At 58.9% G+C, this 58,037-nt stretch overlaps 5 protein-coding genes across 8 annotated transcripts; 2 read left to right on the plus strand and 3 right to left on the minus strand.

Moving 5' to 3' along the window:
* Nucleotides 1-554: 554 nt before the first annotated feature.
* Nucleotides 555-7,671, plus strand: RAB11FIP1 (RAB11 family interacting protein 1; the record flags this gene model as incomplete). The annotated part of the gene is made up of 5 exons (XM_027908693.1): nucleotides 555-994; nucleotides 1,202-2,006; nucleotides 4,942-5,100; nucleotides 6,156-6,261; nucleotides 6,904-7,671. Coding segments are annotated over 5 exons (1,729 nt in total), but the record flags the coding sequence as incomplete, so codon positions are not given.
* Nucleotides 7,672-10,118: 2,447 nt separating this feature from the next.
* BRF2 (BRF2 RNA polymerase III transcription initiation factor subunit) lies at nucleotides 10,119-12,805 on the plus strand. 3 transcript variants are annotated; one of them, XM_027908696.1, is made up of 5 exons: nucleotides 10,119-10,272; nucleotides 10,727-10,786; nucleotides 11,003-11,324; nucleotides 11,748-12,360; nucleotides 12,466-12,805. In XM_027908696.1, the coding sequence occupies exons 1-5, from the start codon at nucleotides 10,119-10,121 to the stop codon at nucleotides 12,733-12,735; spliced, it is 1,419 nt and encodes a 472-aa protein (XP_027764497.1). In that variant the 3' UTR covers nucleotides 12,736-12,805. The 3 variants fall into 3 exon arrangements, with proteins under 3 accessions (XP_027764497.1, XP_027764498.1, XP_027764496.1); XM_027908697.1 differs by having other exon boundaries at nucleotides 11,748-12,240; XM_027908695.1 differs by having other exon boundaries at nucleotides 11,748-12,805.
* Nucleotides 12,806-13,052: 247 nt separating this feature from the next.
* Nucleotides 13,053-30,081, minus strand: ADGRA2 (adhesion G protein-coupled receptor A2). The gene is made up of 19 exons (XM_027908694.1): nucleotides 29,864-30,081; nucleotides 23,338-23,409; nucleotides 20,984-21,055; nucleotides 20,809-20,880; nucleotides 20,592-20,663; nucleotides 20,338-20,501; nucleotides 20,053-20,266; nucleotides 19,619-19,783; nucleotides 18,893-19,094; nucleotides 18,647-18,796; nucleotides 18,360-18,521; nucleotides 18,011-18,220; nucleotides 17,740-17,941; nucleotides 17,298-17,506; nucleotides 16,980-17,107; nucleotides 16,642-16,765; nucleotides 16,377-16,522; nucleotides 16,134-16,223; nucleotides 13,053-15,896 (listed from the first exon to the last, which is right to left on the minus strand). Exons 1-19 carry the CDS (start codon nucleotides 30,079-30,081, stop codon nucleotides 14,693-14,695), a joined length of 3,876 nt encoding a protein of 1,291 aa, XP_027764495.1. The 3' UTR covers nucleotides 13,053-14,692.
* Nucleotides 30,082-33,502: 3,421 nt separating this feature from the next.
* PLPBP (pyridoxal phosphate binding protein) lies at nucleotides 33,503-37,605 on the minus strand. Of its 2 annotated transcripts, none has more exons than XM_027908700.1 (8): nucleotides 37,505-37,605; nucleotides 36,995-37,102; nucleotides 36,705-36,740; nucleotides 36,084-36,159; nucleotides 35,810-35,944; nucleotides 35,544-35,686; nucleotides 35,252-35,350; nucleotides 33,503-35,071 (listed from the first exon to the last, which is right to left on the minus strand). In XM_027908700.1, exons 1-8 carry the CDS (start codon nucleotides 37,598-37,600, stop codon nucleotides 34,934-34,936), a joined length of 831 nt encoding a protein of 276 aa, XP_027764501.1. In that variant the 5' UTR covers nucleotides 37,601-37,605; the 3' UTR covers nucleotides 33,503-34,933. The 2 variants fall into 2 exon arrangements, with proteins under 2 accessions (XP_027764501.1, XP_027764500.1); XM_027908699.1 differs by having other exon boundaries at nucleotides 33,503-35,067; nucleotides 35,248-35,350.
* Nucleotides 37,606-38,822: 1,217 nt separating this feature from the next.
* ERLIN2 (ER lipid raft associated 2) lies at nucleotides 38,823-48,486 on the minus strand. Its single transcript, XM_027908698.1, has 11 exons — nucleotides 48,360-48,486; nucleotides 48,164-48,245; nucleotides 47,862-47,908; nucleotides 47,451-47,512; nucleotides 46,900-47,025; nucleotides 45,069-45,142; nucleotides 44,689-44,747; nucleotides 43,680-43,771; nucleotides 43,295-43,384; nucleotides 42,073-42,152; nucleotides 38,823-41,112 (listed from the first exon to the last, which is right to left on the minus strand). Exons 1-11 carry the CDS (start codon nucleotides 48,464-48,466, stop codon nucleotides 40,903-40,905), a joined length of 1,029 nt encoding a protein of 342 aa, XP_027764499.1. The 5' UTR covers nucleotides 48,467-48,486; the 3' UTR covers nucleotides 38,823-40,902.
* Nucleotides 48,487-58,037: the final 9,551 nt, after the last annotated feature.

A 58,037-nucleotide genomic window follows, 5' to 3' on the forward strand; every position in this document is an offset into this window, starting at 1 on the left:
TGTCTGAGCAGTGTCCTTCCTGGTGCTCCCTGATCAGTCATGAGCTGGGGGAGGTGGGTGGAAATCCCCAGCGGTCTGCAGGGCTGGGGTTGGCTCTCTCCTGCTGATTAGGGGTTCCTTGGCTTAAGAGGCATTAAGGAGCTGGAATGAAAGGTATGAGGGTGTGGGACGCGTGTGCAGCTCTTGGTACCGAGCCTCGGCTCCCACTTCAAAGCCGTGGCCTCTGCCAGTGTCAGGAGGAGAGATGAAAGGGCAGAGGAGAGTGGCTGAGCTGAACTGCAGGAATTCCATGCTGTGTTTCTGTTTTTCTTCCTTCTCTTTAACCCCTCCTAGTCTGGGTTTCAGACCAAACCTCACTAATAACTTTCTGTTTACGATAAGGAGCGTTTTCCTTGGCACCTGGGGCCGCGACTGTGACGTCGCCTCAAGATTAAAGGCTTTTCTTTTCCTGCACTGGAGGCTGACTTGATTTTTCAAACATAAGCAAGCTCTGTGTTCTCAATTACCCGTGCCTCGGGAACCGGTTGGTAAAAGAAGTCTCCTTGTTGCTGCAGGTGGTACAAGCTTCGCTCCAAACCGGGCAAGAAGGAAAAGGAGAGAGGGGAGATCGAGGTGGATATCCAGTTCATGAGGAGCAGCATGACAGCCAGCATGTTTGACCTGTCCATGAAGGACAAGGCTCGCTCTCCCTTTGGGAAGCTCAAAGACAAGCTCAAGGGCAAGAGGAGCAGCGGCCTCTCGGACACGGCGTCGGCGATCGTGCCCAGCACCACCCACTCCCCCGCTGACAGCGAGGATGAGGCAGTCGAGAAGGAAAAGAAGAAATCCAAGTTCAAAGCGCTCTTCTCCAAACCTGGGCTGCAGAAGACCCTGTCCCAGTCCATGTCAGTCCTGCCCACGCAGCAGCCCGTCACCCAGAAGGTTCGGCTTCGGCCCAGCGACTTCCAGCCACAGTGGGATGAGGAGGAGTCCGAGACTTCTCCGACCTCAGAACGTGAGTATTGGCACTCACTGAGCTGGTGAGCACAAAGCCACTCTCCAAAGGGTTGTCTGCACTTTCCACAGCACTAATTAAACTCTTCTTTCTGAACAAATCCACGGAAAGCCCCTCCTGGCACTGAGGTTGTCAGCAGCAAGCGCCAGAGGAAAGGTTTTTCTTGTATCTTGAATTTCTCCCTGTTTGATTTTTTTTTTTTTCCAGGAGCCCTTGGAAATGCCCCAGAAGAGAAGCCAGCTCCTTCTCCTCTGTTTAAATCTCGTAAAACAGCCCTTTTGGACAGCAGGCAGCAGACCCAAGGAACCAGTAACCACACCAAGAAGGAAGGGCTCTCTTTGTTCAGTGGCCTGAAATCCAAAAGCGATCCCGTTTCCAAGTCTAGCCTGTGCATCAACGGCAGTCACGTTTATATGGAAGAGACCACGACAAAGGACACTCCGACCTCCTCCCCCTCTCCTCTCAACTTCAGGAGGAAGCAGCTCTTCGCTTCAGAGGAGAACCTGTACTCCAGGTCCACCAAAACACCTGAGGAGACAGGAAGAACCTCTCCTAGTCAGGCTCTCTCTGGGTCCACGTCCTTGGAGACCTTCAAATCCATGACTCTGCCGTCATACAAACTGCTGAGCAGCGAGGAGCAGCTGGACACCAGTGTTCCCCCGAGCACCGAGGCTGGGAGGGAGACCAAAAAACCAGACCACAAAAAGTCTGCCTTGCTCTCCCTGGTCACTGGGAAGAAGGAGGCGGGGAAGGCCGGAGACGCTGAGAATATTCCCGACAGGACCCTGCAGAGTGAGGAGAACAAAATTCCCGAAGAGAGCAGTGAGGAGGAGGCCAAATGTGTTGAGCCCCCAGCAGATCTGGGCAGAGGGGACCCATCAGGAGACACTCAGAGCACAGAAGACACCACTGCAAACAAGCAGGCGCTCGGCCCCGGTGAGGAGGAACGGAAACCTGAAAAAGCTGCTGCCCCAGCCAAGACCAAAGCTGTGAAGCCCACGGTGAAGCCCAGGTGAGTCCCAGCTGCTGCTGGGAACTGGGATGGGCAGTGGTGGTGGCAGGGTGGTGGCGTGGGCTGTGTCCTGCCACAGCTGGGCTCTGTGGGCACTCGCGGGATTCACGCTGGCGTTGGGTGCTTTGGCAGCAAATAACTCCCCGGTTCTTTGTGGGTATGAAGAACAGATGGATATAGGAATGCTCCTTGTAGGTGATGCCAGAGTAGTGCTTCTCTGAGTGCAGGCACATGTGTAGGTACTGTAGGGGTGGTTTTTCTCGCTGGATCTCCTGCACAAACTAACTCTGCCTGAGCTGTGCGACTGGAACCTCCCTGGGGTCAGAAATGCCTGTTCTAACATCTGTGCTTCCCTCTTCTCTACTGGGCTGTGGTCTTCCAGAGGTTAACCTTGGAGCCCTTCTGCTTTTTGACATCATTCACAGCAACACAAGGGGATTTTGTGTGGATTTGTACACCAAGGCTTTTTCGGAAATTCTGCTCCTTTATGCTTCGTACACAGATATATATAAATTGTGTGTGTCTGGGGTTTTATATATATCTATAGGGATGCCCTACTAATAAGGCTGTGGTTTGTGTGTATCCCTAACTCCTCATTTTCAGTGCTTCTCATGTTTAAATTTCTTGCCTACGAAGTGTTTTATGTACTAATAAACCTGCTTGGGGTGCAAAGAGATGGTGCTTAAAGCAACAAAAACAAGCTCTGCAGCAGAAGAGTTCTGACATAAAATGACATAAAGTCCTTCCTAAAGATGCAGTGAAGGATATAAAGTCTCTCAGACAGGCTCTGAGGTCTCTTGCAAGTATAATTCACCCCCGGTTGCAGGAGCTGATGGAGGCTGGTGCTAAAACTTGTCTGTTCCTGCCTCGTGTTGCATCCGCAAGTGACATGCGAGTTTTTTGTCCCTTTTTGCAGACTGGGCCTGTCTCCAGAGGAGGAACCCAAAGCCACGCTTCCCACTCTTGCACCTGACCCCCTCCCTGCTTTTCTTTCTGTGCACCATATCAGCAGTGCCAATAACCCTTTTGTTTCTAAAACGGGGCAGAAGGTCCAAGTGCCAGACTCTGAAAACGTCACTGGTTCTTCTGCCTCTCTCACTTCTCCTGCTTTTGGTGCAGAGCTTTGGAATGGCAAGAACCCCTTTACTCCCAAGTGGAACAGGGCATCCACAGCCCTGGATCCCGATGGGATTGCCCCTTTCCCTTCATCCCATCATTTTCCAGCCCCTGTTCCCAAAGCACCTCTTCCTGGGCAGGTCTCTCCCAGGGGTAATAATCCCTTTGCTGCTGACTGGGGCCAGGGTCCTGAGAGCTTTGCTGCGGGGGCTTCCCAGGGTCTGTCTGTCCCACCCACACCTTCCCTCCCCTCTGATTGTCACTTCAAGGACAACAATCCCTTCGTGTCCAAGCATGGGGGGCGGGCAGGTGTGCCAGGTTTCCAAAGTGCTGCTGGTTCTTCCCCTTCCTGCCTTCCTCGTGGTGGGGACTGTTCCACAGCAGGGCACCCTGGTCACGATGCTTCAGGGGGCTCTGCAGGTGTGGCTGTAACTAGTGATGTCACAGCTGTGCCAGACCCTCTTGGCACTTCGTCTGATCCCCCTTCTGACCCTCCTGGGCTGGCTCAGCAGCAGCACTGCGATTCTCCCCAGCTTCACGCTGAGGATTCTTTGGAAAGCTGCAAGCCAGGTGGTGGGAAATCCGTGTCCTCTGTCCTGGGTGGATTGCAGGGTGTTACAGCAGGTGGTGCAGGTCTGGGAGGGCAGGAAGGTGGAGGCGATTCCAGTGGGGGTTTGGGTCCAGGGGCAGCAGAGGGGCAAGCAGGGTTGGCTGGTGAGCTGGGAGCAGAGCTCTGCAGTGACAGCACAGGGCCCCTCCGGAACAGCAAACCCACTGTGGAGGTCACTGGTGCAAACGCTGAGCCCTGCAGGGGTGACACAGGCTGTGCATCTCTCTCCCAGGCTGGTGACAGCGAGCCTGGGGATGAGCAGGAGGTCTGTGCTGGAGAGCAGTGGGCACAACATGCACCCCCCTTAGAGCCACAGGCAGCTCCACTGGCTAGAAATGACTTGCTTCCCCAGGTCAAACCAGCCCTGGGAGGCTGCTCGGTGTCCCCTCAGGAAGCAGATGCTGAGAGGGATGGCAGTGAGGTCCTTATGCCACCAAAGCCAGCCCCACGGAGGGCTGTGGCACTGGGGAAGTGCCCACCAGTTTCCCAGGCTGAGTTAATGGGTGGTGATGGTGTAAAATCCATGCCTGGGCTCCTGTTACCTGCTGGTGAAGCCTCAGCTGCTCGTGGGTGCTTCCCCCACAGTGGCTCCTCGGAGACTGTCCCTCCTCCAGTGACACCTGGAGGTGACAGGCCTTTAAGAAATGAAGCTGATGATGATTTATCTGCTGGTCTCACGAGTCTCAAGGCTGCCATTCCCGTTCCTGGAGACCGCTGCTCCAAGGTGGCCAGTCTGCCTGTGATCCTGGAGGGGGGCTCCGATGACGAGCTGCTGGGGGACTGCCAGGAGAGCTGTGGGGTCACTGTGGGTGATGAAGGTGTTCCAGGGACTGGAGAGCAGCCCCAGGGTCTGACCCCTTTGCAGGGAGAGCTCTCTGAGAGCTCTGCTGCAGCCCCCACAGCCCTGGCTGCTCCAGGAGGAGGAGGAGGAGATGTTCCTGCTGCCTGGAAGCCAGGCACATCACCCGTGCTGCCTGCTGGAATGGGTGCTCCCAGGGTCAGCATCCAGGGAGCTGACTCAGCCTTAGGTGTGACATCTCATTCCAGGGAGTGCAACAGTCATTCTGAGAAACAAGAGCTGGGAACCAGTGCAGGTGTTGAGGAGCCTGCAGAGCGTGACCTCTCTGAGCCTTCTGCTTCCTCTTCCTCCCTGTCAAGTCCTTGCCACCCCTCCTCTTCCTCTCACTCCCTTCCCTCTGACACCCCGAGTCGTAGAGCAGAGTCTCCGAAAAAGCCAACAGCCGAGGGCTTCGCAGATAAAGCGGGAAATTCGGGCAAGAAGAGGCTTCTCCAGGCACGGGTTTCACCCTCTGAAACGTTCCCTAACCAAACCCTGCGGGGTGGGGAAACCGTGTCTCCTAAGCACAGGTGAGACCACGTGGGGGTCACGGCAGGTGCCTCTGTGCAGGTGTGAGCTCTGCTTTTGCCTCCAGATCTGCCCCTCCAGCTGCTGGATCTGCTGCTCTTTGCAGTGCTCTCGGCGTCAGGCGGCCCTGATTTCCTCTGGGGCCTGGATCTGTCGGGGCCTGGGCGCTGTCACCCGGCTTGGGGTTGTTGCTGGCTCCAGAAGGATCTGTGCAGCTCCTGAGGGTGCCCAGAGGGGACCAGCCACTCATCACAGCTCTCAGGGAAACCATTAGGGGAAGTACAGCAGGTGAATAGGGTCATTTCATCCAGCTGGGGACATGGACTGCAGCTGGGCCCTTTTTCAGACGTGGGAAAATGATAAATCATGATGCTTCATTTCCTGGCTGAATGGGGCTCCTCAGAGCGATCACAGCAAGTGGTGCAGCTCCTGCTGTGCCCCTGACCTGTCAGCCGTGGGGGCTTCACCTGCCTGGGGTCCAGGACACCCCTGGGCCAGCACTGGCTGAGATAGAAGTAAAATTTGCTTCCTGTGTTAAAACTGGTGACGCAAATCCTGCTCAGGCACATAACAGCAGCACTTCTTGGCAGCTTGTGGTGCCAGCTCAGACTGGAAAAGGCCTAACACACTTGTCCCAGGACAGTGGAAGTATTTGATGTGTTGCAAGAACCACAAATATGTTCTGGTTAGGAAAGTCAGGCTGAAATACCAGTGCCTGAGATCAGAGAAGCTGCCCTGTGTTCTGCCTCCTCATGTAGCCCATCCTGGCTTTCCTTCCATGACACACTCGGGATGTATTTCCCTTCCTGCTGCTCCTGCTTTATCTCCCATGCCTTAAGTCAGTAAAGATAGCAGAGAACTGGAAAATACCCACAAAATCCCTCTAGCTTAGAAATGCCTTGTCTTCTGAAGCTGAATCTCTTTTCTCTCAGGAGACAGAGACGGGTAGGAACCTTCCCCAGTTTCCTGCTGTGTTTGTTTTGAGTCAGGAGATCTGTGTCATGCTGGTGTTACATGTCCTGCCTAAACAACAGAAACCCTTTTTTCCCCGTTGCAGACTCCATCCTGTGAAGCCCATGAATGCCATGGCAAACAAGTCTCAGAGTAAAAACCTGAATGTCATCAGCACCATGAACGAAAAGCTGCTGGAGATGAGTGTGAAGGTATGGAGGGAAGTGGCACTTTCACTGTGTATTCCAGGTGATTGGCCTGGTCTCACATCTCACATCCTGGGCAGAAAAAGAACCCTGGTGGTTAGACCATGTTGGGTGTGAACTTGCCTTTGGTCAGCACCCAGAGGGGGGGGACAGTCTTCAAATATTTATTTTCTTGCAAACTGATCTGGAGCAGAGTTGATCCAAATGGCTGGGAGCATTCCTGGGTCAGCAGGGAAAGCCCCGGGCCCTGTTATTGTCTCTGAGGGTGTTCTGGGGAACATGGTAAGTTAGAACTGAAATAACAGCAGTGCCTCCTTCTGGTGTGAGGGGAGAGGATGTGAATGAAGTGGTTCAGACTGACACACTGCTCTTCTGAGCGAGTTGAACACTTGTGGTGGTGCTCTGATTCCACATAAATCGAGTGTGAGGCACCATGGGAGCCTGCTGTGCTCACATTCCCTGCCTGGGCAGCGTTCTGGGAGCTGGAGGAATCGCTTTTTGGAAGGTGTGGAGCACAGAGCAGCCGTGGCTCTGCCAGTGCTGTTTGTAAACCCATTCGCTGGTGCTTTGAATTCCCCAGGCCGGTGCCATTCCCGGTTTGGAATGCCCGTGTGTCAGCACTGACCTTGCCTTTCTTCTCTCCCCAAGAAATACGACCCTTCAGACCCTGCCTACGCCTACGCCCAGCTGACACACGACGAGCTGATCCAGCTGGTGCTGAAACAGAAGGACACCATTACCAGGAAGGACCTGCAGGTGCGGGAGCTCGAGGACTACATCGACAACCTGCTCGTCAGGGTGATGGAAGAAACCCCCAACATCCTCCGTGTTTCCATGTCTGGGAACAGAAAGGCTGGGAAGATGTGAAGGGTCTGGGCGTGCTGGAGGAGAAGGACTGAGTTCCTCCCGGAGCAGCCGGTGTGGAGCAGGTTGTGCTGCCCCTGGAAAATGACCTTTTTCCTGTTTCTGCCTTGAGCAACTCTCGGGTTGATTAGTAGTTCTATCTCAGCTCTTGCAATGGAGTCACCTTATCATATTTATTTTTTTTGTTTTCTTCCCATTGTCTGGGGAGACCAGGCATTAATCCAAAGGCTGGTTGTGATGGAAAGGAGGAGGGTTTTTGATGTGTTTTGCTTCCCAGCAAGGCACTGATGATCCTTTAGGAAGATTTTTTTTTTTTAATGGTTTTGTTTTGTAGCAGCTCTGATAGATCAGTTAGTTACTCTTCTTTCCATATCTGAAGTTGTAGTGCAATATGAAGCCCTGTACAGTAGAGCTTGAAGATTTGATTGTTTTTAAAATAATAATTAACTACACTGGAGAAGTCCAAAGATGCCCCAGCTTCAGACCTGGGCTGTAATTTAAAAGGAATTAATGCCCTGAAAGTTGAACCTAAGTTAAAAGATTAGAAGTGGATGATGTTCCAAAGAATTCTCCATGGGGAAGTTGGCAGGTTTTTTTGGGGTAGGAGGCGTTGATGTTCACGGTACATCCCTACCATAGGAATGGCAGCAATGGATTTGGACCAAAGGTACATTTTAAATCAGCAGAGACAGGGCTGTTCTGCCCACCCCACAGCAGGAGCAGCTCAGTGCTGCTGAGCAACCACCACAACCTCCTCCTCGTCCTCCTCCTCTGAAAACTAAATGTGGCTTTTTTTTCCTCTTTTTTTTTTTTTTAAGCGAGCTCTTGTCAAAGATCAAAAAAAAAAAAAAAACAACAAAATCAGATGCCTCTTTGCACCTCTGGGATTTACCAGGGCTGGGAGAGTCCGTAAAAGGCTTAGAAGGAATTTGGAATACAGAGTGGGGAGCAGAGGACCAAAGCTTCATGAGGACCAAAGCTTCAAGTTTCCAGCCTTAATTCTGTGGAAGTAAACACTCCCACCTTTGGAAGCTGTTGGGTTATTGGCTCTCACCCCTGCCTCAGGGGTGAGTTTCTAACTCAGTTTTTCTACAGCAAAGCACTTTATTGAGGGACTGGACCAGCTGGCTGGACTCTCATCCTGTGAGCAGTCTGCCTGCAGTTGTCAGAAACCACTGGAAACCACTGGAGATCTCGAATACTGTATTTTTGTAGCAAAGAGCAGTTTAATATATTTGCCTGGAGATGTAAAGATTTGTTAGGAAAATCAAAAAAAAAAACCACTGGTAATGACATTTTTCTTCCTCTAAACTGACCTACTACCAAAGTCTGGAGCTTCTCTGGCAGAGCTGCCCCTCACGGGGAGCTCAACCTGAAACAAGCCTTAAGTTCAAGAGTCTTCCGAGACTTCAGGTACTTCTTTTTCCTCATTTTAGTGTTATTTGAGCAGTGGGGGGGGATTCTCTCTGTACCCTCTGCTGTGAATGAAGGGTCCCCAATGCAGGCAGGGGGGTGGTTTAATCCTGCGTGGTGCTGGTTGGCCTTGCTGAAACTGCTGCTGCTTCTCGTGCCTTCTCGAGTGAGGAAGATGAAGGATTGATTTGTTTCCTCCTTGTGCCTCTGTGGATCTCTGGAAGAGAGGATCCTGTGCCTCACTGACAGACCTGGATTTTAGACTTTCATTCCTCAGCGTTTCTGATCTGGGTCAGAAAGGAGAGCCCCTTTGTGCCTTGGGATGGTGACTTACTGGGGTCAGACACCCAGCCTGGTGTTACTGGTTGTGACTGGGCACAAGTGAGCAGGACTGAGCTTGTTCTGGAATGTTCTGGGTACAACAATCGCTGGCTGCACCTCGGGGTGAGTGGATCTCGTGGATCCTGGGGTGTGTGCATTCCCCTTGGGAAGGACGTGCATCCCGGACTTACCTGCACAGAACCAAAGCAATAATAGGTGCTCTGAGCACAGGTGAAGCCTTAAAACTTGTAACATCCTCCCTTGGCTTGCTTTTTTGGCCAGTCACAGCTGTGTTCTGTGGAGGGGGCCCCGAGCTGTGCCTGCCTGGTTGTTCCCCTGGGTGGCTGGAGCCTCTTCCAGAGCAGACCCAGCACTGTTTGGGGTCACAGCCCTCGACTTCCACAGCCTTGGACCTCGTTTTTATTGGCAATACTCGTTAAAACCTTCCTTCGGTGTGAGGGGGACTGGCATTTTATTTCCTTTAAGGGCCTTGAGAATCAAACTTATTGTTTTATTGTTATTGAAGGATCTGAATGTATTTCTCCTGTTTGTACTCTCTGCTTTTTAGCCCAGGTACTGTTTTGTTTTTAAACACCTTTTTTTTTTTTGTGGTTTTCATGGAACACTAAAAATAATAATAAAAAAACCACCTTAAACCCAGCGTTCTGGGTGCCTGTTCCCAGCTGTTTTCCTCATTCTGGAAGAGCAGGAGGGGAAGGGATGATCCTTGCCCTTGTGACCAGCTCTGCTCATCCCCCAAGTATTTCGGAGCAGGTTTTTTGTTCCGTGCAGGAGGAAGAAGCTCCTGGCAAACAAGGGTGGGGAAACCTGACGGGCGGGCTCGCCCGCCCCTGCGGAGCCGAGAGTTTCTGCAGGGCAGAGCCGGATGGCCCCGTGAGGGGTGAGATGACCCCGTGAGGGGTGAGATGTCCCCGCTCCCAATCGAGGCGGTGCTGGAAGGAGCGGGAACTCAGGAACTCAGCCTGAAGAGCCTCGCCCCGCAGCCCTGAGCGCTGTTATTGCCCCGAGCGGCCCGCGGGGAAGGCGCGGAGGGTCCGTGCGGGGGTCCCGGGGCCGCCGCCGCCTCCCCCGGCACGGCGGAACGCGCGGGAGGGCGGAACGCGGCGGCTCGGCCGGGCGGGCGGGGAGGGGGGGGGGAAACGGACCGCGGGCCGCGCCGCTATTGGTGGGTCGTGGCCGAGCCGCGCCGCCATTGGCTGCGGGCGGTGCTCTCCTGCCGCGGTCCGGCCGGGGCCATGGCGGCCATGGCGGCGCGGGGCCGCTGCCCCGAGTGCGGCTCGGCCGCGCTGGTGGAGGACGCGCTGTACGCGCAGCAGCAGCTGGTCTGCGCCGCCTGCGGCTGCGTCCTGGCCGAGGGGCTGCTCACCACCACCTACAGCGAGGAGGAGCACCTGCGGGGTGCGCGGCGCGCTCGGGCCCCGCCGACCCGCCCCCCGCGCCCACGGTGTCCATACCGGTCCCTCCCGCAGCTCTCCCGGTGTCCATGGGGCCGGCCCGAGTGTCACACCGGCCGCTCCCCGCTCCCTCCATGGCCCTCAGCATTCCCCTGCCGGGGTTTGGGCTGCGAGCCGCTCATGAGCCGCTCCTGGGCGTTTAAGTCTCTTATAAGGGCTCTATGGGGTGGAATCCTTTATTATTAATGAAAGAGGCTGTCTAAATCTCGTTTAAGTCTCTTAGAAGAGCTTTAAGTGCAGGGGGCCGTTGGTTGGATCCGTGTATGGAGAGTCCCCGGCCCTGGGGGTGGATCCTGCCCCTCTCTCACCTGAGCTGCTCTGTCCCTTCTGATCGCTGGAATCCAGCTCCGTGGGGTTCTGGTTGCCCCAGGGCTGTCTGATCTAACCCTGTTTTCCAGAGGTGGCCTATTCCCAGAGCACCGGGCAGAAGGAGCAGCTGAGCCGCTGCCTGCAGCGAGGTAAGAGCCTTTCTCCCCCACTGGAGCTGCTGCTCCAGTTTGTTTAATGTGTTTGTAATGGTTAAAAAAAGCACGATGAAACCCTTTGGAGCTGGTGGCAGAGCCTGGGTGAGGCAGCTGGTGCTGCACTCAGCTCTGCTGGGTGAGCTCTGCCCGCTCCAGAATCCCGAGGAGAAGCTGCCTGATCCCACCCCTGAGGGCTGTGTCTCCCCACAGGGATCCGGCGGGTCCAGGACCTGTGCAAGGTCCTGCAGCTCCCGGCGGTGTTCGAGGAGACGGCCGTGTCCTACTTCCAGAGGGCCCTGCAGCTCCCTGCCTTCCGCCTGGTCAGCCTGGAGAAGAAGGAGCTGCTGGGGGGCTGCTGCGTGTTCGTGACGTGCCGCCAGCACAACTGGCCCCTGACCATGGGCACCATCTGCTCCCTCCTGTACGCCAAGCAGGAGCTGTTTGCCGGCGTCTTCCTGAGCCTGCAGAAGGAGCTGGGGCTCTCTGTGCCCGCCCTGAGCCTGGCAGACCTGGTGAAGACACACCTGAGCAGGTAAGGGAGCCCCTTCCAGGGGGCACGGGCCGGGCTGAGCTGTGTGACACGGGGCTGTGGCTTCTGTGCCTCCCTTGTCGCTCCTGGGCTGGGATTTCCTCCTCAGTTTGGAGAGGGCAGGGAGGTGCTCAGGGAGGTACCATGAGTTCCAGAACCGTGGAATCACTGAGGTTGGAAAAGACCTCCAGGGTCATCGAGTCCAACCTGAGTGCCACGTCCAGTCCTTCCCTGGACACCTCCAGGGGTGAGGACTCCCCCACCTCCCTGGGCAGCCCATTCCAATGTTTTAACCACTCTTCCCGTGAAGAAATCCCTCCTGGTGTCCACGAGCAGCAGCCCCTGGCCGGGGCAGGGCGTGTTTGTCCCAGAGGGCCTCCCTGCAGCCACATCTCCCAGGTGACTGTGGCTTCTGTGCTCCCGCAGCTTCCGGCTGTTCCAGCCCTCGCCCGGCGTCCCTGCCCCGTTCCTGGAGGACAAGGAGAAGCTGGTGGCCCGGACCATGGGGATCGTGGAGCTGGCCAGCGAGACGTGGCTGGTGACGGGCCGGCACCCCCTGCCCGTGGTCACGGCCGCGGCGTTCCTGGCGTGGCAGTCGCTGCAGCCCCGCGCCCGCCTCTCCTGCCCGCTGGCGCGGTTCTGCAGGGTGGCAGGGGTGGATCTGCCTCCTCCTGCCCACCTGAGGCTGAAGGAGCTGCTGGAGATCCTGCTGGGCATGGCCTCCCAGCTCGCCTGGCTGCGCGGCTTCCACCTGGACAAGAAGACGGTGGTGAAGCACGTGGGGGACCTGCTGCAGCACCGCGTGTTCCTGCTGAAAAACGCCTTCTGCCAGCAGGATGGGGAGGAGCAGCAGGGTGGTGCGGCCTCAGGCCAGGGCTCCACAGGCCCAGGCTCGCCAGCTGAGGGCACCCCAGGCCAGGACTCCCTGGAGAAGGGCTCCTCAGCCCAGGATTCCCTGGATAAGGGCTCCTCAGCCCAGGACTCCCTGGATAAGGGCTCCTCAGCCCAGGACTCCCTGGATAAGGGCTCCTCAGCCCAGGACTCCCTGGATAAGGGCTCCTCAGCCCAGGATTCCCTGGATAAGGGCTCCTCAGCCCAGGACTCCCTGGATAAGGGCTCCTCAGCCCAGGACTCTCTGGAGAAGGACTCCACAGGCCAGGGCTCTGTGGACCAGGGCTCTCCCAGCTCTCCTCCCATGGCACAGGAGAAGGGCTGTCCCTTGGCAGGGAGATGCCCGAGGCCCCTGCTCCCACCCTGCCTCATCCATCCCAGGAAGAGGCTGCGCTCGGCAGCTCCGAGCGCTCCGGACCCGCCCGTCACCGGCGACGAGCCCATCTCTGACAGCGAGATCGAGCAGTACCTGCGGAGCCCCGAGGAGATCCGGTCCTTCAGGAAGGCCAAGGCCTGGTCCTGAAGGTGTTTGTGGCCCAGAGGATGGCCCAGAGACAGTTTTGGGACCAAAAGTGTGAAACCTGCCAGGGACAGAGTGGAACAGGCTTATGGGGCTGGGTCCTCCTTTGTGTTCTGGACCAAAATGGGGCTTTTTTGTAGTGTGACTGCTTTGGGTCATGTTAACATTTGTGACAGAAATAAATGGAAGTGCCAGTTTTTCCATGGCAGCCTCACCTTCCACTTGTAATCTTTCAGCAGAATGAGTTTGTGAGGGTCCAAAAACCCCTGGGGCCGGGCTATGCTGAACGTGAAGTATGAGAGAAATAACAGTGGGTCTTGGCAGATTGGCAAGTCTTTAATATATTAAACAAAACATATCTGCTAGAAACATTCTATTCATATAAAAATGCAAAAAAGACCCCTTTAAAGACATTTCTTTGGCATATTTCCCCCCCCCCCCCCCCCCGGATATTGCAGGAAGCTCTGTTGATATGTCGTTCGCTTGTAAACAGACAAAACAAAGTGTAATTAAGAATACAAAGCTTTTTCTCTAATACTGTCACAGTGCAGCAAAGCAATAGAACCATGGGGCATCAGCCAGGCTTGGGGGGGCTGCAGGAGCCACAGCAAGGGTTTAAATTGTGTTAAATACCAGGGACAATGAAACATTTAAGCATCTAAGCTGGGCAGAGAAGCCGAGGCAGGCGGGGGAGCGGCAGGTTAAGCCCAGGGGTGCCCCAGCCCTGCGGGGTGAGGGGTTCTGAGGTGGGACCAAGTCCCACTAAGTGCTTTTTCCTCCCCTGGCTCGTGGCCCCCGCCGGCCCCTCAACCCCTCGGAGGTAGCTACATAATTAAACTGATTTGCACGCAGGGGAAGCTGAGGCAGGGGAGGCTGGAAAGGGCAGAGGAGGCACCAGACTCCCGTCCTGCATTGCTGCAGCCCTCCCCACAGCCTGGCTGTTTTACCTGCCTGCTGGGAAGAAGGGGGGGGACTTGTTTTTCAATGGGAACAGTAAGTGCTTATCCAGGTTCCAACCCTTTGACTGCATCGTGGGAACTGTGTGAGGAAGGTCCCTAATTCCTTGGCATTGTTATCCTGCATTCCCAGGAATGGTCTCCGCTCCCCAGGGAGGTTTCTCTGCCTTCCTAAGAGCAAACCCGAATATTTTCTGGATTAAGGACATGGGCCTGCTCTGGGTTTGTCACACTTCTTGGTTCTTTGGTGCTTTGGCGCAGAGGGTCAGTCCCGGCTCTGCCAGCCCACCCCATTGCGTGGCTTGTGCCTCCGAGGGCCTGGGAGCCTTTCCTGGCCGTGACTTTAGTGTCTGGCATTAAAGCAGTGCAGACAATCGAGGTGATCCTCACCTTGGAGCTGAGGCTCCTCTTACCTTGTGCTTGGCTTTGCAGTATGGCTTTGGCACCGCGCGAGCCCCAGGGCTGAGCGCTGGATAAAACCACTCCAGAGGGAGCAGCTGCCCTCCAGCAGCCGCTTGCTCAGGCTGGGGCTGCGGTGTCTGGACGTAAAGGGCACTTGGGGTGGTCCCTCAGTGGGAATATTGCAGTCGTGGCACGAGCGGGCCCTGGCCCGGTGCCCACCCCCTCCCGGGGAACGCGGGCGGGGAGCGAGGCCCTCGCGCCACTTACGGCTCTGTCTATACATTTATATACATTCAATAATATAGCTTTGAAAAATAGACATTTCCTCTGTATAATATAAAATAGCATTTAGGATCAGTCTCAAGCGACGCACCGGGGTGATCAGAGCACGGTCGCAACTCCTGCAAGGATTGCCTGGAGTTTCTCCCCCCTCCAGCACCACCGTGGGAAGCTCGGAGCCTCCTTGGGGTGGAGGGAGAACAGGTGGGCCCAGGGTCAGCGGAGCCCCCCGGCTGTGCCGCCCTTCCCTGCTTAGTGCATGTGGTGATTCCTGCAGAGCAGCTCCGGAGGAGATCACCGCAGCCGTCGGTCCTTCTCCGCCCTCACACCGTGGTCTCGCTCTTCCAGAGGCCGGTCTTCATGCCGGCCACGCCGTCGGCGCTGGCCAGGTTGATGTCGTACTTGCTGCCCTTGAGGCCGCCGTTGTGGCTGCCCACGTTCAGGGGGTAGGAGCGGCGCTTGGCCTCCCTGTCGGCGGCGCCGCCCGGCCGCAGGCTGTCCCGGCTGGCGCTCCTCCGGCGACCCTCGGCGAAGTCGGGCGCCCTCCGCCCGCCGTCGCTGCCCTCCGAGGGACTGGCGGCCGCCTCCCCATCCTGGGGCCCCCGCGGCCCCACGCGGCCGCCGCTGGCCGGGCTGGTCCTGCCGCTGGGGTAGCTCTCGGAGTGGCTGTTGTGGAGGCTCCCGCTCTCGCTGGACGGCTGCTCCGAGGGGCCCCGCAGCATTTTCAAGCGGTGGTGCTTCCCATCCCGTCCCGGCTTAGTTCTGCCCCGGTGGCTCCTGCGGCCGTGGAGGTTGCTGGCGTGCCTGGTGGGTTTCCCGTCGGTGGTGTCCGGCTCCGGGCAGGCGGCTGGGCGGGCGTCCGCCTGGCTCTGGGCGACCTGCAGGTTGGTGATCTTGCAGCGGCCCCTGGCCGAGCCGGCGCTGCTGGGTGAGGAGGAGGAGGAGGCGCCAGAACGAGCTGCCTCTGGGTCGTGGCAGCCGATGAAGACCTGCGAGCCGTCCTCTGGCCCCAGCCCGGGGTGCACGTAGGCCTGCATGGGCAGCGCGTTCCGGTAGGACGGGCAGCAGGAGAACCAGGAGCTGAGCACGTCCCGGCGCCGCAGGCAGTGGTGGACGAAGATGAAGAGCCCCAGCGCCACGGCGGTGACGCCGTAGAGGCAGCTGAAGATGATGTTGAGGTACCAGCGCTGCGACACGGCCATGGCGCCGAACGTCCACAGCGCCACGTACAAGGCGTGGGTGGTCACCAGTGCCCAGAACTGCACCCGCAGGGAGTAGACGCCGTCCCCCTCAGGACAAGGTGGCCCCGAGTTCAGTGTCACCGAGATGGACCCGGAGTCTGTCAGGAGGTCACCGGTGCCCCCCAGCCGTGGCGGTGGCTCCAGTGGCTCCGGGACGTCTTTCCTGCGTAAGGGTCGGCACTGGAGGCTGAGCCCGGTGCAGAGGAAATAAATCCAGGTGACGAGCAGGATGAAAGCCACGGGGACGTAGAAAGCTCCCAGGCTGGGCCGCCACACCAGCCAGCAGCTGTGCGGGACGAGAGGGGCTCTGAGGGGTCATGGCGTGCTCGGCAGCCTTGCCCTGATGGCACAGGCTCTGCAGAGCCATGCTGGTTGCCTGGCTGATTTTTTTCCCAATGTATGGATAACTCTTGGGGAAAACCTCACTGGCCTTTCCCCATCTTGCCCAGATTCCCAGTTCCCTGCCCCAGCAGAGGGAGGCCACCCATGTGGGGAGGAAGGAATGTCGAGTGGCAACACTTACTATGGGTTGTTGTCATGGTAGTTGTGGATGTTGACGGCCGCCGTGATCCCGCAGATGATGAGGGGGATCCCACCGGCGATCAGGTAGAACCTGCACGGGGAGGGACAGTGTCACTGCAGCCCTCAGGAGAGCACAGGATGGGCTTGCCCAGCAGAACAAGTCCTGCCCCAGCCCCTGGATGTGGGGCAGGAGATGGTCCCGCAGCTCCCCCCAGGCCGGGGTGAGGGGAAGGGGGGTCTGTACCTCAGCATGGGTCTGGGGGCTGGCTGGGACATGTCCCCGTCTGGCTGCCGCGGTGCCTTCCAGGTCACCTCCCTGTAGAGCACTCGCGCTTTCACCGCCATCCAGAGCAGGGTGGAGAGGGAGGAGTAGTGCAAGATGATGCCGACCTGTGGGAGGAGGCCACGGCTGGGGAGAGGGTGCTGCTGACATGGCTGTGTCCCCCCTGTCACCACCCTGTGGCAGCCCACAGCGCTGGGCTCTGCCCGTCCCCTGGCCCGGTACCCACTGCCTGGCACACGATCCGGTACCCGGTGAGGGTGATGCCTCCCGCGAAGACGGCGGCCGTCATGGCGATGTGGAAGCAGAGGTTGAGCAGCATGTGCCAGCCCTTCCGCGGGATGAGGATGGTGCTGGAAGAGCGAGAGGCACAGCCGGTACCTGTGAGCTCCTGCCCATCCCTGAGAGCCACAGATCCTGCATCCAGAGGCCCAGGCCAACAGCCTGTCCCTGGCACGGAGCGTGGGCCAAGGACCAAGACCCAGGAGCCCCTCCAGCTGCCATGGAGACACCCACCCTGGCACAGCCCCCCCAGCCACCTCCGTGGGCACCAGGGCGCTGCCTCACCCGTGGTGGACGATGTAGGTGATGATGGTGGTGAAGAGGCAGAGCAGCAGCACGGCTGTGCAGGTGTACATGGCCGGGTGCAGCACCTCCACGGCGCCTCGCGCCTCGCTGGGGAACCCGCTCAGCTCCTGCGCGGCACGGCACAGCCCGTCACACCCCATGTCACCGCCCCCGCCCCCTGTCCCTGCCCACCTGCCCCGCTGCAGCCCTCAGGCTCCACACCCCACTCGCAGCCCCACCTCAGGCTCCACACCCCACGCGCAGCCCCACCTCAGGCTCCACACCCCACTCGCAGCCCCACCGCTCGCCCACACCCACCATGAGCACGGCCACGTTGCTGAGGTGCCGGCAGTGCAGGGAGGTGACGTTGGGCTCACGGGCAGCCAGCTGGCACCCCTCGGCGCTCCAGCCCCCCATGCCCCCCAGCACCTCGAAGTTCCAGTAGGCGGCCACGGGGTCCGCGCCCTCCCCGGGGTGCCGCAGTGACACGGCCACCGGCTCCGACAGGTTTCCCACTCCGCAGCCGTCTGCAGCAACAGAGAAACCCGGTCAGCAGGACAAGTGACACCCCTCCACCTGCACCCCCAGAGGGCCTGGACATGGGGGACCCTCCCACACATCCCATCTCTCCATGAGAGCCCCAGGGATGGCTCTGCACTGCAGGAACACCCTGTCAACACCCCGAGTAGCCCCACGGAGCTTCATCCCCCAAGGAAAGCACCCCCAGAGCAGCCCAAGCCCCCCAGCACGCCGCCCTTACAGGTCCCGGCGTAGATGACCGGAGTGGCCACGCTGCGGCGTTTGCCATCGTCAGCCAGCCGGGAGGAGTTGCCGGTGCTGCAGAAGAGTTTCCCGTTGCGGAAGACCAGCAGCTGGAGCTTGCAGTCAGTCCCTGGTGCGGCCGGGACCGGGCTGGCAAACAGGCTGGGGGGCAGCTGGATGGAGGCCAGGGCGATGCTGTTCTGCGGGCGCAGGGTCACCGGTGAGCAGGGGCCGACCCCCAGCCCCCCCCGCCCCCGGCGCAGCCGTACCTTGATGTGGAAGCTGGTCAGGGAGACATTGGGGCGCCCCGTGGTGCAGCGCAACCTGAGCTGCTGGTCGGGCACGGGCTCGGCCCCCCGCTCAGCCGGGGGGGCACGTCCTGGTGCAGCCCCGTCCCGCCGCTGGAACGCCACACAGCTCAGCCCCACGTAGCTCTCAGGCTTCACCACGTACGCCTCGAAGGCGATGTTGCGGGAGTTCTGCCGGGCACAGCGCCGTGGGGTGGTCACCAGCCCTGGCCTGGCCAGAGAGACCACTGGCAGAGCCAGAGAGACCCCTGGCACAGGCAGAGACCCGACACCAGCCACCCAAGTTTTCCCTCTCTGGCCCCCCGCTCACCACTGCCATGTGCTGGGAGTTGCTGCCCAGCGTGTGGGCTGCGATCCTCTCCAGGGAGCGGACGATGCTGGTGCAGGCCTTCTCCTCCTTCTGCGACATCCACAGGATGTGGTCATCCACCAGCATGATGTTGCTGGCCATCTCCACGATCACGTCCGTCAGCTGCAGGGACAGTGAGCAAAGAGCTGACGCCGTCCCCCGGGGGAAACACCCCAGTTCACGCTTTTCCACCCCAAAACCACCAGGCAGCACTGAGGCAAGCAGGGGACAACCACAGCACTCGCTACCTGCTTGATCTGGTCCACGTAGCCGATAAACTTCTCTATCATCTGGGCCACGTAGAGGACATCGACCATGTCCGAGAAGTTGGCTGCCTCGGCCGTGTAGACGCGGAGCTGGTGCGCCAGGGTCAGGGCGTTGGAGGCGTTGATGGGCATCTGCGGCGCGGCACGGCCACGGCGGGGGCACGGTCACCGGCTGTGCCGCCCCCTGCCCCGGCCCAGCCAAGCCCCCCGGGGTTCCCCCCTGCTCACCAGCACGAAGGTGTAGAGCACGCGGGTGATGTCGTTGGTGTAGAGGCAGTGGGAGTAGTCGCCGTCCTCCCAGCGCCCGGCGCGGTCGCAGCGCCGCCACGCCTGCTTCTCGCCCGCCGCGCCCGCGCCCGCCGGCCCCGCGGCGAACGGGTGCTGCAGGCAGGGCTGGTAGGCCGTGATACCCGCCAGGGTGCGGGGCCACCTGCGGGCACCCATACGCGGTGACCGCGGGGCACCCGCCACCGGCATCTCTCCCCGTGCACGCCCTGCCCGGCACTGCCTGCCAGCACTGCAGCCCCAAACATCCCCCACCTCTCCCGGGCTCTGGGGGGGCTGAGGGTGATGCTCCCCAAAAATCCCCCCACCCCCTCCAATCCCATGTCCCGCTCAGCCCTGGCAGCGCAGGGGGAGGCAGCAGGGGCCGGGGGGGCACCGCTAATTTGAGCCACATTGAGTGTGCCAGTAATTTATATTCCGTAAGGGCCCCGCCGGGGTTACAGCGGGCGCCCGGAGCCTTTCGTCTCGTGCCAGAGAAATTCCAACACCTCTGCCGCTGGAGCCAGGCTGCGCCGCCGGCACGGGAAGCCCTTCAAAAGCCTGTGCGCGCGCTCCCCGCGGCCGCTAATCGCTACCAGACGCCCGGTCACCTGCGGCCAGGCGAGGGGAGGCGAGGCGAGCCCCCCGCCCGCCCACGCGCCACGCGGCACGGACTGTGTGTGTCCCCACCTGAAGTCCCCGCGGTTGTTGGTGACCCGCTCGGCAGGGCAGTAGGACGCGGAGGTCTCCAGCACCACGATCTCCACCTTCTTGCTGACGTTGCCCTGGGAGGTGGAGACAGCGCATTCCCACTCGCCGTTGGCGGAGACGTGGATGTTGGAGAGGATGAGCTCGCTGCGGGCAGAGGGGACGGGCTGGCACGGCGGGGCTGCCCCACGGCCTGCAGCAGTGGTCCCCCAGGCCTGGGGGCTCCGGGTCACACACCATGAAGCACAGGAGGTGCCCACAATTGGCAGCCCTCCTGTGGCACTCAGTACCTGCAAACCCGCAAGTCCTGCGGCCACGAGTGTCCGTCCCCATCCCCATCTCCATGTGGTCTGTATTGCCACCCCCAACTCATCTCCACCCCATTCCCCATTCCCATCCCGGTCCCCACCCCTGACCTGGTGATGAAGGTGCAGTCATGGATGAGACTCTCCTCCACGATGATGCCCGTCCTCTCGTCCTCCTCCACGGGCTCGTGGTTGTGGAACCACCGGATCTGGGTGCTGTTGTCCAGGTACGTGGCCGTGCACTGGAAGGGCAGCCGGTCCCCCTGGAACACCACCTGGCGCAGCGACGGGATGAGGTGGTGGGTGTGCAGCTCCGGGGCGCCCGCTGCGGGGGACACAGGTGAGCCCCGTGCCACCACCGCCACCACCACCGCCCCCGCCCCGGCCCCGGCTCACCGCAGCGGAGCTGCCCGTCCCGCGCCCCGCGCAGGGCCACGCCGCGCAGCTGCCGGGGGAACGCGCACGCCGTCCGCTCCGAGATCTGCGCCGAGCGGTCGCGGGCCCAGGGCAGCACCCAGCGCAGGTTGCAGTCGCACGTCAGGTACTCGGTGGCGAAGTCCCTGCAAGGGATGGTGTCACAGGGTCACCAAGACCCTGGGCAGGGCCCCTCCCCATCCCCCCGGTGCCGAAATCCTGGGGCACAAACTCACACGACTTTCAGGGAGGGGAGCTCGTCGAAGACGCCGGGCGGGAGGCTGGAGAAGATGTTCCCGGACATGTTCCTGCGGGACAGGAGAGAAAGGTGGCATGCAGGGGACCCCCTGGGAGGGGGGACACCTCCCTGCCCCCTCGCTGTGCCCACACACTGCCCCCCTCCCAGGAGCCAGCAGGGAGGGCTGGCCAGGATGTCCCCAGGGAGCTGCTTACAGCCGGAGGAGGTTGGGGAGCCCCTGGAAGACGCTGGCGCTCAAGCAGCCGATGCGGTTGTTGGAGAGATCCCTGCAAGGCAAGCGGAGGGACCTTCAGGGCTGGGGACACCCCGCTGTCCCCACTGTCCCCAGGGCCAGCCCCACGTGCTCTTGGGGGGTGTGCTGGCACTTACAGCCGCTTCAGCTCGGCGAGCCCCAGGAAGGCGCCCGGTTGGACTGTGCTGATCAGGTTGTTCTTCAGGTCCCTGTGGGGAGACAGACACAGACCTCAAGGTGTGACACAGGGAGCCCTGTCCCCAGGAGACACAATGCAGGGCACAAGTGCACCTGACCCACTCCCAGCCCCCATCTCCTTCCTCAGCCCCCCCACCACTGCAAACACCCTACAAGAGCCTTATTAGCAGTTTTCCATCCCATTTCCCTCTCGTTATCTCTCTGAAGGGCACAGGGAAGGCACAAGGCTCCTCGCTGCTCCCAGGGGGATGCCAGCCCCTCAGCACACTCTGAGTGCACCAAGGAGCATCACATGCCCGTGCACACTGGCACTGGTTGCTGGCATTGTCCCCACATTGCTCCCAGAACAGCCGTATCCCAGGGGGTTATCTCCTGCATGTGGGATAAGAGCACGGCCCTGGATGGGCTCTGTGGCCCTCGGGAAGCTCATTTGGGTGATTAGCCTGATTGCAGGCACGTATCTAATCAGGGGCTGGCCAGGCTGCCAGCAGGGCTGGGAGCACCGGTGGCATCAGCCGCTCCATCCAGCCCCTGGGACCCGAGGCAACTCCTGCCGAGCACGGGCACTGGCTGGGAGAGGAAATGGGATCCATATGGATCTGTGTTTATTTATAGCAGTCTCCACGGAGCTCGGCGCTGGGTCTCCCGCTGCTCCGCCTGCGGCCCTGGGGACACCCCATCAACCACAGCCCCACTGCAGGGCCGGGAGCCAGTGCCTGGGACGAGGAGCAGTGCAAACCCTTCCAGCAGAGCCAGGGTGCAGGGGGGTGGGAGTCCAGCCAGAGAGACATGAGGGGCCCCGCAGGGAGAGGAAACGCAGCCGGCATCATCCCGGCCCCGCTCGGCTGATGCAACGGCTCCGCACACGCCTGCCTTCCCCGGCGTCCCCCAGGAGCAAATGCATGTCCCGGGAGCTCCCACGGCCAGCAGTGCAGGCAGGTGTGCAGGCAGGTGTGCACAGGTGAGCGCTGGTGCTGAAGGGACAGCTCCACTCACCTGTACCGCCACCACCCGCCGCACCGACAACAGTCACACCGCGAACACCCGCCCTGCAAACACCCACCTGTACCCACCAAGGGACACCTGAGCACCTGCCTCAGCCCAGCTCAGACATGGACAGATGAGGGGACAGAGTCTCTCCCTGTCCCTCCTGTCACCCGCCAAGCCCCCTCGCAGCCCCCGGGGGCCGTTCCCAAGCGGGGTTGTGCTAATGAGGGCGCGCCACACATACCGGCCCTGCTCAGACTCATTAATCTCATTACGCCGCTACAAATCACTGGAGATGCCAAGCCCGGAGGGGCAGTGGTCCATGGGGGCACCGCTGAGACCCTGGGAATTGGTTCTCCCCATCATGCTGGGACTCTGAAGAGCCCACGGTGGGTACCCAGGGTGAGCGGGGGCCCTGCGAGCCCCAAGATGAGAAGCAAGGGGTTCTGGAGCCCCCACTGCATCGCCACCACACCAGCCGGACTCCCCACGGGGCACGTCTGCGCTGTGGCCCCAAACCGACCTGATGAAAACAATTACAGCTCCTGTCGAGGTCAGTCAGGCGCTGCACAGGGAGATGCGGCCGGCCCGGGGTGGGGGAGTGCTGCCCACCCTCCCTGGACCCCTCTAACCCCGTGGGGAGCAGCAGGTGACCTGGGGTGGCTGCTCTCCCAGGGCACAGAGACCTTTATGGGGGCTGCAGAGCCGGGGTCGTCCCCAGCAGCGGCCTCACTGCTCCCCAGCATTCATGAGAGCTCGGGGCCAGGGGCAGGCACTGACCCCAGGCTGGACCAAGGCTGGGGAGGACTCAGCCGTGTGGGATGGTGCCCACAAGGTGGCTGCTTCCCGTTCACCCCAAAACGGGTGCCACGGGGATTTCCGCGGGAGCCCGCGGGGCGCAGGAATGCGCGAGACCTTGGCGGGGAACAAAACGCCCTCAGTGCCGGTCCCCGCGCCTGCATACCTACAGATCAAACCCATATGGGGGCCATAAATCTCCCCTCCTCGCAGCTCCCTCCATAGAGATGCCTTTCACGGAGAGATAAGAAAGTTGACTTTGTTCGGGGGGACAATGTCGCTTTTCATACCGGCCCTCACGGAGCGCGGCCCCCCCAGTGCCTCCTGCCCCGCCGCAGCTCCCGGGATCCCTGGGATGCCCATGGGTGCCCCGGTGCCCGTCCTGCCGCAGCTCCCAGGAGTGACACCAGGATGTGGGTGGTGATGCCAGAGCCCACTCCATTCACACCCTGTGGAAGCCCAGCCTGCACCCTGCTGCCCCCCACCCTCCCGCCCGCCGGGCACTTACAGCTTCTCCAGAGCCCACAGCCCGAAGAAAGAGCCGTTCTCCAGCACCGTGATCTTGTTGTTGCTCAGCAGCCTGTGGGAAGAGCAAAGGGAGAGAGGCAGCCTCGTTACCTGACCTGGCAGCCATGGACTCCCTGCCATGCCCCGGTGACCTGGAGGGGAGTGGGAACAGCCAGACCCCCCCTGTGAGACGCCACAGCCCCAACTATGCCACTGGAACAAGGGGAACTCTCAGGGACGGGCTTGCACCGCCAGGTGGGACCATGGGATGCTCTGCATGGTCCTCGTGCCATGGAACACCACGTGGCCCCCGTGCCAGCTCTTGGGGCATCACCTGGGAGCTGCATGGGTGGGCGACGACCCCCACCCCAGCAGCCAGGGCACCCCGAGGACCTGCAGCCAGGAGGGGACCCCCCAGCTCCTGCTGGTCACAGCTTTGAGGCCACCCCAGGAGCCTCCCAGCACTGAGATTCTATTCCAAAATAAACAGCCTTGCTGGCCAAAGGGGCCCTTGTGGGGAGACGGGAGCGGATGGAGGGCACCAGCACCCGACGATTAAGCCAGGACCTCATTAAAGCTGCAATTAGCAGAGCCAGACGCGGCTCTCGGGGACCGGCGGTGCCTCCCGGGCGGCCGCGTGGGCACCGGCGACGCCAGCGCCGGCAAATGTGACCCGGAGGCAGAGCCGGGGCAGGCGGTGGCCGGGGCCGGGAGGGCACCCGGGAGCCTCTGCCGGAGGGAGGCGAGGGGAAAAAAGGGCTCATTGAGGGCCGGGCCGGGCCGGGGCTGTTTACACACGGCGGGCCCGACGGCCGCGCTGAATGGGGGCTGTGTGTGCGAGCCCGTCCCGCCCCGACGCGCAGCCACGCTCGGCTCACGGGCACGACCAGAGCCGGCTCGGGAAGGGGCTGCCAACCCCCCCGGGCCGGCTGGGAGGGAAGGGCCGGGGTCCGGCAGCGCGGCCCCCGCATCCTGTGCTAATGAGGAGCCGCCACCGGGCACCGGCGCGGCCGCGGGACCCTCGGCCCGGCCGGCGGGGAGCGGAAGCGTCCGGCAGCCCCGACGGCCGCAAATTGCTTCCACCCCGCGGTGGCCGGAGCTGCCGGGGCCGTGTCTGACCCTCTCCTCCCTGCCGGGACCCCTCTGTGCCGGGGCTCGGCTCGCCCCAGCAGCCGGCACGGTGCCGCCTCAGCCCACGACCCTTGGCAGAGCAGGGGGCATCAGGGATGTTTCCAGAGCATCACCACTCCCAGTAAAGCCCCAGCTCTGGGCAGCAGCAGCCCCTCAGCGTGCCGCAACTCCCCGCGGTGTCGGCGGGGGCTGTTGCTCAAGGCCCCAGCGGCTCCAGGAGGTTTTCATTCCAGCGGCAGGAGATTTCACAACCCAAAGCACTGGCTGTGCAGGGGGACACAGCCATGGTCATGCCCCAGTGGGGTGGCCAGAGCAGGGAGGGCCAGAGCACCGGGAAGCTGCACCCCCTGGGAATTCAGCCCCACTGGGAATGCAGCTCTAGGCGGTCCCAGGCCAACTCCTGGGACCATCTGCACCTCTGCCGTTCCACAATTCCCACCTTAAAAGGCAACGCTCCCTCGATCCATCCGAAGGGATCAGCCACCGCTGTGATCCGCAGCCAGGGATGCTCTCCCTGGGGGCCACCTCGGCAAAGCCACCCCTGGAGCCCCTCCAGAACCACCACGGTGTGGGACACCCTGAGCTCCAGGCACTGCCTGAGCTTCCCCAAAGAGAAGATTGCCCAAACCTTTTCTTTCCTGGTGAAACTTTTCCCGGGTAGGGATCCTGGCTCTTCTCTTCCCCGTCCCACAGAAGCCAGCCGGTTCACGCTCCCCTGTTACAACCCACATCCTCCAACACGGGTTTGTTTTGTTTTCTCTGGTTTCATGGATGTTATGTTCCCAATTGTTTTCTGTTCATTTTTGGGGTTTTTTTGTTGTTGTTGTTTGGTTTTTTTTTTCCCAGGAAGTTCCCATCAGGCTCCACGGAACTTTCCATTCCCGCGTGTCTGCAGGCAGCAGAGCCCTGTGCAGGCCCTCACCACTGTCCCTGACAGGAGATTAACTGAGAAACCCCAAAATACTACAGGATCAGTGCATCTGCCAGGCCACCCTGACCCAACACACCGGGGTCACAGGCCAGCAGCCCCCGAGCCACACTGGGGACCCCACACAGGGACCCAGCCCTCGGCACACAGGGACGAAACCAGACCCCCCAGCTGGATTCCAAACCCCAGGAGCTGCCCCAGGGAGGAGGGATCACCTGAGGGGGAAAGGGGATGGGGGGCTGGACACCAACCCCACTGTCCCCCTGCTCGCTGTGGCTGAGCTGCTGTCGGTGGGCTGGGAGCACCGGGCAGGGGCTGCAGCGGCTCCTGGATGCTTGCTGAGGTCTAGGGGTGCAGAGGGGACATGGTGCCCTCATGTCCCACCCATCTGCAGGCTTGGCAGGCCGTGGAAGCACAGCTGTGGCTTCCAGAGCAGCCCCCTTGGCTCCAGTCCAGGCTGGGACCCCTCAGCTCAGCGAGAGGAACCCCCAGGCCGGGCTCGGAGCGATGTGCTGGGTGGGAAGGGTCGGGGACCCCCCCAGCCCTCAGTGCCCGACCATCCCCACGCCTCTCCCACCCTAAATGGCGCCTTCATCCTGCCCAGTGCCCTGAGACCCTCGGAGCGTGGGCGGGCAGGGGGCTCCCGTCGGGGACAGCCCCGCCACGGGGACAATAATCAGCTAATTGAGCGGTGGCTGGAAAAGTCCCCCCGGACAATGCGGGGATTAAGGACCAGAGCGTGGAGTCAAACGGAAACGATGGGGGATGCGTGGTGGGGACGGCGGGAAGAGCCCCGAGGAGCATCCTCCCATCCCGGGGGATCCAGCCCTGCAAGGGGTGCAGCATCCACACTCCAACCCCGCCCTGTGCCAGGGCTGGGGGGAGATGGAGCCCACGAGGCTGCCGGCAGGGAGATACAGACCCCTTCTTCTCCCCTTTTTTTTTTTTTTTTTTCCATCTCAAAAAAGAGGAGCCAAAAGCGAAAAAAACAAGATTGTTTTTTCAAGCGTGCTGGAATCCACTTGGATAAATAACAGCTCCAGAAACTGGGCTGCTGAAACAATAAACTTCCTCTGGACCCAACCAAAAAAGGACGCGGGGAGACGGTGGCTCCCCAGCCCGGGCAGGGAAGGCAGAGGCGAGGAGGTTCCTGGGGGGGCCGCGGTGGGGGCGGGGACCCGGCCCGGCTCTGCTCTCCAAGTGCATTAATTCAAAGCATATGCCGGGAGCAGATACGGCGCAGGCTGCGCCCCGAGCAGGGCTCGCTGCTCTGCAGAGGGATTTGGGGAAGAGAAAAGAGGGGCCCAGGGGCTGGTGAGAGGTGCCGAGGGCTCTGGCAGCAGGGAGGGCTCTGGGGGCTGCAGCATCCCAGGGGACCCTGTAGCATCCCAGGGGGGACCCCACAGCTCCCAGGGGAACCCCACAACATCCTAGGAGGGACCTTTCATCCCAGGGGGGACCCTGCAGGACCCCACAGCTCCCAGCCCAATGGGACTGGAGACCCCCCTGCCCTGGCTGGGACCCCCCCTCCCCACTTTGTTTGGGGGCTCGGGGGCTGTTCCCTGCCCCGCCCATGCCCGGGCGTTGCCTCCAGCCTCACGTCACGCCGGGCTATTTCGGATGGTGAAAATTATTGTTCCAACCCTCGGCTTTTGTTAGCACAGGAAAAACAGGCCCCGGAGAGAGGGTGAAGCCTCCAGAGCCGGCATGGGCTGGGATGCTCCGACGCACGGGGCAGCACCACGACCCTCAGCCCCTGGAAAACCCAAACCTGATGGAGCTGCAGCCCAATAAACAACAAATAAAAAGCTGAGGAAGGTTTCAGAAAGGAACCATCTGCAGGGCCCAGGATAGAGCGGCCTTGGAGCGGGGAGTTCAAGTAGAACTGGAAATTGGTCATAAGTCAAAGCCCTCTATTCCCTGCAGACAATCTGTAATTTCAGTGCAATCAAGCTGTGCACATAAATGAGGCCTGTGCTGGGATTCCACATCTGGAAGAGGTTTGGGCTCCCGCCCGTGTGACAGCGGGGCTGGCCACGGCTCTCCAGCTCTCGTTAGGATATGGCGCTTTTTCCACCGGGCGATTAGCACAGGGGTCAGCTGGGGGGGATTAAAGCCTTGTTAATCCACAGCACCTCACAGCCAGGAGGGGCGGCCTGAGAGGTCCCAAATCCCCCAGCCCCAACAGGATGTGGGACTGGGGGATTGCCCCAGGCTGCATCGGTGCCAGCCCTGCCAAAACAGCCGGGAGAGCTCCTCAAGGCCGCGTCAGAACAGGGTGACACCGAGACTGGCACCCCTCCTTCCTCCCTGCAGGGAGCTGGGGGCAGGAATTGAGCTCTGGGTACAAAGCAGGGCGAGTGTCAGAGAGCACACACTGTGTGTGTAACGTCTGCTGGGGCTGCAGGGGGGTTTGTGAGCATCACCCCGCTCACCAGACCCCACGTGTCCCCATGCTGGCACCTGGTGATCCCTGTGAGGAGCCAGAGGAAGAGGAAGGAGGCACGGCTCTGCTTGGAAGACCTTCCCCATCAGGCACCAACATGTGTCTGGGGCACTGGGACCGAGGCCGAGCCCTGCAGTGGCTGCAGGTCCCCAGAACGCACTTTGTCCCCTCATCCTTTGTCCCCTGTCCCTGCTGCGATGCCAGCAAGTGTTTCTCAGGCACGGGGTGGGGGGTAAATGCGCAGCAGCTGCCGAGGAGGCAGAACAAGATTCCTCAGCACAGGCCTAATAATTAAAGATAAATAAAGAAGTAAAGCGAGAGTGTGGGAAAAAGCAGAAGGAGGGACCCACAGGGTGACAGACAGACCTCCTCCAGCCACCCGACCTCCTCTGGCCGCCCGCCTGTCCCCAGCCACTGCCCAGACAGCCAGGCCAGATCCCTCCTGCACTGCTGGGAAGAGCCTCCCCCCTGCACTCCTGCACTGCTGCCTCCAGGCTGGACTGGGTGAGGCCCGGAACACGGCTCTGCTTTGAAGCACTGCTGCCCCAAACACGCCCTAGCTTTCCTGCAGCTGGGGCAAGAGTGATGCTGAGCCCCCCAGGGCACAGCTGGCACCCAGCACCCCATGGCACGCGTAGGGGCCCTGCCCAGACCCGGCTCACCCGCAGGATTCAAGGCTTGGCTGTCCCCAGCGGGGCGTCCCCAAGGCACGTGCAGCCCTTGCCACGTGCCCGGGCCCCTCCGCTCCCTGCCCGCACCCCAGTGGCTCCAGGAGACGCTCCCAAAGTCGGAGCCTCTGGTTTTGATTGTTCCATCTGGAAAGGGTTTGGAATAAATCATGTTTACTGCGCGAGAGCAGAGCCAGGGTCACCGCATATTTGTAGGTTTCTGCCTACGCCTGTAGGTTTCATGTCACGTTTTAGTGGGATCATGTAATGCCCTAAATGCTTCTGCACGGTCATCCCGGCCCCTCCGAGCGAGCCAGCCCAGCACAGGCGGCACAACCCCTCTGCCCCGCTGGGAACAGCTGGAGAGGGCACTGGAGAAGGCTTGGGACGGGTCCCCTTCCCCAAATACAAACTGACAAGGGACTAAACATCCCCACGGGTGTTTGCAAGGGGATGATGCACAAGGGAGGGCTGTAGGAGCAGAGCAGAGCTCAGGAGTGTGACAAGAGAGCCCAGCTGTCACCTGTCCACAGCCACCCAGCGTCCCCCTGCTACTCCAACATGACTTTATGCTTTTAATGGGACTGTCACACTCAGCCCCTGCTCGTGGCACCCCCCTGCAGCACCCGTGTGTTCCACAGCCTCATTCCACGTGGGGACGGTGGCGTCAGCGGGGTCCCCTTCGCTGCCACCATCGCCCCAAAGCGAGGACCCACAGGGAACCAGAGCAACGGCAACGCGACCCAGCGGGTTCCAGCCCGTGGGGATGGACGGCACCAGCAGCACGGCAGCCCCCAACCCTCCAGTGTCCAACCAAACCTGCCCAAAGAGCAGAAAGTGGGAGCCACGAGCACGGGCAGCGTGGGCTGCCCATCATGAGGGGATGACACCCTGGCTGAAGGCGACATTCCCCTCAGCTGCAGCGCTGCCAGCCCAGCCTCCCATCCAGATTTTAATTCAAACATCTCCTCCGGAGTTATAAATAAACCCTGCAGCGAGCAGAGCGCGGCTGCCAGCGCCGGCTGAACCCCAGCCCCCGGCAAGGGGGGCGTGAGGAAGAGGAGCCTTTAGGGACCGAGCAGCAGCTTTAGACCCTTTGCACAAACCCCTCAAACCCATTAACCGCTCCTGGTCGCTTCTCAGTAAATATTTCCAGGGAGAACAACCACTTTCAAACAAAAACATCCTCCCCAGCGCTCAGAAACGCCACGGAGGGAAGCGGGAGAAGGAGCCCGTTTCCTGGATTTCCAGCTCGCGTCCACACCAGCCCCGCGCCGTGGGGACAGCGGGGTCCGGGGGAGACGCCGCGGGGGCAAGGGGGGATGCCCGGGGCGGTCCTGCTCGCGGTACTCACAGCGTGACGGTGCCGTCGGGCAGCAGTCGCGGCTCGGGCGGCGCGGGGAGCCCCCCGCCGCTGCAGACCACCCTCCTCCGGGGCGCGCCGGGGCCGCCGCCCGCCTTGGCCCGCTCGGCCGAGCACTTGCAGCCCAGGCTGAGCGCGGGGCAGCTCCGTGCCCCGGCCCCGGGGCCGCTCAGCGCCGCCGCCAGCAGCACCAGCGCCGCCGCCCGCATGGCCCCGGCCCCGGGCCGCGGGAACGGGCTCCGGCTCCGCGCCCGCCGCCGCCCCGCTCCCCGGGGCGGCTCCGGCGGCACCGCCTCCCCCGCTCGCCGCGCTCCGCCGCCGGCCCTGGCACCTCCCCCGGCCCGCCCCGGCCCGCCCCGGCCCCGCCGAGGGCAGCGGCTCGGCCCCCCCGGCCGTGCGGGAGCGAGGGGGACCCCCGCGGGCTGGGGATGGCACCCCCGTCCAGGAGCGATGGACCCGCACTCCCCTGGAGGGCTCCGGCTGCCCCCACAGGGTGCCGCGTCCGGGGTGGTGACACGCACGTGGCCCCACCGGATCTCCTGCGCACGGGGGGCTCTCTGGTCTCCCACTGCCTGCGGGACCCCGCGCACGAACTCACACAGTTCACCCCATGGTCACATCGCTCCATCCCCTCCGGGCCTCCGCTCCGCGTTTAACACTCTTCCCCATGAAGTTCCCTGTTGGCTTCGCTGCTTTTCACACCAAGTTCAATATTTTTCTTCCCACTCTCCCCCCCCTCCCACGTCCCCGCTGCCTCTTGCCTGCCCCCAGCCCTCTGGTCCCCCCGGGCTCGGCTTCTGCGAGGCCACGGCTCACTGCAGCGCCAAATCAAAAGGGATCAAAAGCCGGCAATGAAGTGTGCGGGACCCCGTGCCAGGGAGCAGAGGGAGAGGGTCATGGAAGGACGACAAGATGATGCTGGAAATGCGGTTTCTCTCCAGCACCAATCGTTCCTGGAGGGGAAAAGAAATTTACTCCTCTCTCCAAATAAATACAGCTCGCCGTGGCGGTGGGCGTTGGGAAGTGGGGATTCTCCTCAGCTCACACTCCAGGCTGTTCCCACACGAGCTCTTGGCTGGCACCACAAGCAGCTTGGTGCCTGCAGAGCTCGCTGCCTCCAGGCAGGCAGGGACAAGGACTGTGACCCTCCCTCCCTGACCCTGGGGGTCAGCAGTAGGACCTCAGAGCCCTGGAGCCCGGTGTCATCCCAGCAATAAAGAAAGACCATTGGGTGTTCCTCATTTTTCCGTCCTTGTGAGTTTTATTTTCCCTTTTTTCCACTGAGCAGAATTTTCCCTGCAGGAATCCCCCTCCCGTGCTCAGGGCTGCAGGATACCAGTCCCAGATCCTGCAGCTGAAGCTGGAAGAGCAACAGGAAACCACTTGCATCCAGTATCCGCTCCGAGATCCTGCGAGCATCGGCACAGCATGGAACCCTCCCAAACCCCCGGACGGTGAGAGGTGCCTCCTGCTCTCAGCAAGAGTGGGCTTCCCTCCTTCTCCAGAATTTCAATCTCCATTAAAATTCCCTGCAAGAACAGTGAGAACCTTGTCCAAACTAGGACGTGTGGAATACCTGGCCCCAGCCTCTCTTCGAGGAGAGGAGCTCAAGCAACACTTCCCACATGCTTCGAGCCTGATGGAGTTTGGGCTCTTTCAACTGCTTCCAAGCCCCTGTCTGTGCTTTCCCAGCCCCGACCCCTCCTGATGCCTCTGGCCCAGGAGACAAAGCCTCCCGTTTGAAACCCCATCACCACAGACGTGCCGGTGCCAGATGCCAAATCCCCGTGTCCCTCGCTCCCTCTCAAAGGTAAAAAGCCTCCTTAAGTACTGCGGGCCCAGGGAAAGACAACAAGCATGAGACTCTCTTAATTCCTTTCACTGGGATCCAATAAAAACCTTGGCAGTGGCCGTCCTTCCTGCCGGAAAGCCGATATCCCAGAAATAAACACACTTTCCACTTTGAAGGGCTGCGGCGGGATCCGCCTGGGCCCGGATCCGAACTGCTCCCGCCACCCCGCACTCCCACCTGCCCACAGCCCCCGGCTGCAGCGGGGAACTGACCCACAGCTCCTGATCTCTGCTGCTCCACCACCAGCACCTCCCCGAGGATGAGGATGGCCATGGGTGGCCGGTGCATCCCGGGTCACCTCGGGGGAGTGCTGGGAATCCTGGGGCCATGCCTTGCTCCAGAGGGGACGGCGCCTGCGCCACCGGCCGCTGGAAGTCATGAGGGAGGAGGAGTCCCCCCTTCTGCTGGATGTGTCCCTCCAAGGCAAATATTGACAGTGACAGTGCTGAGCGCTGCTGCTGCCCCAGCCCCGCCGGGGGCTCTGAGGGATGGAAATAAAGCCGGGGCCGTGGGGGCCGAGGCTCTGCGCGGTTCATTAAGAGCCGGGGAGCCTTTCATCTCCAGCCCGCTGGCTCCACTCCAGTGACCAGCAGTTCCCATCTGCGGGGTGACCTCCGTGGAGGGAGTGGGTGGTCTCTGCCCGCTCCCCTGGACAGGTGTCTGGCCTCACTGACCCCGCAGCTCCACACCCTCCTGCCTCGGGCTCCAGGTGGGCTCCCTGAGGAGGTGCCCGTGGGCTGCTCCGGCTCTGGGGAGGCTCGGACACGTGGGGAGCACGGCACAGCTCTCAGCCATGAGGAAAACATCACTTGGAAGCTCCACGGGTGAGAGAAGCGGCTGCAGAGGAAGGAGCAGACGCTCTCGCTGCTGTCCCTCCTCTCCAGTGCCTTGTCCAGCCCAGCACCGGCTGTTCCAGCCCAGCACCCAGCCTGCTCCCCACAGGAGCACGGGCCAGGCCAGCCTGGGTGCAGGGGAGAGGTGTCCCGTGGCAGAGAGAGCCCCAGGGCCAGCGAGAGGCCCTGCTGTGCCACAGCCTCATCAGGAGGCCACCAGCAGAGCTGAACGTTTCAGCAGGCAATGAGCAGGTTGAGCAGCAACCCAGAAGACCACACAGTTTCCTGAGCCAGTCTGCTCCTAAAATACCACAGTGATGAGCCAGAGTTCCACAGCAAGGACATCAGGACAAGGCTTGTTGTGCCCCACAGCCACCCTAGTGCTCTCACCTCCCAGTTTAAACCATTCACCGCTTCTTTAAGCTTGGCTAAAGCCCAGTCCCAGCTCGGGAAATGAGATACACAAAATGCTTGGGAGAGGAAAAGCCAGAGGGGAGGTAAGCCACAACAGAAGAGAATTCCCAGTGTAAGCCACCCCTGCCCCGTGCCCAAATAAACGGTGGCTGTGCAGCCCCAGAGGCTTCTGCTGTGCAGAAATTTGCCAACACGAGGGTCCCGGTGAGGGCGCGGTGCTGAAATTCCGGGAGGAGAGAGGAGGAGGAAGAGGAAGGGCCTCGCTCCGGCCATCAGGTGGGAACAAGGTGGTTTTGGGACTCGCTGTTGACCTGTCCCGGCCCCGTGACAGCACCGCCACCCAGAGGCTGCTCCGAGGAAGCTCGCGACATCGCCCGGCTCGGGTTTGACCCTTCAGATCAAAAATCACTTTGCTTTCTTTGCCAGCTCTGTCTCAGCTGCCTTTCAACCACCCTCCTCCCAGCTCCAACAGCAGCTCCAGGCTGGGGAAGCAGCTCCAAGACCGGCTCAGGCCATTTATTCACCACGCTGGAACATAAAAATAACATCTTTAATAGCTCTGGAGTTGGCACAGATGGTATTAAAACTCATCACTTTTTATTACTAGACTATGAAACCACACACGGTGCAGCGCAGGGAGACCCCACGCTGCTTCTAAACCACAGAGCTACAACAGGTTGGTGTTGGAGGTGACTCTTCATTTACATTCAGCGTTTATAGAGTGAAACCAACAGCGAGATTGAACCACACGCACACAGAGCAAAGCCTGGGGAGGATGTTTCTGCTGGCAGCCGAGGCCTCCTCCTCTTAGCAGCCACAAAAGCCCAAAAATTAGCTGAAAAACGGGTTGTGAGACTGGCCAAACAGCACAGGGCAACGGGAGCTTCTGCTCACACCTGAAGGGAAGTCACTGCAGTGACAGTCCCATTTCCCTCTTCCAGGAGCAGGGAAGGCTGGACCAGCACTTAGGATGTTAAGACACGGCTCTCTCAGTGGCCAAAGAATTTTTTTTCAGGAACCCAGAATGCAGTGGGACAATAACACTGCCCTTTCTGAAGTACTTCTCCCAAGAGAGCCTCCCTCCTGCCCTGAGCCAAGCATGTTATCCTCTCACAGGTGTGGAGGGGTGGGACTCACCCTGGAAAGCAACAGCAAGCTGGTGGCAGAGCAGGGACATGGCAGAAGTCCCTTTCTGACCAAAAAAATAGCATCAAAACTACTAGGCAGGATGAAAATAATTCCCAGCAACAGAGGAGGGGAAAGGAAGGGAAGGGGGAAAAGCATTCCAGATCTGGGCAGACGTGGAGCCATGAAAAAAGTGAGTGTCAGCCTGAAAATGACAGAATTGAGCCCAAAAGACACTCCCACACTCATGACGTGCAGCCAAAACATCACACCACGAACTCACGGTGGCAGCTGAGCTCCTCACAGCCCCCTGTGCCTGCCACTCCCCTGTTTCCACAGCCATGGTCTCTCCAGTGTCACAGCATGGCCCTTTCCCAGCGCCCCCATAACCATCCCACCTGCAAAACTCGTAGCTGGGGAAACACTTATGGGTTTCTGGCAAGATCACAACCTGTTTAATGAAAGAATTTAGTCCTCAATGAAAACAATCACCGGCACTGCTGCAGGTCACACCCACCTCGCTCAGCAGCAACTCCAGCCTGACAAACGCTTGTTTGTCCAACCCAGTTACCCCAAAGTCTCTGTCCTGGATGACCCTGAGGAGCCAGGACACCACAGCCACTTGCAGCCACCGATTTCCTTATCACTTGTTGGTTACAAAGATTTCCAGTTTCTAGGGGTACTCTACAATCACGATGGTTATGAGGCATTTCTGGCCTCTGCTCCGAGGAATTCCCCCTCACCACCAGGATCAGGTGCCGACATGGAGGGAGGTAAAATGCATAGTGAGGTCTCCCAGCAGCGAGGTCTCTCCTCTGGAGGGGTTTTGTTTTCCACCTACTGCCCCTGCACTGTCACAGCCTCCGTCTGGCCTTTGCTTCCAGCGGGGGCCTTGCCCCCGGCGGCTTTGTTGGAATAATCCCGCTCTCCAAAGATGGTGCTCCCAATCCTGACGTTTGTGGATCCAACCTCTATCTGGAAGAGACAAGAGAGGAGGAGGTCAGGGCAGGGGTGCCACCACCCCTGTGACCAGCAGGGCTGTTTTTCACGGACCAGCACTGTCGGGATCTCCGTGCAAGAGGCCGGTTTGGGTGGAATTTGGGGTGCAGGTCTGCCTGCTCCCCTCGGGAAGGGCGGCAGGAGGAACACACTCACTGCATGCTGGAAGTCCGTGGACATGCCCATGCTCAGCTCCACCTTCTCCACGGGGAGATTCAGCTTCTCACACACCTCCTGCCGCAGGGACAGCAGCATCTGGAGCGAGGGGGAGAAATGCTCTGCAGAAAGGAGCCTCACACCTGCACTGACGCTGCTGCTGAGGGCTCTGCACTGCTCTGAGCGGGGTGTTTCCACAGTCTTACAGCCTGACTCCTACTGGTTTCACTGGGACAGACAAACTGGAACGGGAGACCAGCCCATAGTGACGTTTTCTCCTAGAAAACCTTACCTGGAAGTCAGGATTTGGGCCCTTGCTGAGGTCGTGCCCGATGCTGCCGATCGTCATCAGCCCCACAAATTCCAGGCTGGGGCACTTGTTGATCACGTGCTCCACGGCAGCCGTGGTGTCTGCAGGGGGAAGGCCGTGCTTACCTGGGAAAAAACAGGGAGATCTGTGCCCAGCTCTGCCAGGGAAACGCTCTGAGAGCACGGACCAGCCCATCCTGTTCAGAGGAGCTGAACAGGAGCTGCACATCGTCAGAAAGGGCCACTTACTGTCCTCCCCACTCGTGTTAACTTGCACCATGACCTTCAGCTTCTGGGATGTCCCTTTTTTCTGCCACGAGCTGTTGACTTTGTCTGCCAGTTTCACAGAATCCACTGTTTCCAACATGAACAGGTTTGGGACAGCTGGGGAGAAAACACAGGCTGAGGGAATTCTGCTGGCACGAGACGGGGGAGAAACTTTTCCCAATATCCAGCCTAAACCTCCCCTGACACATCTGAACACTGGGAGACTGTTGCCCACACAGAATCAATCAGGATTTACCAATCAGCTTGTTGACATTGTTTTTCTGCAGGTGGCCAATAAAATGCCACTTGATGTCTGGACAAGACGCCAGGATCTGAAAGTAGAGAGAACAGTGAGGTTGGAACGACAATTCCCTCTTCCCCCACGCAGCACTTTGGGCTTAGTTTGCCCACAGACAAACCCCAGACACCCAATTTCTTCATTTGTTGACTCAACTTGTGGTTGTGCTGAGGTTACTGCACAGTCTGGAGAGGGAAGGGGCTGTGGCTGCAGAGAATGCTGTCCATGGGAATAAGGAAGGCAAAGCTCTTCTGCAAAGCTCTTTTGCAACAGTCATAAAATTATATTTTCCCCAAACAGAGTGCTAACATCCTTTTTAAACAAGGACTGTGCCTCTCCTACAGAAAGCACAAAAGGCACAGCACTGCTCAGACAAATCATGACTAAGGCACACGTATTCCCAGACTCCTCTGGAGCCAGCAAGGCAGGAGGAGGAACAGGGCAGAGAGATAAGAATAACCCACCATTTATCTGCAAAGGCAAGGATCAAATTCCTCACAAAAACCAGAACTTTAGCCTGAACAGCTCTCAGGACACAGCTATACAAGGAAGAAAATATGAAGGGCACTGAGTACTTACTCTGGAGTCTGATGCCTTTTCCAGCAGCTCCTGAACCTGGGAGAATGCAGGAGAATCCCGTTAAACCCACAGCACATGTAAGATCAGCGTCTGTGGGGGGTGTGTGCCTGGGACCAACAGGAGCCCCAAAAACACGAGGCCAGGGGGTGATGCTGTCACCAGGCCTGGCCCCCCACCCGCAGAGCCACCCAGACTGGGCTGCCCTGAGACATTCATGGAAAGGGCTGTTAACACTTGGGATTCTGGGATTCTGTGCCCTCTCCCAGCCCCGTGGTGCCCCCCAGACTCACGTAGTTCTCGCCGAAGCTGCGCTGCCCGTGCCCGTACGCCTCCATCACCATCTCCGCCGGCTTCGTTTTGCTGACGGCCACGAGCCGCGGCTGCACGGCCGGGAGCCCCTGCGGGACCACCGGGGATCAGCGGGGGGCATCCCCCAGCCCTAGGAGGGGTTGGGGAGTGGGGAGGGGGGGGTTTGTCCTTATGTCTGTGGGGGGTGGATCAAGCAGGAGGGAGGCCTGTCGTGATAGTGGGGTGCTGTCTTCTTTGCAGGGGGGCTCAGGTGCCCCTCTCCGTGGTGGGACCTGTCCCAGTGGCCCTGGGGAATGTCCCCGCGGTGACACAGGCCCTGTCGGCACACCGGGACCCCTCCCGGTGGCGGTCCGGCTCCGTCCCCATGGCGACGACCCGTGACCTGTCCCCACGGCGCGGGCCCGTCCCTACGGTGACGGAGGCCGTGCCGCCGCGGCAGCGGCCCCCCGCCGTGTCCCGCGGTTCCCCCCGTGTCCCCGGTGTCCCCTCACCTGCGGCCGCCGCGCCGCCGCCTGCTGCAGCTGCTCGGTGACGGCGCGGAGCGCCGGGCCCAGCCCGTCCCCGGCGGCCATGCCCGCTCTCCACATCCCCGCCCGCCCCGCGCCCACTTCCGCCACACCTCCGCCCCGCCCCCGCGCCTCGACCAATGGGAGCACCTTATCGGGTAACTCCGACCAATGGGAGCGCCCCACCGCGCAAGGCCGGCCAATGGGAGCGCCCCTTGGCGCCATGTTGGGAAGGTCGCGATCGCCATGGCGCCCCCCGGGCACGGGGCGGTCGGGGCTCCCCTCGCCCCACTTTCCACTCCTGGCCCTGCACAGCCATCTCAAGGATCATGGATCCAACTCCTGGCTCTGCACAGACACCCCAAGGATCGTGGATCCAAGTCCTGGCCCTGCACAGACACCCCAAGGATCATGGATCCAACTCCTGGCCCTGCACAGACACCTCAAGGATCGTGGATCCAACTCCTGGCCCTGCACAGACACCCCAAGGATCGTGGATCCACGTCCTGGCTCTGCACAGACACCCAGCAATCCCACCCTGTCCCTGAGAGCCTTGTCCAAATACTCCAAGCTCAGGCAGCCTTGGGGCCGTGACCACTCCCTGGGTTCCAGTGCCCAACCACCCTCTGCGTCCACCCCAAAAAATTGGGTTCTTCCCCCTGCACGAAGAGCTGACACCCCTGGGGGAGGGATTTCAATTATTTCGGGGAGGTGGGTGTTAAAAAGCCCCCCAAACAAGTGCAGGCGACAGGGCCCATCCTGCAGGCCTGGTTTAGGGTGGGTTGCGTTGGGGAGCACTTGGAGCACGGCCAGAGCCCCAGAGCAGCCGGGACAATGCCTGGCTTTACCCGCAGCAGCTCCCAGGGAAAGAATGGGAGCCTGCCAGCTGGAACACATTAACTCAAATATTTGTCTTAATGTGCAGAACTCCACTGTCCCTCCGCAGCTTCGCTGTTTACACAGCTGGGCAAAAACACCCAGAAGGTTCCTGCCCTTTGTCCGGTAAAACATGACAGGGATTTTCTGCGAACTTTACCGAGTCTGAGGCGTCTGCTGCTCCAGCCTTGTTCCGTTAGCAGAGCAGGGGCTGACAGACACTTGTGGGATTCCTTGGACACAGGCATCTCTGACTCTTCTTCCATTTTCCTCCTCCTGCTCCCTGGAGGGGGAGAACAAGCACAGACCCCCAGCATCCCCCTGCTCTCCACTCCTCCTCGACATTCCCTCTGGAAAATCTCCCCCCTGCAAATGCACCTACACATCGTGCTGAAGTTCCTCCACCAACCCTGATGTGAAAACTGAAGATATTAAAATCGAAGGCCATTTTATTGTCATAGCAAATACCAAAATAAAAAGGCTTTGAGTTCAGTACATAAGAAGATCAAAGAGCATTCCCATGCTCCCCGTAGCCATTCCCAGGTAGCAGCAGTGTCACGAACCTCTGTTTCCTTTGTTAGAGAGTGGGTTTAAAATTCAGATCTTCGCCTCAAGATCAGGGAAACAGGGCAAAATGCCCCTTTAAAGAGACAGAGGGAATCAAGGCTTACATGGACAGACAGATCCACTCTGGAAAATTCAGGACATTTTACAGAGTGAAGAAACCTGAATGAAGATGCAACAACAGATTGTGGCTTGTCCAGACTGATACACTCAACTTTGCTTTTGATTTTTTACTCTTAGTACAATTTAACTAAATTACATTAATACTTTAGCAGTCATGGTTTTAATTAAAAAAAAAAATCATTAAGAGCTCTTTATCCCAAACTATTGTCTTGCTGTGAAGTCATACATTAAAAAATGACTTTATAATACCACTTTGGCTTAGCTGGGTCCTTTCATTAGTGAAAAATACTTGTGTAGAAGGAGGTCTTAGCTGCTCATGGAAACCTCAAGCATGAACATAGAACAATCCCAAACAAATATCCTCAAGGCTGCTGCAGGTTCATACACTGAGGGGTGAGCCCAGGGGTCGTGGGGAGCAGGAATTTGGGGCCCGAGCCTGAGAACGCGACAGGCTGGTCCCTGACGAGCACTGGCATCATCCCAGATGAGGATATTTGGCCTCAAATCATACCAGCAATTAACCACCAGGCTGTGCTGCCAAGTGCAGATGGATTAGGGAGAGAAGAGAAAATGTTCTCTCTAGGCCTGAACTTCAGATTTTGCACGTGGAAAACAAAACCCTGTTCCCTCCTCGCATGTGGGACGTGAGGAATTCCTCAGCTCTCTGACGTGGAAGGTGCATTCTAGCACTGTTCTGACAGAAAGGGGGGAATTCGACTTTGGGCACTTCAGACAAGAGCTGCTTCTCTCTGCCCTGGGACCTTTCAGGATGATGGTTTGTGCCCTCAGCTACTATGAAATCTTCCTTCCACAAGGTCTATTCCGACCCACAGGAGCTCAGTTCTGCTCATCTCAGCTCGCCTGAATGCCCTTGTTCCAGTCAGACTCCATAAACACAGAGATCCAGTCGCTCTTGCAGAGCAGATAATGAGCTGTTAATGACCCTCTGGTCACTCCAGCAGCTCCTCCCCAGCAAGGCTTTTTGCAAAGTCAGGGTCCCTGAGACAAAGATTCCTTCCTCCCTAGTTTTTCTGGCTATGACTGCGACAATTTCCAGGCCTGCAGCCTGGTTTCACTGAAAAGCACGTCGAGCTCTCCCCTCTCCCCTCCAGGACGTTGCCCTTGTGCCCACACCCTCACCCAGCAGCCCAACTGCTACAAAAAAACCAAGACAAATGGAAAACAAAGCAGTGTTGGGATGCAGAAAACGAGGACTTGGGGTCACTGCCTGCGTGACATCTCATCTAAGGCTTCGATCCCCCCTCTTAAAAACCTGCAGGATTCCAGCTGAGCTCGTGTCCCTCATGGTGCATGTGGGCTCAGCAGAACCTGCCACTGCCCAGGCCTCGAGCAGCCACGTGTAGTGTACAGAATCTAGCACCTTGTTGGGAAAGGGGGTTGAAACAGAGTACTTGGAATTTCCAATGAGAAAAAAAACAAAACAAAACAAAACAAGCTGTAGCAGCGATTCCCCTCCCTCCAAACCCTCAGCATTTCTTTACCTCCCACTGCTACGAACCACTTCAAATTAAGTTCCCATCCAGCTGACTGCCCAGGCAGCCTCTCCAGACTCTTGGGTCTGTGTGGGACAAAGAGCAGGGGAGGTGCAGCTACAGGACACACCTGGAGCTGGCTGCTTAGAAGTTACCAAAAAACCCACCCCATAATTACCAAAGTCCTTGTGTCTAATTGTCATACAAAAGATTGAAAGGATTAAGTCTGATTCATCTCTTTCAGCACGGGAAAGGGGCAAAACAAAAAGGAGCTTCCCAGTTCATGGTTTTTTTTTTTTGATATAAAACGGATAGAAATCTTTCTTCTCAGTTGACACCATGAAGCAGTTTTGTGTCCTCGCTGGTTCCTGCCCCATCCTCCTCTTGGATTCCTTCTGCCAGTCCCTCTGCAGATTTGGTCTGGCTCCCTGCAGAGTCCATGAACATATTGGGGATATCTTTGCCAAAATAGATCTTGCTGTTGGCTGCGATCGCCTTGTACTTCATCAGCTGCAAGTACTCGGGAGTCAACTTGAGCTGCACGAGAGAAAACGGGTCACAACAGCCCGGATTCGGGCAAAAGCAAACTCCTGCCAGGAGCACACGAGGCACCTCCTTTACACAGCCCTGGCAGGAGTGCCCAGCCCCTCCACAGGGAACACAGAGCGCCCTGGGAAGGCTCTCTGTCAGCTCCAAATCCCAGGGACTGAATGGCAAATGGAGAAGTGAAGTGATGGGAGCAGCTGGGGAGATGTTCAATCCGGATGGGATGGAGATGCCCGAGAGCTCATCCCTCACTGCAGCCCCTGCAATGTGAGCTGCTGGGAAGGGAAATACCCCTGGCTGTTTTCCAGGGACTGTGTTTGGGTGAGCAGAGCTCTTTTTTTTCAGGATAATGACATTATAACACAGAGGATGGAGCAACTGGGGCAAAACTTGTGCACAGACACCCCAGCCCTCTGTCCTCCTTGCTGACCCTCACAGAGCAGAAATGCTTCCTGCTGGCACATCCTGGGAACTTGCTGTAGGCAGGAACACACCTGGCAGTTGCATCCATGTAATTTTTCTGTTTCCAGGTTGGGTTTTTTGTTTTGTTTTTCTCTTTCTTTTGCAGTAGCTCTGCCAGGGTGTCTGAGATCAGCTCCATTTGTTCTTTCCCTGAACTGTGATTTACTCTACCCCTGCCTGTAACCCCGGAGCTCTCCCTGCTCCAACTGCCTGCCAGCTTGAGACTGGAATAATCCACATTTCTCATCACAACTGAAACTGATATTCCATCTACAGAGAGAGCCAGGCCCCCTCAGCATCTGGCAGAGCACAGATTTCACACATCCTGACATATTCATCTGTCCAGAGAAGAAAATGAACTTGCAAGTAAGGACCTAAAATGCTTCAGTCAGAGGGAAACTTCGCTGAGAGGAGATGGCTTTGTTTTTTGACTTGGACAATGCTCAGTGACTGCTCCAAGGCACCAGGGAGGAAACCACACCAACCTACCTTGTTGGCCTCGGCCACTTTCATAGCGGTGTAGCACTCAGCGTCAGCCCTCGCCTTCTCCCGGGCAAGAAAGGCAGCATCTGGAAGCAAACACAGGCTCTGAGTCAGATTTTTTTTATTTCCAGCCACGTTAGCGCCGTTTGCAGCTGGAAACCTTTGAGACAAAGTGGCCAGTGCCACATTTAAACTGCAGGGGATACAAGGGGAAGAGGCAAACAAAATGGGAGCTCAGCTCCCAGCTAAATGGCTGCAGGACGAGAGCATGAAGTGAGTAAATTGCATCTCAACTGCAGAGCTCAAAGCATTTCACAGACAGCAGGCTTTGATTATCCCCATCACGTGGGCCGAGCTCGCTCTTTCTTCTCGAGCCAGGACTGACTCTCGTGCTGAAATGCAGCAACTGTTCCCCTGCAGACGTGGGATTTACCCACAGCCCTCGCCCAGGACTCCAGGAACAGCCTGGAACAGCCCAGCAGACTCTCTGCAGATGAGGTCTGTGCCTGTGGATGCAATTCCCAGATGGGATTTGGTCTGGGATGCGGAGATGAAGGTTCTGGCACGCAGAGCAGGGGATTTTAACCTTTACAGGCTCTGCCCCTCAGACAGATTGCTGCAGAGCTTTCCTCTGCTGTATCAACAGCTGCTCAAAGGCTCTGATCCTGTGGGATACTGAAATTCCTGACTCCTAGCAGAGGCATTTAAGGAAAGGAACACTTCCCCTTTCTGTGCTGCACTCCTTTTTCCCTTCTGACTTCACACCTACCCATGATAATGATGACCAGGCCACCACATCCAGTCTAAGGTTAGTGTAATCCTGCTCATCTCTTGACATCCCTCCTAGGACATGGAGCCACACGATTGCAACAGGCCAGTCTGGATCTGGGAGCTGCACAGCTGGATAAACCATTTTTTTAACCTCCCCTAGTAGGGAGAGCTGCTCCACTTAAAAAATCATGTAAACAGCTGGGATGGTTTGGCTCACAACTTCCTCCCTTTTGGCCAAAAGGAGTCGTCTGTCCCAGTCAGAGACACCAGGAAGAATGAGGGAGGCAGGAATCCTCTGCCAGCACAGCCCTGAACTGAGGGGCTGACACCTGCTCAGAAACTCCACCCCTGTGAATGTCAGCCTGGACTGAAGAACAGAGTCAATACAGACTTCAAGAACTCCTTGGTAAACTGCTTCAGGATTTACTTCCTGGAAAGCTCACCCCCCCCCACTCACCTTCAATCTCCGAAATTCGCTTCTCCGTTTCCTTTTCCATCACTTTCTGTCCGTAAGTTATTTCAGCAACTTGTGCAATCTTTTCTGCCTCTGAAATGAAAACGGGGACACACCCATGCTGTCAGCACACCCTCTTCCTAATGTCAGAAGCAGCCTCACCCGGGAAAGTCCTCACTCATCACCAACTTCAGGTGAAAATAAACGCTGGGAAGAATTTCCAGCCCTCAGAAGCCAAGGCTGGAACCCACGTGCGAAGCCCTGAGTTTCTCTGGGAGAGTTTCGGGTCAGAGATGACCCCAAACTGAGCCAGGTGAATTCCTCCCTGGAGTCTGGGGTCTCTTTGCTGCCTGCCCCCACACCCACCACCCTGTCCAGCAACACAGACCGATTAGGGCTTTCTTCCTCTCTGTCTCTGCCTCCTTCTCCACCACCTTCTGCTTCTGCGCCGCGATCAGCAGCTTTGTCTTCTCGCTCTCCCTGGTGAGCAGGAGAAACCAGTTAAAAACATGAGTTCACTGGTGTGGGGATTCCCCCCACAGCCCCAGCTGGCTCCCCCCTCCTTCCAGCATGTTTTCATGTCCACCACTAAACCACGTCCCCAAGTGCTGCACCCACACGTGTTTTGAGCCCTTCCAGGGGTGCATTTTCCAGGCTAAATCCTTCTCTATCTTACTGGGTTTACTCACATTATTGAGCTTGAAAAGTGTGATCATAAATAAAGCGCCCTGCTCCTGCTCACAGTCAGGGAACAGACCCTGGAATTGAGAACAAGCCTCTCAACACGTCCTGCTGTATTTATGGCAGCAGAACACAGGCTGATTCAGGACTCTCCTACCGTGGCCATACCACACAGGGCTCACCACAATCCCAAAAGGTCACAAGAAATGCTAGGGAAGCAGAATGGACGAGAGGGGGTCTTATCATGGCCTACACAGGCTGTTGGCAGCGTGCTGAGGGAACACAGGCATGCCTGAATGACCCAGGGCAGGAGGAGGCAGCTGGCTCAGGGCATTGAAAAGGGATCAGCACGTCAAGTGCTATTAAAGAAAGTTATTTCAAAGCTTTGCAAATCTTTAGCCTGTTGAATCAACAGTTTCTCCATCCCAGTCAAACAAGAGGATTAGTGGTGAAATCCATCCACCTGCCCCTCACCCACCACACGGGGCCAGTGCCAGCGCCAGCGGGGAAGGAGCCCTAGGGGAAAATCATTCCTGTGCTCAAGGGTTCCAACTGGAGAAACCCCTCCTGCCCCAGCAGGGACCTGCCAGCCCCTGCAGTGCTCAGTGCTGCACCTCTGCAGCCCCTTCCCGAGGGTGACAAAGGCTGAGGGCAGCGTTAATGTGCCCGACTGGCCTCCCTGGGGAACACAAAGGTGCAGGGTCCGAGGCACTTACATGAGCTCGTAATTCCTCCGGATCGTTTCAGGGATGTTTGGCTTTGTAACTCGAACTGCCTGCGGAGAGAGACCGAGGAACACTCGGGCAAGCAGCCAGCAACCCAAAGCTGAGCAGCCCCCGGGGCTCTGGGGGACGGGGGGGGACACTGCGGGCGTGCTCTGCCACACAGAGCTGCACAAAGCGTCACCAGGCCCAAAACCCACACAGAAACAGGACTGGAGGATCTCCTGACGTGACAGGGGGTGGTAAAACCCGGGCCAACCAGATCTGTGTTGTAAAGCACTTTTTAAAAAAAAAGTTTCAGTTTCCTGTTTCCTTTTAGCCCTTATCCCTCCTCAGGAGCTGCACCCTCGATAACCCAGTCAAATCCTGATTACCTGTATAATTAATCCAGGGGCCATCGTGGTTAGGTCTTGCTGCAAGGCCAGTTTTAGGTTTTCATCAATCTGATCTGATGGAGGGGAAAAAAAAAAAAAAAAAGCTAATGAAACACCCCCAAGGCAGTTTGCTGTCAGCACCCAGAGTGAGCTGGGATGGCTCACGTTCCTTATTCCTGGAAACTACAAATGTAAGTTGGATGTAGAAGTGCTGGGCTGAGCCTGAGGCAGGTTCTCCAGCAGCCTCAATCAGCACCAGCACTTGGGACAGACCACAGGAACATGGCAGGCACGAGAGGAAACTCTCCAGTTCCCATAACCTGCAGTCTCCCTGAGCCAGAAGTGGCATCTTTGCGATAAAGAATCTGTGCTCTAACCCCTTCCCCCACTGATCTTCCACACTGGATCCTGGAGTAACGTGGTCCAGCTAAATCCTGACTGATTCCAGCCTGCACCTGTGCCAGCATGACACAACAAGGCAAATGGAAAGGCAGGAGAGGGAAGTGGCTGCATCAGTTACTTTAACAGGCTGCAAAAATCATCACTAATGTCTCTTTGGCTCAAGGAGCCCCAGAACTCCAGCAGAGCTGAGGATTTCAAAAGGAAACACAACCCAAAACCCTGCTCTGATGAAAGCTCCGAGGAGGGCAGAGCTTCCAGTTGGGGCCTGCTGGGAAGTGCAAAGGGAAGAAGTCTGTAACAGCCTTGAGAAGGGATCACATCACACTCCTGGATTGTTTGCTTTGGTCCCAGTTTCCTATCTGGAGCTCAGGCTCCTAATGAAGTCCAGCCAGGAGTTTTGGAAGCAGCTGTTATCGGTTCCCTGCACCTGCTGGCAGCTGTGGGGGCAGAGGATGACGAGAGGCCGCCCGAGGGGGGCTGTGCCCCAGTGCAGAGCCCCGAGCCAGACCCAGCCAGCCCAGCCCAAGAGCTAAAGGGGAGTTTGTACAAGTTCCTCCTGTGCAGACCGGGTGCTTTCAGCCCATTTCAGGCAGTTGTCGTCAGCAGCTGCCGACATCTGGAGCCTCCACGGGCCAGGAACCCGCCCAGCAGGAACTGGGGGGATCCCAGCCCCAGGTCTGCAGCTCGTGCAGGAAGTGGGAAGCCAGACTCCTTGGAAAGCCCAGCCCTGCAAACACCCCGTGCTCTCTCAGGCACAGATCCCGTTCCCTTGGGCTCCCAAAGCGTTCCCAGCAGCTCAGTGCCCGCAGGCAGCACTGCCAGTGCTGAAAGGCTGGGAGGATTTCCTGTCAGTCCAGAGCCAGAAACAAAACACTCAGCACTGGCAGCCACTGGACTCGTTCTAGCGAGAAACCACAGCTTTTCCTCAGCCTCTCCTGCCATGTGTCTCCTGATTTCCCGCTGGGAAGGTCAGCAGGCCCCTGCCAACACTCCTGGTTTATGGGCATTGCAGCCACGGGCATGACCCAGAGCTCATCAAACCCTCGGGCCAGGGAGTGCTTGCTCAGACTTTCTGTAACAGCAGAGAGCCACAGACTGGCTTTTCCATCCGGATTAGCAAATCCTGTGACTGATTCAGCCCATCACAGCTGCTGCACACCCAGAGAACGCCACAGAATTCCCACTCCCTTCCCTGAAGCCCTGTGCTGCTGGCAGGGCTGGGGCTGGAGTTCATTGCCACAACACACTGAAGCGCTCAGCTCCCAAAGATAACAGGGATGGACGATGGCAGCTGCTCAACAACCCTGGTTCCACAGAGAGAACACACAGGGGCTTAAGGGATGAAAGCCCAGCACTTGGGGGTTCTGCACCAACAGCCCCTGGAAGAGCCCTCGGAACCAGCAATTCCCACTGGGAAAGGGCAGCTCACCAAACAGCTCGATGTACACCTCCTGCAGCGTGTGGACACTGCAGAACTGGTTCAGCTCGTGGTGGATCTTGTTGAAGATGAGAGCCTTGTCGTAGTCGGCCGTGTAGTTCTTGACAATGTCGTACACTGGGAGAGGAGGAGGGGGGGGAAGGAGGGGAGGGAGGCTGAGCACCCTCAGGGGAGACCCTGAGGGTCCCAGAGCGGGTGTGGAACAAGGGACACCCTCCCACACCCCCCCTCTGCTCAGGGCAGGGTTACTGCTGGCATTTTGGGACACCTTCACCAGTATCCACCCACTGCTCTTGTGAACAGAAGGGTCTGAACCACCCCCAGCCCTCCCTGTATGGCTGCGAAGCCCCCCTGTGTGACCCCTGCACACAGGGAACAGTGTCCAGCACATGCCATGGCACTTCCAGCACACCCCCAGCATGTAAAAAACCAAAGGATTTGGGAAAAAGGCCAACCCAAACCCAGCCACCACCTCCAGACCCCCTCTCAGTGCAGCACAACCCCCCCAGGACGTGTCAGGGGGCGCAGAACTCAGCACTCACCCGCGCTCTGGATGAGGAAATTCACCACCTCGATCCTGTCGAAATAAATCATCACTCCCCCGCTGCCAAGGGAGAGAAAGGAGGGAGGACACTTACTGGGGGGGCTCAGAGAGGGAGGAGAGATCCCCCCCAAGGGGGTGAGTGTGGGACACACCCCAGCCCTGCTCAGCACCCCAACACCCCCAGAACCCACCCCACACCCCCCAAGCAGCACCCCCAAATCCCCCAGCCCCCAGGGATGGTCCTGGGTGGGCTCATCCACCTTACAGAGCCTCCCAGTGCTCCCAGTTTGGTGGCTGGTGGTGGTGGTGGGGAGAAATCCATTCCCTTGGAGCCCTGGAGTAACCAGTGTGGGCACGGGGAGGGACCCAGAGTTTCCAGCCAGGGTGGCGGAAGAGCCGAACATCTCACCTGGTGCCACACGGGACATTTTTCACCTCGTCCGTCTGCAGCGTGGTCTGGAGGGAGGGGGGGATTGAAGGAAAAGAGGCTTAAAGGGAGGGATTTTCCCGGCGCAAATCCCGCTGCCCGCGGGGCTCCCCCGGGGGAGCCTCCCAAGACAGAACCGGACCCGCAGAGCTCGGCCCCTCGCTCGGGGCTCAGCGGGGCCGCCCCAAGAGCCGCCTCCCTCCCGGGACCGGGCCCCCAGAGCCGCCTCCCTCCCGGTACCGGACCCCGCCCGCCCCCCGGGGCTCCCCCGGGCCCAGCAGCACCTGCACTGACTTGTAGGACGTGATGAAGGGCAGCATCAGGTGGAAGCCGGGCCCGCTGGTGGAGGTCAGCAACGCGCCGCCGCTGCGGGAGGACGAGACAGAGAGAGGGAGAGAGGGAGAGAAGCGTGAGCTGCCCGGTTCTCCCGGAGCGGCGCGGGGCGGACCGGGGGGGGGAAAAATGGGGCAGCCGCCTCACCGGTAGTAGACGCCGATGTGCCCCTCGTCGATCTTGTGCACGGCCGAGAGCAGCGCGGCGGCCGCGACCCCGAGGGCGAGCGCGGCGATGGCGCCGAGCTGGGCCATGCCCGGCACCGGCACCGGCGGCGCGCCTGTGACGTCATCACCGCGCGACCGCCGGGGGCCGCCGCCGGTCCCGCCGCCGCCGCCGGGGGGCGATGGAGGAGCGGCGGAGCGAGAGCCGGAGGCCGCGGGTTCGAGACCCGCCCCTCGCCCCTCCAAAATTCCGCGCTCCCCAACACCCCCCCCCCCCCCCCCCCCCCCACCCCCCCCCCCCCCCACCCCCCCCCCCCCCCGCACCCCCGGGGTGAGCACCCCCCGACGGAGAGCAAAGAAGTAACTGCTGTTCAAACTAAATTCCCCCCCCCCCAATTGTTCAAATTCAGAACGTGTAGTTGTTCAAAAAATAAATACATTTAAAAAAAAAAAATAAATCGTTCTGGTTGTTCTCCAATAATAATAATAAAAAAACAAGTGTAAAAAACATCAGTAAAGGAGGAATAATTTGATCTCAGCACTTGGTGCATCTCCGGGGTTATGCAGCGGAGGGTTCAGCGCCTGCTCAGGGATAAGGGATGGAATACCAGCGGTATTTGTCAATCTGAATTTTAAGGCTCTTAAATAAGCTCTAAAGGGGCGCTGGGGATGAAAAACACCCCATAGCCGGTGTGTTTTTAAAGGTGTTTGCCCAGATTTAAGGCCTTGATAAAATGTATTAAAACTTTAAAGGTTTTAATGAATCTAGTATGTGTTTCATAAATCACGAGCCTCCACTCAGCCCCTCTCGGTTTAATAAGGGTAAACTAGGAAATTGCTGTGAGCTGGAGCAAAATACATCCATGGAATATTGAAAAGTAATAGATTTTTAAATGTGGGGTGTTCTGGCTCGCAGGAGAGGTTTTGCTTCATAACACCAGAGCTATATCACTCCCCTGAACGGGAAACCAGCTGCGGCCATGTGTTTAACAGCATCAAGATGTGAACCAGCACAAAGGTAAATATTATTTGTAATAATCCTTAAAAAAAAAAAAAAAGAAAAAAAATAAAGGCCAAAAAAAATCATTACTGCTGGACTCAGGGCCAGGAACATTCAGTTGTGTCTGTGCCTCAGGGCCTGGGGATTTTTTTTTTGTAGGAATAAGTGGTTTATTGCACCCCTTTCTCTCCGGTACTTGAAAACTTCTTCATCCCTGCCCCGTCCCCATAAAAATATCCTGGGGGGGGATTCTGCAGAGTTAGTTGGGACAGTTTGAGGGTCTCTGGGTGCCCACAGTCCCAAAGCCTGGGGAGGGTCCCCCTGCCCGTGGCCCCGGACCCCGTGGGGCCAGCGCAGAGCGCTGTGTAAAGTCTGTCTGCCCTCATTAGCTGTCACAAGTAACAATGCCGGGCTGGCAATAAAGGCAATTCCGAGGCTGTTGGCCATTAATCATGGCCTGACAGCTGGGAATAGGGCTGGAAAAACTCTGTCCCTGCCATTCCTGTTTGGTGTTTAAGGTTACCCCCGTGCGCAGACGGAGCTGTGGGGTGGAAGGCTCTGCCTCACCAGTGCTGCCCCATCCCCACTCCTGCTCCATCTCCATTTCCTTCCCATCCTCAGCCCCACTCCTGGCTTCGAGATTCCATTCCATCCCCATCCCTATCCCTGTCCCACCTCCATCACCACTCCTGTCTCCATCTCCTTTCCCATCCCCAGACCCTTCCCTCTCCCATCCCAAACCACCTCCATCCCCATCCCGGCTTCTCCTCCCTCGCTGAAACCCAAAGGAGCAGTGGAGCCCAGGAAGGGAAATCCCTGGAAGGAGCTGGAGCTGGAGGGTGCAGAGCGCTCGGCCAGGCCCCTTCCCACTCTGCCCCAGCTCTGGAAGGGAGGGGGTGGGAGAGGGGCTGTGGGGGAGTCACTCCACAAATTCCGTCCATCCACCATCGTTTGCTGATCGCAGGGCAGGATTGTGTTCGAGTCTGTCCGGGCTCGTTCCGTGTCAGCACTAACAATACAGCACTTGGCAATCCAGGGAGTTCTGTGGCGCTGGCCATTAATCATTCCCTGACAGTCTGGACCTGGCGAGGAGGGAACAGCTCACATGTGCTCGCCGTGCCCCTTCCCCACCACCAGCGGGGCAGGAGGGGGCTCTGCTGCCTCAGGACCCACCTGAACCCTCCACAGGCGATGAGCTGAGGGTCCTGATTCCACATCCCAGGCATCACAAGGGGCGTGTGGGGCAGGCAGAGAGCAGGGAGACCTTCCTGCCCTCGACCATGGGGCAACCAAGCTCCAAGGGAATGACCCCTCCAGGAAGAGGCTCTCGGGAACGAGTTAAAACTGTGGCATTTTGCCAGGTTTTCGTCTCCATCACCATCCTCTCTTGCTCCACTGGCTCCTGCTCACCCCCAGCCTCAGGGCCGGGGGGTTTGTCCTCAGGGGAGGTGGTCATGGTGGGAGCCAAGTCCCGGCACGGCAGAGGGGAGCTCACCCCGAGGCTTCACTCCACACCCCACGTCGTCCCGCAGGCGCCGGCCCCGTGGCCCTGTGCCAGCCTGCCAGGTCATCCCCCAGCAAATAAAGGAGCAATGTGTTTCCAGCCCCCCGACGCTGTTTTCTAAAGGGAAATGATTAATGGCCCTTGGAAACCACAATTCATCCCGGGAAAGAAAGTAGATTTACCCGAAACATGCGTGAGAATTAGCGCTGGGATCAGCTCCTAGGGCAGAGGGGGGGGAGGCTAATGGCAAACAGAGACTGTCTGTGTGCAGGGGGGGGGAGAATACCCTGCCAAAAACACGGGCTGGAGGAGCTGGGATGGAGCTGGGATGATGCTGGGACAGGAGGAGGAGAGCAGCCATCAGAATTAGGTCCCTCCCCGGGCTGGAAATCTCAGTCGCTCCTTCCTTCCCTGTTCCACCGTGAGATGGTCACGACACAGAAGGGAATTCTCCTCCCATGGGCGTCCCAGCACAGCACAGCAAGGGATGGACAGTGATGGTGGGATCCAAACTGGTCATTTCCAAGTGTCCTAGAGGTCCCTGGCACCGGGGAGAAGCAGGAGTTGCACCAGAACACAGGGAGCTCCGGCCTGCAAACGCCAAATGCTTCAAAAAAAGGCTGGTTTGGGCTCAGGGAAAGATCTCACCTTGTTCCTGCTGGCGGCAACCACTGGGATGACTGGGCTGGGCTGGGGTGCACCAGGGCAGCAGGGGGCCATCACAGTGATGCTCTGGTTGTCCCCACAACAGCCACCCACGTGTTTCATCCCTGGGGAGCAGGAGACCTCAGAGAAGGGAAAACCACCCTTTTCCTCTGCAAGAATGGGAGGGAAGTGGCTGCAGCAGCCCCTGGTCCCACTCGGGTGTGGGAACTGCAGCATCATCCTGCTGAGTCAGAGGAACAAGGCAGGGGCTGACGGGTTAGGGAATTCATGGAAAAGGCTTCCAGGCACAAATCCTCACCTGGATCCAAGCTATCCAAGCTGCCATGCCCTCCTCTGCCCAGGAGAGCGGCGAGGGAGGGGAAAGGGCTCCCTCGGGAGGAAGCAGGGACCGGTGACAGAGTTATCCCCTGATCCCAGAGATAAACCCCAGATCCCTGCCTTGGTCTCTGCTCTGGATCGGGGCAGGGCCGGCCCCACACAGGTCCTGTCCTGTCAGCAGAGGAGCTCGGACAGGGCTCCAGGAGGGAGATTTATTTGTGGGATTCCGGGAAGGGCTGGGGAAGCCTCAGCGAGGTGCTGAAGCCCTGGTCAGGACTCAGCCCTGGCTCGGTGATATATTTAGAGTGGGATAATGTAAGCGACAGGAGGGAAAAAAATAAAAAGAATCCACGGAGGAGGTGCAGATCCGTCCCCTTGGCCGGGAGTTACTGGATGATCTGAGCCAGGGAACAGATAGTTGGATTTCCCTCATTTCTCCCTTCAAATAAATCACAGCTCCAGAGCCCTTTAAACTCTGCAACATGATCTGTTCCAATAAGGAAGGGAATGAAAGGCTGCGCCTCTCTGGAAGCCTCCAGAGCCATAAATCTCCTATGTACAAACACAGACCAGATTTCCAAGTGCATTTATTTTATTGTATTGTTTTAACAGAAAAATCAAACTGCAATAAACTCCGTCCCTCATTAGCTGTCTCCGTGTCCGGGCCAAACGCTGCTAACGAATAAAATCAGGACAAAGGAATGTGGCTGCGGGTCCAAGGCCTGGCCGGGCGCTGACCCCCCGAAAGGCCCTTCCCTGCCAGGAGGTGTGGGATGGGGGGATGGCTCCTGCACTGCCCACCACTGCAGGTTTGCTGGTCACACCAAATCCAGTGTCCCTGCTGTGACCCGGCATCCCTGGGCCTGGAATCACCGCCGTGGCTCCAGCATCGCTGCCGTGGGCTTGGCATCCCTGCCTGGCCCCCACTAGGGCAGCTGGAGTTTAGTTTGGGGGTTTCTTGCTTCGGTTTGTTGTGGTCCCCGATGTTTTGCACCCCAAGCGAGGCACCAAAGAGCAGCAGGAACACGGGGCAGTTCGGGTGGGGACATGTGGGTGCCCCCCAGGCTCCATGAGATCCCCCCCCCCCAGTGCCCATGGGAAGGGGCTGCAGAATTAGGGCTGAACTCACTAAACACTGGGTCAAACACCCAAATTAGCAACCGGGGCATTGCTGGAGTTGTTGGTCATTAATCATCCACTGACAGTCCTGAAGGGTCTGTGGCTCTGCGGGGGGACGGGAGAGCTCGGGGACAGGATTGTGCCTGGCACTGCTGGTGGCACAGATGACACAGTCCCCACACAGAGCATCCAGTGAGTTTTCCCAAAAGCTGTCATGTCCCGAGTGCAGGAGATGCAGCGACTCGGTCCGATCCAGGGGGAAAAAAAAAAAAAAAAAAAGAAAATCCATCCCAAGCTGCCCGGGAAGGAACAAGGAGCCTGTCTGCAGGATTTATGGCGCTGAGCCGCAGAGCCCAGAGCAGCGCCCGCGCCGCGCGGGTCCCGCCTCAGCCCACGGAGAAATTCCTGACTTATTGAATCACATTTGTCATCCCTAAATACATATGCAGGCCCGTGTTTCTGAATCCATAAACATCTTTAACTAACTCCGCTCGGCGAGGCCTCTTTCAGCAGTAATTTATATTTAACTTTTTCCATATGCAGGGCCTGTCGCGTTGGTGTCATTTCCGGGAAAACCAGGGGGGCTCGGGGGGGGGGGGGCGGGGGGGCGCGGGGGGAGCGCGGCGTGTCTTGGCCCGCTGGAGCAGCCCAGCTGCTGGCACGGCGCGAGAAATCCACCCGGCAGAGCCAGTGCTCATTAATCATTTGAACTACTAAACTGCCAGCTCCTTTCAAGATCTTTCAAGAAGTGTTTTCACCCAAAATAGAGTTGAAAACGCGCCGGGGCCCTACTTTCAGAGTCTCATCCATCTGGCCATTATGGGGAGTGTCAGGCGGCTCTGACAGACAAGGCTGCTCTGTTCGAGGGGCCCCGGCCCCGCAACCTGTCATATCGCGGGGCTGATCGCAGCTGACAGCTCCATTTGTACCCACCCGCGAGATGAAAGGGCCGCTCCCGGCGGCGGGAGGAGGGCACGGGCAGAGGGGGCGAGCGGGGGCACCCCGGGATGCTCAGCGGCACCCCTGGCACCCTGCTCGCCCCGTGGAGAAAACACCCCCCCCTGCTCCCCAACAGCCCAGAGCCTGGCGCTCCCTCGGGGTGCTCCCTGGGGAGGAGCCCCCCGTGCCTGCCCCAGGGGCTCCTCCTGGCTTTTTGACCCCGCTTCCTCGGCCAGCAGTGGTCCAGAGCCAGCCCATGGGCGCCGGGCAACACCAGTGCCACAGGACTCCTGTCCTGGAGCAGACGATTCGGATAAGTTTGGGAATTATCGAGGCACCAGCGGGGACAGAGCACATCTCTGCAGCCAACCAGCCCCGTCCCAGCTGTTTTCCCAGGGCAAAACTCAACCAGAGCCCAAGAGACTGCAGGAACCCCAAAGGGAACGAAGGGCTTTCGACTCCTTTTCCATTTTCCACAGAACACAGCTCTTCCCACCTCGGAGGAGGGCCTGGCCACCATCCCATTCCAGCCTACCAGTTGTTACCAGGTCTGTGAAGGGAACAGGAACAAAACCCCTGCTCCAGCAGAAACAAGGAGTCACTTTTAAGGGAGCTCTGCCCAGGGGACCGGGGCTGCCGGTGGGGGTGATGAGTAGCCCCATCCTTCTCATCCAGGAGAGAAACACACAGCAAATCTTTTGGGTGCTTTGCTCTCCATCTCCTCCCTCCCCAGCAGGGCAGGAGCGCAGAGATGACTGTGAGGGTTCAGCAAGAAAGATCCAGAACATCTTTAACACTCAGTCCCGATCTCTCTGCTGTCCTTCACTCTTGGAGCCTCCCAGCCACTCCTGCTGCAGGAGCTGCTCATGGAGGGGTGGCACTGGGACCCCAGGCTCCTAGCAGTCCTTCTTCTTTGGGCAGAAGCATCTCCCTCTCTCATGGAGATCCAGGAGCTGTTGTGGTGGACGCCGGCACAGCCCCACATGTCACCGGGGAGCCGCCCTCTGCAGATGTGAGGGACAAAAAAAAGGCCATTTTGGTCCCCTACTCCACTGCAGGAGGGGTCTATAAAGCCCCCAAAGCCACCAGATGTTGGGGGTGCTGCATGTCCTTTGTGTGCTTCTGGGTTTTGCCAGGCTGGGAGGGGTCACCCGTGGAGTTTGGGACCGTGTCCTGCCTCCTGCTGGAAGGTGGGATGAAGCCACGGCAAAGCCACTCCATGAGGTTTCCATAAACACCTTTATAAAGCACCACAGTCTGTGTAAATCTGTTTGTTATTGTGACTCGGGCTACAGGAACACTCTCTGTGCACCGAGCTGTCAGCTGAGCACCTCCCCCAGCGCTCTCCGGTGAGATTCAGTCGAAATGTTTGTGTGCATGGAATTACCACTCTCCAGTTATTCACCAGGATAATAAACAGAGGGATAACTATTAACCAGGAACTGCAGGAATGAGCAGGATCACTCACACACACTGGTGTCACTCGGTGCAGGGGGGTCTGTGCCCCACACAGGACTGGGCTCAGCCTCTGGACTGGGGTGTTTGTCGCCTGCCAGCAGCCCCGTGCCCCTGTTGGATTGTCACACTGCTCAGACACTGCAGGAGAGGGGAGCCATGGCCATGGGTCCCCCTGTGCACTTCCCACAGGGTCCCTGGTGAAGATGTTGGTGTATTCCTGCTGGAAGCTGGTGCCGGTGCCACTGGAGGATTTGCTCCACGTGCTGATTCACAGCCAGGGCAGTGGCAGCAGCAGCTCTTCAGCCGTTATCCAGAGCCAAAGTCCACTCCCAGCCATGGCATTCCTGGCCACCGCAGTGCCCACGCTCTTCTGGCTTGGGGGGTTCCCTGAGCACCTCAAGGTTTTGCTCCTCTCCACTCGCCTCCTCCAAGGCCTCTTGTCACTTGTGCTGCCCCACTGCTCGGACTGGCTGGCAAACCACAGCCCAGGGTGGTGCTGAGCTCATGGTGCCGACCCAGGGGGCAGCTCTGCATGCTGGTGCTGCCCCATTCATTCTGTGCCACCGCTCCAGCTGCTCCCTTCCTGTAGGGCTCCAGCACGAAGCTCCAGTGCTGGAATTCCGCTGCCATCTCCGAGCACGGGGCTGTCCCTCGGGGTCCGCTCTCAGCTCACACAGCACAAAGTGTCTCCCAAAGCAAACCCCTGATCCTGGGCTGGGTGCAGGGACACTGGCAGGGGGACAGGAGACAACCAGACCACTCTGGCTGCGAGGACGAACACAGAGCCCATATTCTCCGGGGCTTCCACCAGCGCTCACGTGGAAAGAAAAGCTGCTTTATGCAGCCCAAGAAACTTCTCATCCACCCACCACGGCTCTGCTCCGGCCTGGGCCTCTGCATCCCGACCTGACCCCTTGGCGGGCACTGCTCTGGCCCTCGAGGACACTCCGGACTCTGAAACGCCTTGTACGTCTGTGGGCAGCCACCTCTGCATCACCTAGAAGACACCGGGGGTTTGTGTGCAGGAGAGGAAGGAAAGCAGCAAGCAAAAATAGGGCCTGGCTCTTTCATTCCCGTTATTTATTGGGCGGGCTGTGGTCAGCTGGGCTTCGGGCTTTACAGACGGGGATATTTATAAGGCCCGCGGAGCGGCTCGGCGTGCGCGTCCAGCTCATTCCTTCCCGGCACAAGGTATAATGTTGCCTTTGTTCGGCTGCCCCCGGCACAGCGGAGCGTGCCGTGCCGTGCCGTGCCGTGCCGTGCTGTGCCGCTCGGCCGGGCCCCTCGCCGTGCTCCCCGCTCCGGCACAGCCCCGCTCCTTCCACACACGCCGCGGCCCCGGCAACTGCCACGATAAATCAATAGGAAAGGAGAGGCTGCCAGTTAGACTAAACAAGTGCATTTGCAAGGATTGCTAACCCTCATTAATCACCCTGACAGTCCTAAAAACACATTTCCCCTTTAATGACTGTATTTGGATAATCAGAGCTTTTTCCTCGCGGCGCGGGGTGAGTGACGGCGGGCGCGACTGCGGCGAGCGCCGGCACCGGGGTCACCGGCGAGTCAAGTGCTGGAGGTCCCCGGCAGCTCGGGGTGAGCTGGAGAAGGTGCTGCTGTGCCACGGGGGAAGGAGCCACCAGCACGGCCCCAACCCCGCTGTCCCCGTGCCCAACACCTACCGGTGTCCTCCCGGCCCCAGCTGGGTTTGAAAAGGCCTTTTTTCTCTGTCACTCTGCGTTCCCTTTAGGTGACTTTTGCCTCCTGGAGAGGTTTGAAACCTTTCACATTTTTCTGTATAAATGATGCAACACATTAATGCACAGCACATTATGAAAATGGTAATTCAAACCCATACAACTCTAAATTAAGCCATACATTATCCGACCCACTCAGCCATATATTTTGCAGAAAGACAAGGATTGAATCAAATCAAACCGAAACTGTGGAGTGCAGGTTGTTAGACAGAATGATTAATAAAGTGCATCCCAGTGCTCTTATTATAAAATGAATTCCGCAATAACCTGGGCATACATTACACGGGGAGTTATTTAATATATTGGCAACGCAACCGCTCCCCAGCAGCCCCAGCCCAAGTGCCACCGCTATCAGATGATACTCGCCCTGTTTACACGGTCTGCAGTCTCTAGGGAGGGGAAAAAGCTTCCTCGGGGAACCTTCTGCACAGCAGCATGCACTGGAGCAGCACCCAGCCCCACCGTGGGCGGAGGGAAGGCGCAAAGGGCTCGGTTTTGGAGCAGGGAGCATCCCGGAGCAAGGAGGGTTTGGGGGAGATGGGGCTTTGCCATAAGGGGAGGGATGCACCCGGCAGCTCTGGGAGAGGGGGCTCTGGCAGGACAGGGGCTGTGCAGCCCCTCGCCCCCTGCCCAGGCTGCTCCATGGCTGGCACGTGGCACGGCCCCAGCAGCCCGGAGACCCGGAGCCGCCGTGCTGGGCGTGCTGGTTTGGGGCCATCGCGCCTCCAGCACGTCCCGGCACTGCGGCATCGCCCTCCGGCCCCGCGGCACGAGGGAGGCACCGCGGGGTAAATTGCCAGTGCAGGAACCTGCGACAGGCCCGGCATTTCGGAGCTGCAGACAAGGAGCTGTGATTTATGCCGGGGACGGGCGGTGCCCGAGCGAGGCCGACGCCGAGCGGCA

The sequence above is a fragment of the Empidonax traillii genome, unplaced genomic scaffold (assembly GCF_003031625.1).
Source record: "Empidonax traillii isolate 1590-97213 ecotype Southwest subspecies unplaced genomic scaffold, ASM303162v1 scaffold1800:size59985, whole genome shotgun sequence".
Lineage (NCBI taxonomy): Eukaryota > Metazoa > Chordata > Aves > Passeriformes > Tyrannidae > Empidonax > Empidonax traillii.

Coding starts and splice junctions, on each gene's coding strand:
- BRF2 (XM_027908695.1), top strand. CDS start 10,119: ATGGCGGCGCGGGGCCGCTGCCCCGAGTGCGGCTCGGCCGCGCTGGTG. Junction 10,273..10,726: donor CGAGGAGGAGCACCTGCGGG/GTGCGCGGCGCG, acceptor CCTGTTTTCCAG/AGGTGGCCTATTCCCAGAGC. Junction 11,325..11,747: donor GTGAAGACACACCTGAGCAG/GTAAGGGAGCCC, acceptor GTGCTCCCGCAG/CTTCCGGCTGTTCCAGCCCT.
- ADGRA2 (XM_027908694.1), bottom strand. CDS start 30,081: ATGCGGGCGGCGGCGCTGGTGCTGCTGGCGGCGGCGCTGAGCGGCCCC. Junction 16,224..16,376: donor GCCCCCAGACCCATGCTGAG/GTACAGACCCCC, acceptor CTCCCCGTGCAG/GTTCTACCTGATCGCCGGTG. Junction 15,897..16,133: donor TACCATGACAACAACCCATA/GTAAGTGTTGCC, acceptor CGTCCCGCACAG/CTGCTGGCTGGTGTGGCGGC.
- PLPBP (XM_027908700.1), bottom strand. CDS start 37,600: ATGTGGAGAGCGGGCATGGCCGCCGGGGACGGGCTGGGCCCGGCGCTC. Junction 36,741..36,994: donor GCAGCTTCGGCGAGAACTAC/GTGAGTCTGGGG, acceptor GCATTCTCCCAG/GTTCAGGAGCTGCTGGAAAA. Junction 35,351..35,543: donor GCCCAAATCCTGACTTCCAG/GTAAGGTTTTCT, acceptor CCCTCGCTCCAG/ATGCTGCTGTCCCTGCGGCA.
- ERLIN2 (XM_027908698.1), bottom strand. CDS start 48,466: ATGGCCCAGCTCGGCGCCATCGCCGCGCTCGCCCTCGGGGTCGCGGCC. Junction 47,513..47,861: donor AATGTCCCGTGTGGCACCAG/GTGAGATGTTCG, acceptor CTCCCTTGGCAG/CGGGGGAGTGATGATTTATT. Junction 44,748..45,068: donor CCCCTGGATTAATTATACAG/GTAATCAGGATT, acceptor CTCTCTCCGCAG/GCAGTTCGAGTTACAAAGCC.